Genomic DNA, 55207 nt, shown 5'->3' on the forward strand with positions numbered 1-55207 from the left:
AGTAAGGGGGTAAGGACCCGGAGTCTGTCCGTGGGATCAACCCGGTGCAGCTCGCAGGCCGTCTCAAAGGCCTCCAGGAAGTCATCCATGTCCTCCCCCTCCTTGTATGGGGCCATGATGCACTTATCAAAGCCCCGTGCAGTCCTGGGTCCCCCCTCACTCACCGCAGCCGGGGGTTCGCTGCCCTTCAATCTCGCCAGTTCCAGTTCACGCTGATGCTGTCTCTCATTCTCCTGTCTCTGTCTCTCATTCTCCTCCCGTTCATGCTGATGCTGTCTCTCTTTCTCCTCCCGTTCATGCTGACGCTGTCTCTCTTCATGCTGTCTCTGTTGTTCACGATCCTCCAGCTCCCTCAGTTTTAGCTCTTTCTCCCATTCCAGCCAATTCCGCTCCACGGATGCCGAACGTCGCCGGGAGGATCCTCTGCTGGCCGGCGAGCTTCGCCGGGGGGACCCCCTGCTGGCCGGGGGGGTCACGGCGCCTTCGGTATTTGCTGGGCTCCTCCCCACCCTTCCCCTAGGCATAGGAAGGAGGGGTCTCGGGAAGCCCTCAGCAGCCGGCTGACCACTCCCAGCTGGGACAGACACTGGTGCCTGCGCTGCATTTGCCAGGCTGCTTCCCTGAGACACAGGGATCAGTTCGTTCGCGCGATCTTCCGCCTCCAGCCGGGCAATGAGCTGTTCTTTGGTGAGCCTCCCAATGCGCAGCCGCCTCTGCTTGCACAGCTCCACCAGGTCACTCTTAAGCCGCTTGGCATACATCTTCCTGCTGGCCACTCACCGGCCTGTGCGCTCACAGCTCCCCACAGTTCCCAGGGGGACCCCTAGTGTGCCAGCCCTTCTCGAGGTCACCACCTCTCTGCCAGGGTCGAGCTGCAGACTCCTCCGCCCCTGGGACCACTCGCTGCGATCCCCCCGGGGGACCCTGTTACTGCAAAAGTCCTTCTCGCTGGTCACACACTCCCAGGGGTAATAACCGTCTCTCTCCCACTCTTCAGCGTGCCTGGTCCCCGTCAATCCCCCTTCGTTTTACTGCTCCCCAGTCACTTACTGCAGGAAGCGCCGTCCACGGGGTGCAGTAGATCCCACCGCTGCCACCAGTTGTCACGGAGTATTGGGGGACTCAGGGCCCTGCACCCCCGGCTTCCTGCGATTCACCATGACTCTCAGCCAGCCAGTAAAGCAGAAGGTTTATTTGGATGACAGGAATACAGTCCAAGACAGGTCTTGCAGGCACAGACAACAGGACCCCCTCAGTTAAGTCCAGCTTGGGGTCCCAGGGCATCCCAGCCCGCCCCCCTTCGGGGGGGTCAGAGCCATCTCTGTCTCCCAGCCATCTCTCCAGCCCGCTTCCAGCACACTGCCTTCAGCGACCCCTCCCACAGCCTTTGTTCAGTTTCCCGGGCTAAGGAGTCACCTGGCCTTCAACCCCTTCCTGGGTTCTCATGTTACACTCCCAGGAATGCGCCCCCGGGCCGATCCCATCCTCCAATGCAGACTATCCCAGCACACTCCCCTGTCAGCATCCACAGACCACAGTGAGAACAGGCCCAGTTCGTCACACCTGGTTAACCCACCGGGGAATGCTGGGCATGTCCATGACAGGGCTGGGTGTCGGGGGGTCTAACTCATGATCTTTGAACCCTTGGGGGCGGCCACATGGGGGAACCCTCAAATGCAGACCCGCTTTGAGGGAGGAAACGCCCAGTTTGGGCGACCTAACGGCCTTAACTCTGCCCCATGGCAGACCCTCTCCACCTCCCCATGTAGTTAGCACTCACTGGCAAAGCACGAATGAAGCCGCATGGGAATGACGCCTCTGGCAGTACGAGGGGAGGTGGTGCTGCCTAGTGGTCTGGCAGCAGGGAGACCTGCGTTCTATTCCCAGCTCTGGCCTGCTGGGTGACCTCTGTGCCTCAGTTTTCCCATCCGTAAAATGGGGATGACGGTACCGACCTGCCTTCGTCAAGCACTTTGAGATCCACCGACGAATCGTGCCAGGGCTGGTGACTAATGGCCGCGCTTTCCTGGAATTCTCCCTCAGCGAGGGATTCATCATTTTTTATCAGGCAATAACACGATCTAAGACGCAGGCGGGCCCTTCCCACTCCCTCCCGCTCCTGCTTCCAAGAAGGCGGGAAGGGCAGTGCCGGAGAAATCGCTCGCTGCCAGCGCCCCCGGGGGGCTGGGGATCAAGGGGCGGAATTTGCAGAAACACCTTTTCCATCCAGGGCTTCTCGGGCACGGCCCAGCTTGTGTGAAGTGTGTGTGTGGGGGGGTGTAATGGGGGGTGTGATGTGGTGAGGAGTGTTGGCCCTGTGTTGGAGTGAGGGACAGCGCCCCCTACTGAGCCCCACCCACCCCACGGTGCCGTCGCAGCCCGTGCTCTGGGGGCCAGGTGGGTTATAGGCCGTGTTGGGGTCACTGATCTCTAAGGCCTGAGGTGCTGCAGCTGGGCCTTGTCTGTCAGCTGATGAAAGGCCCTGGGGGGGGGGCGTCTGACCCCCGTGACCCCCTGGCTCTAGGACAGGCCCTGAGCAGGGCCAGGGCCAGGGGCTGAGCCCGCCCCAGCACCAGGAGGGCAGGGGGGGGTCTCTGGGGGCGGGGCAGGCACCCCACTTGTGTTAGCGGACGACTTCCAGGGAACCTGACTCATGGGCTGCCTCCCATGCCCACGGTGTGCCAGGTTCCTAGAGATCCCACCCTGCCCTGCCCCGCCCCGCCCTGCCCTGCCCCTGGCTGCAAGGCAACTGGGGACCCATCCTGAGCCGCCTGCCCCATGGCTAATGGCACCACCTGCTATCGCTGTTCAGAGCTCCGCTCTCAGCACCACCGATGCCCCCTGTTATTCCAGCCCCAGGCTGCCACCCTCCTCTGCCAACACCCCCCAGTCCTGACTCGCTGCCGCCTCCCCTGCTAGCCCAGACCTGGGCTCCCCCCAAGCGCTGCCAATGCCCCTCAATCCTGACCCACAGCCCTTGTTAGCCAAGTCATGGGCTACTCCCCTAGCCGTCCAGTGCCCCTCACTCCCGACCTGCAGCCCCCCCCCCGCTATTCCGGCCCTGGGCTCCCCCCAGCTCAGCTGATACCCCTCAATACTGATCCACAGCCCCCTCCCCCCTGCAACACCTTCCTGGGCTCCCCGCTCCCCAGCTCTGCCAGTGCCCATCACTCCCGACCCACAGCCCCCTCCTAGCCCAGCCCTGCCCCCCCAGCTCTGATGGTGCCCCTCACTTCCGACCCACAGCCCCCTCCTAGCCCAGCCCTGCCCCCCCCAGCTCTGATGGTGCCCCTCACTTCCGACCCACAGCCCCCTCCTAGCCCAGCCCTGCCCCCCCAGCTCTGATGGTGCTCCTCACTTCCGACCCACAGCCCCCTCCTAGCCCAGCCCTGCTCCCCGCCCCCGCCCCTCAATCCTGACCCACAGCCCCTGCTATCCCAGCCCTGGGATCCCTCCCCCAGCTCTGATGGTGCCCCTCACTTCCGACCCACAGCCCCCTCCTAGCCCAGCCCTGCCCCTCCCAGCTCTGCCAGTGCCCCTCACTCCTGACCCACAGCCCCTTGCTATCCCAGCCCTGGGATCCCCCCCCCCCTCCCCAGCTCTGATGGTGCCCCTCACTCCGGACCCGCAGCCCATGCCAGCCCAGCTCTGGGATCCCCCCCCCCCAGCTCTGATGGTGCCCCTCACTCCGGACCCGCAGCCCCTGCCAGCCCACCCTTGGCTGTCCGGCCGGGTTGCAGATCGGGCTGGTTGACGCTGGCTCCTGGCCGATCCCGTCTCTTCTGCCCCATCCCCGCTGCGCCCCCGGGGGGTTTGGAGCCAGCGCCGGGCTCCCCGGCCAGCCCCAGCCCTCAGCCTCCACCGCCGGGCGGCCCTGGGGGGGCGTGTTGGGGGGACGCAGGCTCCGCCCCGCCCAGCCCGGTCCTGCCTCTGCCTTTAAGCCGGGCGCCTCCCCGCGCACACGCTCCCAGCCGGTGCCGGGCGAGGTGCGGAGCGCGATGCCCGGTGCCCGCAGGATGCCCCCGGCTCCGGGCTGCTGCCCCGCCTGGCTGCTGCTGGCCTGGCAGCTCCTGGCCCCGGGCTGGGCCGCCCCCTGCCCCGGGGCGTGCAGGTGTTACGGGGCCACCTCGCTCCAGTGCCTGGAGCCCAACCGCGTCCGCGGGCTGGGCGAGCTGGTGGGGACGGAGAACTTCACCGAAGTGTGAGTGGGGCTGGGGGGGGGGACCTGGCAGCGCCCCCCCATGACCGCAGTGGGGAGGGGGCAGGAGCTGGCAGTGCCCCCCAGTGACTGGGCGGAGGGGGGGTGGAAGATGCCAGCGCCCCCCAAGTCACCGGGGTGGGGGAGCCATAACTCCCGGGGGGCACCGTAGCAAGTGGACGTGGGGCATGCGGCTGTCGGGGACTGGGGAGGGGCGGGGTGGGGGTATCGGAGTCAGGGACCCAGGAGATCGGGGTCTGGGGAGCAGGGATGTTTTTGGAGAGGGGACATTGGGGGGATGTTATGTGGGGGAGGCTCAGAGATGTAAAGGGTGGAGACCCCCCAATCCAAGTCCCAGGGCTCCCCCGCCCTGGCCATAAGTAGGTGCCCAGGGTTTTGAATGGACCCGTCCCATGCCCTGGCTCCAGGCTGGGTGCTGGGGGGATGGACGGGCGACAGACCCCGTGTGCCACCTGTGCCCGCCCCGGCTAGGATGGGAGCCGGCGGGGAACCGCTCCCCTTCTCAGGTCCCCTCGCTGCACCCTTGCCCATCCCCCGCAGGCTCAGCCCCCCCCTCCCCCGTGCAGGGTGGATTTAGAGCAGCCCCACAGCCTGGCACAGCCCAGAGGGGCCCCGTGGAGCCAGCAGAGCTGGGGGGGGGTAGGACAATGCCCTGGCTGGCTCTGTGGGTGTGGCGATGGGGGCGTGACGCTGCCCCCTACACAGAAAGGGGAAGCAGAGGCTGGCAAGCAGGGGTCCTGCCCCGGCCCCAGGTGCTCTTTGCAGGGCGTTGGGGGGGACAGAAGCCCAGTGTGGGCTTTGCACAGTGCTCTCCCTGCCCAGCTCGCTTTTTGGGGGGGGGATCCGAGCCATGGGCCCGATCCTCCCTCGGGTGCGGGAATGCCACTGGCTCAGGTGGCCAGCGACGGCTGGGGCCCTTGGCAAGCAGAGTGTGGGGCGGAGGGCTGGGTGGGGGCAGGGTGAGCGCTGGACGCTGGTATTTCGAAGTGGGGAGCAGGGTCTTCTCGAGTTTAGATCTGCCCCCGGAGCGCGGGATGGGGCTGTTACAATATGGATCGTCCCATCCCCGTGGTCCCCCTTCTCCATGACACCCCCTGGACCTTATCGGTTGCCCCCAACTACTTCCCACCCTATTGGGGGCTCGCAAGACCCCTCCCCACCCCCATTTCCCTCCAGGGGGGCTCATGAGGAGAAGCTACTCTCTGGGAGAAATGTGTTGGCTGTACTAGGCAGGGTCTAGTGGATTGGGGGGGCTGGGAGCCAGGACTCCTGGGTCCTGTCCCTGGCTCTGGGGGGGGAGCAGGGTCTAGCGGGTTAGGGTGTGTGCGTGTGTGTGTGGGGGGGGGGGGGCTGGGAGCCAGGACTCCTGGGTCCTGTCCCTGGCTCTGGGAGGGGAGCAGGGTCTAGTCACAGGAGGGCGTCGGGAGGCTTGGGCTCCATTCCTGGAGCGAGGAAGGAGTGGGGGCTGGGGGTTAGTGTAGACGACGAGGCAGCAGGACTCCTGGGTTCAGTTCCCGGCTCTGAACCTCCCTCGCTGTGTCATCTCGGGCCGCTTCCCTCCCCGCCCCTCTGGTCCCTGCTTGTGAATGGGGGGGGGGGGGGGGAGGCTGCCCTGCTGGGGTGATCCTGTGGGCTCCAGACACCGACTGTCTCTGTGATACGCCCCTGCCACGCGTGGCTGATGCTGTAGCATGCACGGCCTGTCATCCTCTTCCCTCCCCCATGTCTGCTCCCCCCCCCGTGGCAGGGTGGGGGCTGTGCTCCTGGGAGCCCCCCTCCGCCCTGCGTGAACAGGAGGCATCAGGCCTGATCCCCATCGGGTGTAAATGGGTCTTGCTCCAGGGGAGTCGGGGGGCCAGGGCCCCAGCCATGATCAGTCCCTGCGACCTGCTGAGGACCCGGGCAGCCCTTGTTTTAGGCCCCTGCTGCTGTATCTGGCGGGATTCCTGGCTTTGGGGCCAAACCCCCTTAGCACCGACCAGCCTGGTGCACTGAGGAGCGGGGCGGCCAGACCCTCCCACGCCGGGCCTGGCAGGCAGCCCCGGTGCTCTGTCTACACGGTGGCTCGGCCGAGGTTGCTCTCAGTTTGTCCTGAGCAGTATGGGATGAGGCGGGAGGCAGAATTCCCTTGTGCTTTAAGCCCACGACGAGGCGTCGAAAGAGCCTGGTGGTGCTGGCAGCCTGGCCGCTGTGGGGCCTTGCAGAAGGCCCTGCCCTTCTCCTGCCTCAGTTTCCCAGTCTGAATGTTGGGCAGGATGCTGACCCTCGCTGGAGGGGGGGCGCTGCTGGTGTGAATGGGTTAACGTCTGCATTGGGTGCTGACGGGCGGGGGCCAGAGGGCAGCTTTGGGGCGGGGAGTTGGACGAGGCCCCGCCAAACTCACTGTGGCCGGGAGATGCTGGGACACGAGTTTGTTCCACGGTGGCGCACGGAGAACATGTGGGTTTGTTTCCAGTTCTCTGGCCCTGGTATTCACCCTGCTTGTGCACATCCATGGGCATTCGGCCAATGCATCCATACCCCCCCCCCGGGCGGCTCTAGCATCCCCCCCCCCCAGCTGAGCTCTTCCAGCCCCCAGGAGAGCCGTGGACCCTGCATTTATCTGCGCCTTGTCCGATCCCGCCACAGGTGGGGGCGTATGTCAGCAGTTGGGCCTGCGATGCCATGTGCCCGTGCGGCCGGGGCGAGGCTGCCTGGCTCCCCGGGGCTGTGGTGGGGGTTTGTGGAGCACCACCTAGTTTGCAGCCGGTGACTCTCTGGGCATTTCCTTTGTGTTCCCCTCCACAAAGAGGCGCTCCTGGGGCCCCGCCGTGCCACTGGGGGTCGGTTTCAGGGGGGGAGACCTGCCTGCAAATCCCCCCCCCCCGACATCCCGCTCCCCCCAGTTCTGGCTTCTCCTAGAAGGGTCCATGCGACCTCCAGGCCAGGGAGTCTCCCCCAGCCGTCCCTGCTCATTCATGGCGGACCCTCCCGCCCCCCAGCGCTGTCCGGGTGGTCCCGTCTGGCTCTGATCCTGGCCTGTGCTCCAGCCCTGCTCCTGCACAGGGCCGTGGGCCCCGGCCCCCATCCGGCAAAGCACTTAAGCGCCTGCTTCAATTTAAGCCCTTGGGAAGAAGCCCCCACGGAAATCAAGCGGCCTCTCCCCGTGTGGCAGCGAAGCCAGAGCGCTGGGCACTGCACGGCGGAGAGATTTCCCCGCTGCTGGGGTGGGCGGCAGTTCCTGGCAGTGCCAGCGATGGGGCACTTTGGACGCCAGCTGAGGGAAGGTTTGGTGAGGCCCGGGCCGATCAGCTGCGGTGTGATATGGGAGTGGGGCGAGCAAGGGCTGGGGCGGTGGAAGGGCATTTAAGTTCTGACCATTGGGTGGTCAGAGGTCAGACTAGACCTCGATCCTTTTATGGGTCATGTATCGATCAGAAACAAATTCCCATCATAACAAACGCGAATTGTACGGCGATGCGAGCGGCACCTTCGCTAAGGGACTTAGGATGTGTTCCAAAGGGCTGGATCTTCAAAGCTATGTCTACACCAGTGGTTCTCAGCCAGGGGTACACGTACCCCGGGGGTACGCAGGGGTCTTCCGGGGGTACATCAGCTCCTCTAGATATTTGCCTGGTTTTACAACAGGCTACCGAAAAAGCCCTAGCGAAGTCAGTGCCAGCTAAAATGTCATACAGACAATGCCTTGTTTAGCCTGCTCTGTGTATTATACCCTGAAACGCAAGTACAATATTTATACTCCAATTGATTTCTCTTACAGTTAGATGGTAAAAAGGAGAACATCAGCAATTGTTCAGTCACAGGGAGCTGTCACATGGCTGTATTTTTAGGACTGATTTTGTAAGCAAGTCGTTTTTAAGTGGGGTGAAACCTGGCGGTCCGTGAGACCGGTCAGCCCCCGGAAAGGGGGACAGTCGTCAGAGGTTTTGAAAATGTTTCTCTTGCTTCGTCTCCCAGATGTGCCAGACACGAGAAATTCTCCCCTCCCTCGGATCCCTGGGCCAGGCTCTCTGGGGCAGTAGTTTCCCGTCCCCCTCGGCGAGATGGCTAAGGCCGCGATTGCAGGATTTAGATTGTTTCGATCAGAGCAAGGTCCCAAGGGCAAAAACCCCGCAGGTCTCCCGCTCTCCGGGTCTCGTCTTCCTTCGCCGCCCCCGGCCGTGTGTGGGACTCAGGCGACGTCCAGCCACTCTTTGCAGGGAGCGGTTTTTGTAACCACGCGACGTCCCCTGACTCGGGGTGCGGGGGAAACCCGTCGGGAAATCACGAGTCAGTAACGAGAGTCGCTCTGGAAGGCAAAGCTCCCTGGGGAGAGTGGAATCCAGCCCCGGGAACAGCCTTCAGTGGCTTCCACCCAGCGATCTCAAAGCCCAGGAAAGGTTGTGTCATGAACCCCCTATTTTACAGCGGGGGAAACTGAGGCACGGAGAGGGGAACACTCAGGAATAGGACCCGGGCACGCTGAGCCCCTCTGGCCCACCCCGGTGGGGAAACGGCTGAGCTCCGCGGCTGGGGGCAGATGCCGGGAGCTTCGCACGGGTCGCTGTGGAGATGGTGACATCAAGCAGCAGGAGAGCGGGTGATAATGATGAAATAAGGCCCCTTGATGGCCAAAGGGAGCCGGGGCTGTAAATCAGGCCCCGCGGCTCTCAGCTCCTGCTGCTGGGGGGGGGGGGGGGCATTGCCCCTCGCTAACGACCCTGCCGCAGCCGGGCTGTAGGGACTGCGGCTGAATTTAGGGCTGGAGCGGCCGGGTGCTGGGAGCTCAGGGGTGGGGGAGGAGCTGGGGATGGGGGCCTGGTTCTCAGTGACACCCAGGCTCCCTAGGCTGCTCCGGCAGTGTCAAGGGCCCTTAAAGGAAGGGGGAAACAGTCCCCTGGGAATCTCCTCCCACCCCCGGTGCACAAGGGGCCTCCCAGCCGGGGTGAACCTGGCAGAAGGGCTCTGCACCCCCCCATCCCTGGCAGAGGGGGTGGATCGGGGCCATGGCTGCAGCGCACTGCACTGTGGGTATTCTCTGCCCTGGGGTGGGGTTCACGAGGGGGATACCGCGTTGCCCCCAGGCCAATCTGCCCATCCCCTTCCTCTGGCGCCCCTTTTATCAGGCCCGTGTGTTCAGCCCCCGCCCGCTCGGCGGGAACAGGAGAACAGGGCCTGTGCCATCGGGAAGGGGTCCCGGCAGAGCGATGGGGGCTGACATCACCCCTCTGGGGGCAGTGGCGATTGCTGGTCCCATGCCCCTTCGATTCGTGGGGGGCTGGCGTGGGGTGCAGACAGGCGGGAGGACTAGTCGGTAGCCCTCGTGCTGATGTGATGGTGCCCTGGCTGGGGTCTGCCTGTCTGTGCATGCGCCGCTAGAATCAGCACTGCGCCCCTGTGTGTCCTTGTCTCTGTACTGCTAAGAGCTGATGGGGATTCTCCTTCGGCTCAGGCGTGGACTTTTGGAGCTGGGGAGGGGAGCCCAGCCCACGCTGCAGGCGAGATGTGAGGCTGGATTTGCTGCAGCGTGCCAGCTGCTGTTTGGCTGGCTGGTTGCTGGACTGCCAGGCCCCCGGGTGCAGTGCAGGGAAACGGATTGCTGGCACATGGGCTGACGGGTCGCGGGGGATGGGATTGACAGGGGTTCGGTGCCAGCGATAGGTGCTCTGGGGAGCAAACCCCTCTTTTCATCCTCGTAACGCTGAGTCCAGGACCCAGCTACGGCTGGGGGGACAGGGGGGGTCTGAGCCAACCTGACCTTGTTACCGGCTGCTCAGTGATCGGTGCCCACATGCAATGAGTTTGGGAGGGTCTCAGCCACAATCGGATTCCCCAGACTAGGGAAAGTGACACACCATGGAGTGGGGCGGGGGGCCCTCCAGCAGAGGGGATGAGCCCCATGGACAGAGGAGGAGGGAGGGGAGCTCTCCCTGCTTGTGGATACCCCGAGGCGCGTGGCACTGTTTTCCGTCCCCTCGACACGCTGAAGGGGGAGCTGTGCAGGCCACTGGCTGCTCTGTTTGGGGACCCCAGGGGCCTGGGTTTGACTCCGAATCAGCCCAAGAGCATAAAGCGCCGCAGGCGAGACGTGTCTCACGATCCGTCCCCCGCCCCGACGCCCATCCATCACCGTCCTGGCTGGGGCCGGTGGGCTTAAAGGGACCCTGCCCCTAGAGATCCATCGCATTGTCCCGTCTCGGTCACTCTCTGGGCATCCCCCCTTCCCCTTCATCACTGGTGCAAGGGGCCCCGATCCTGCCAGGTGCGCCCGGGCCTGATCCGCCGTCGCCTAGCAGGGTCGCCGCGAGGCGGGGACGTGATTGCGTGAGGGGTGGGGTGAGGTGCTGGGGGATCTGGCAGGTTGGCCCAGGGGTAGGGGTCTGGTTTTGATGGGGGTTGGTCCTGCTTTGAGCAGGGGGGTGGACTAGATGACCTCCTGGGATTCTATGAGTCTGTGATGGGGGTTTGTGCTGGGGTCTCTACCTGCAGGCGGGATGCAGCTTGTGGGATCGGGGCCGGAGCTGGTGAAATGCCCCGTGGACTCTGCGGGGGGTGGGTGTCTGTATGGGGGGGGACAGTCTGTGCTCTGAGCCCAATTGGACACTTGGCCATTAATTTCAACGGGAACAGGATCGGGACCTTAAAATACGTTGGAAACTCATCTCCTTCCCCTCCCGAATCAACCCTCTTTCCTCCCTTCCCCCCTGACACCCCTAGAAATTGCCATGGGGGGGCCCATCCCCACCCCTACCCCTAGAGGTCACTAGGGTCAATAGTGGTCAATAAGTTTGCCTCCTGCCTCCGTTGTCTCCAGCTGATTCCCACGGGGGCCAGGCCCTGCAGCTGAGCCCCTCTGCGGATTGGGCCCCACGGGGCTCCCCAGAAACAGCCGCCCCCAAAATTCAAGGCCACTTTGGTCCTGAAGACGAGTGGGAAGTTGGGGGGGGGGGGGGGGTCAAGGGGGTGCAGTAATAAAAGCAGCCGCCAGGGGGCTCCTGGAATTTGCTGTAGGGGATTGAGTGGAGGGGCCTGCGTGGGGGAGTCCAAGGCTGGAGCAGCTGGGGGGCTGCAGATCGGGGTTGAGGGGCTTCGGCAGAGCTGCAGGGGTAACGGTTGAGGGGTGTCGTTAGCCCTGCAGGGCAGGGGGTGGGGGGGAGCTGGACTAGCAGGGTGTCTATGGGCCAGGACCGCAGCCTTGGCTACACCGAGCTGGGGAAATTTACGTAGCATCTGGCATCAGCTGGGGCTCTTCGGCTCTGGCTTGCATGAGCAGCCCAGGTCTGATCCCCGGCTGTCCCACGGGAGCCACTTCGGGGTTAATCGGAAGCGTGTCTGCTCCGGCTCTGCCGCCACGTGCCATGGGTTGGCTGGTGCATCCAGCCGCGGGTTTGGACTCAGGAGATCCAGGCTCCAGGCCTGGCTCTGACACTGCTCCCTGCGTGACCTTGGGCCGATTGTCCACAGAGCGCGGCTTGAAAATCCCGCTGTACTCGTCCCAGGCGGGGAGCACTTCACCGTGTCTGAGCAGCATCTACCCGCGCAGGGCCCTGATCTCGGCTCCAGGATATCCCACAATCTGGCCTGAAGGGAGCTGAGCCCTGGGAAATGAAGCCCTGATTATGGGCGCTGAGAGCACCTGTCTATCTGGCCTGTAATCGTGGTGTGCCTCAGTTTCCCCATCTATAAAGTGGGGCTAATGATCCTTCCCTGCCTCCAGATGCATTCATTTTGCCCCTTTAATGACAATCCCTGGCTCTTTGCAAAGGAAGTCAGGGTCATCCTCACCACTGTACAGGTGGGGAAACCGAGGCTCAGAGGCGGGCAGTGACTTGCCCAAGGTCACCCAGGAGCAGAGTTGGGAACAAACTGAAGTCTCTCAAGTCACAGTCGTGTGCACTAGTCAGTAGGCCACGCTGTCCCAAGGCCCCATGGGCTGCCATGAAAGCAGGGGGGCTGCGTAGGCCACTAGATGGGACGCGCCCCAGAGTGAGGGCTCAGCGGCTCTAGGAAGCGGTGACTCCGGGATGGGGCCGCCCGGCGCAGGAGTCCCTGAGATGTCGGCTTTCGCCGGGCACCCACGGCCCTGGTGTGGGCTGCCCAGTGAGCGACAGCCCCATTGCCCCTGGGGATAATGGCAAGGGGGGACAGAGCTTCGGAGTGGGGGGTGGGGAAGAGGGATGAGACTCTCCAGCCGGTGGAACAGCCCCCCCTTGTTCTGTGCAGAAACTTGCTTTAAGAAGTTGTTTGCTCCCCTCGGAATTTGACAGCCCCACGAACCCCCCGTCTCCCTTCCCATCGCCCCGGGCCTCCTTGGCCAGGCGCTAAAACCTCCCCCTTCCCCACTCTCTCAGCCCCGGTGCCCCCTCAGGATAGGGCAGGATTGGAGTCGGCTGACGCTTATCCAGGTGGGGGGAGAGAGCCTGGCTTTGCGGGACAGGAGAAAGGCCCTGGGGGACTGACAGGCCCCATGCTCGGCTGTGTCTCCCCTGCAGGGTCATCGAAAACCAGAAGGACGTGACGAGCTTGACTCAGGCCGACACCAAGTCCCTGCGGGAGCTGAAGAACCTGTGAGTAGCGCCAGCCTTGCACGTGCTTGGGGGTGGGTGGAATGGGGGGGCATGCAAGGGGTGTATGGGGGGGCAAAGCCCCCCATTATCAAGGACAGGGCTGGAGGTACATGGAGCTCCCGATGAAATCTCCACTGCCTCTCACCCTCTCCAAACCCCACTTCAGCTGAGGGGGCCCCTGGGATGGGCCTTGGGGCAGGGATATGGGGACTTAAGGTAGCTTTAACTCTCCCCTTTGCACTTTCCAGACTTTGGTGTCACTTAGAGCAACCTGAAGGCTGCTCTAATCCGTCCTGGGCTGCCTGGGGGAATCAGAGAACCAGGCAGGGGAGGCCCGGCAGGGGAGCGTTCACACCCACACTGGAATGGTGCAGACAAGGCATTGCGGGGACGTGGGGGGGTGGGAGTTGGGCTGCGGCTCAGAAGAAAATCTGCTGGGCCAAGTTCAGCCCTGGCGTAACCCCGCGGGCGCGAGGGTTGCCGTGACCTCGGCCCAGGCCCTCAGCACCTGGAAATTCGCGATGTCTCTTTGCTCTTCCCTTCCAGCACCATCGCCGCCTCCGGGCTGCAGTACATCGCCGCCGACGCTTTCCGCGCCAACCCCAAGCTGACCCATTTGTGAGTAGCGCCCCCTGCAGGGCCCCCGTCGCGTCGCTCTGTGCCAGTGCTTCCCCGTGGGGCCTGCCTTTTCCGCAGTGAAGGGGGCCCCTGTCTTTTCAGGGCAATGGGCAACCCGTAGCTGTATTGAGATGGGTCCCTGCTGCGCCCGGCGCTGTACATACGCATCGTGAGAGACAGTCCCCACACTGAAGTGCTTGCGGTCGAAAGAGACAAAAGGTGGGAGGGGAAACTGAGGCACAAAGAAGGGATGTGACTTGCCCCAGGTCACCCAGCAGGCCAGTGGCGGGACTGGAACTCAGGTCTCCTAAATCTTGGATTGGGCCCTCCCAAATGGGCGAGGCTGCCACGTTAGCCAGCCCCCGGCTTCACCAGCTGATACATGTCTGTCTATCTATCCATCCATCCGTCCATCAGTTTCAGGCACTCCTCCCCATGCTGGGTGGCTTTGTTCCCCTTGCCTAGAGGCCAGGGGGATTGATCGGGCACAGCTGTCTCTCCGACTGAAATCGACGTGAGCAGCCGAACTCGATCCCCTGGCAGCTGGGGCACAGGGACGGGGGGAGCGGGGCCCTGAGGAGGGGGGTGACCTGGGCCGCAGAGCCTGGCTGCTGAGTGAGAAATCATCGATCTGAGCAGGAGGGAGGCCCGTTCCCAGCTCACCCCATGGGGAAGCCACGCTGCCCCCAAGCGACTGCGTTGGGGTGGGAGTCCCTGTCCCTCGTCCATGTGCATGCAGCAAACCCCCCGCCCGCCCCCATTCCCAGGACAGGCATCACTCCTCAACCCCCGCCCCCCCCGCCCATCCCTTCCCACCTCCCCCGGGAAGGCGTCTCCTCCCCTCCCTCCGGGTGCTTACAGCTGTTTTGATCCTCCCCTCGGATTGAAGGGTTTGGATCAATAGCACGACGCTGGGGCAGAGTGGAGGTGTCGGCCGCAGTGCAGGGAGCTCCTCCGGATCCCAAGGGGGAGGGGGGTTAACTTGGCGGGGAGGACAGACATGTTCTCTCCCCAACGCTTGATGGAGGGGCCCGGATTCACCCCTCTCCGCCCACTAGGCCCTGCTTTGGGGGACGGCCAATGCTTTGCTCCCATAATGCACCTCTCCGGTGCCCCCAAGGCATTTAGGCGCTTAGGAATGCAGAGGGGCAACTTTGGGGGGGGGATTTACAAATGTGCCTAAGTGAGTTAGACACCTTCTTCAAACGGCTTTTTGGCGTGATAGCCACAAAAGGCGCCACAACCGTTAGGCAGCCGGTGAGCTGGTGCTGCTCACGGCCCGTCATGGTGCCCTGCCTTGTCGGCTTCTTTCCTTGTGCTCTGTCTCTCCCCACCACCTTCTCTCGTCTCTTATCAACTCTTTGAATCAGGGACCCTGTCTTCACTGCGTGTCTGTACAGCGCCTTGCGCCACGGGGCCCTGCTCCAGGACTGGGGCTCTCCAGCGCTCCCACAGGCCCTGCCCCAAAGAGCTGGGGCGGGGGGGCACCAGAGGTGATCATTTGGAGCAGTTGGGCTCAGAGAGAAAGGGTGTGGATCTGCATTCAGTCCCTTTCTCTGTCTCTAACTCCCCGGGTGACCCATTGGCCAAGGTCACTTAGTGCCTCTGGGCCTCAGTTTCCCTCCTGCCCTTGGGGGGGATAAATACCATAGCAACTGTGCGAAGCGCAACCACTGTGGTTATAATGCCCTGGCGATGCCTCATAGATGGGTAGGGCTGAGTGCCCGGAGGTTGTGGAATTGTCTCGGCCGAGGGCAGGGGCGGATATTTCTAACCAGGCTGGGGGAAGGGAACAGCCCAGTCAGGGTGGTCGGGGTCTTTCCATGAGCTGCCGTGAGCTCAATGGAAGCTGGAGAACGCTCTCCACCAGGCAGGCTTGGGCCAGTTCATTGCAGCCCGGGGAGGAATGCGGCTTTCTCCGTGTCACAGCGGGGGGACCCGGCCCCCTAGCTCAGTGAGGGTCTCTCTTCCTGCCGGCAGGAACCTCTCCTCCAACTACCTGCAGTCGCTCTCCTGGCAGACGTTCCACCCCCTGGCCCTGCAGGAACTGTAAGTAAACCCGGACGGGGGCCTTTCCCCAAACCATCGCCGGCCAGGGCAACACTCAGAGCCTGGTGCCCCAGGGTCACTGCACCGGAGTCACTCCGGATTGACACCAGCTGGAGCATCGAGCCCCTCCCCAAAGGTGGGGGGCCATTGTTGTGGGTGGGCCAACCCCAGAACTGGTGGACGCAGGTGCCACCTGCTAACAACTGCTCTGGTTCCGTCCTTCCTTCCCAAGCCTAGGGACAGGGCGATCTGGGTGTGGCTGTGAGTTAGTGACTGCGCCGGGACACTGTCCAACACTGAGTCCACAGACCGGTTTCTGTTTCAATCCGGGGGAGCTGCGCTCTTCTGAACCTGCTCCAGAACTCTTCTAGGACCCTCTTTCCAGTTCAGTTCTAGGCTCGTGTTCTAGGAGCAGGTTTCCATGCCTGTTCTAGAGCTCGACTAGAAACCCTTTCCTAATTCAGTCCTAGCCTGCTGTTCCAGAAGCCCATTTCTAGATCGGTTCTAGACCTCTTCTAGGACCCTCTTTCCAGTTCAGTTCTAGGCTCGTGTTCTAGGAGCCGGTTTTCAGATCTGCTCTAGAAGGCCATGACCGAGCGGGTTCTATGTTAGGTGAAATGAACTCTCTTGCCCCTCGAACTGTTCCACTCGCTCTAGACCAGGGGTTCTCTTCCTGGGTTTGACAGCCCCGCGTTGGCCCATTGGCTGAATGTTTTGAGGGTCCCTGTCCTTTGCTGACTCTGCCTGTTCTGGAGTCAAAAGAGCTCAGTTCCCATTGTACCTTCTCGATCCCAGACTGCCTGGACGTGGAGTCCAGGGATGGGGTCGGCCCAGGGGCGAGAGCTTTGTCGCCTCACCAAGATCCAGCGGGACCCAAATTTTCCCCAGCTCTGACACAGAGCCCTGAGCATCCCCCTCCCTCGTTCCACCTGACCTGCCTCCCATCCCTCTCCCCCGCCCAGGGTCCTCGTGGGGAACCCCTTCCTGTGCTCGTGTGGGATCCGCTGGCTGCAGCTGTGGCAAAGGAATGGCTGGGCCGACTTGGGGAACCAGTCCCTGAGCTGCTGGCAGGAGAGAGAGGAAATCCCCCTGGAGGACCTACACCTCAAGGACTGCGGTAGGTCTCTGCCGGGAGAAGTGGAGCAGGGTGGGGCTGGGCGTGAGCGGGGCAGGCTGATGTGCAGGGGAACACGCAGCCTCTTGTGCACTGGCTGGGGACTTGGGGTCCGCTGTGCCTCACGCTGATTCTGCACCTTGTTTGCACCAGGGTAAATCTGGAGACAACGGGGCAATACCGGGGCACAGGTGTGTGGGGCAGGGGTGGCAGCAGGGCATTTTGGTGGGGCAGTACTGGGGGGCGCAGCGGGGCATTCCCATGGGGCGTTATGGGGGGTGTTCCCATAGGGTAGTACTGGGGGAGGCAGCAGGCAGAATCCATGTGGGTTTGGTGTTGGCTTGGATGGGTGACAGGGAGAGCAGAGAAAGAGGAAGCCAAAGGACAGTGGGGGAGGGCCTGGCTTAGGATCCCCCCCACCAGGCTCCTGGCACGGCTGAGACACCTGTGGCCGCTGTCTCCTCATGATGCCCAGGGAGCAGAGGCACGGGCATCGCGGCCAGGACGTGTCTCAGCCTGGCCCCTGTGTGGTGCCAGCTGACTCCGGCCGAGGACCCGGCCTGCTCTCCCTTTTTGCCCGGCTAGCTGGCTGCTGATGGCGCTTCCCCTACCCACCCGGGACCCTGATCTCGTCAGGGGTCCCAGAAGCGAGGGGAAATCAAGCGACTTGCTGGGGTCACGGAGAGCGAGTCGAGTTTCTGCAGGGGTCAGGGTTCCCTCTGGAGCCCAGTGTGGTGCTTTGGGGTTCGTTAATTCAAGGCACCCCAAGAGCACAGCGCTGGCCGAACCTGCAGGGCTCTGTCCCAGCAGGCACCAGGCTCAGTGACACCCCGGCTGGATTCTCCAAGGGTCTGGCCTGGGGGTCAGAGCAAAGCCAATGTCCTGTTCTCCTCCCCTCTCCTTGGCAGACCCGCCAGAGATCTGGATCGACTACCAGGACGTGCTGGTGCAGCAGGGCGAGAGCGTGAACCTAACGTGCCACTTCACGGGCAAGCCGCGGGCACACGGGCGCTGGATCCTACCCGACGTGGGACCCGAGCCCACCGTCATCACCAAGGCAAAGACAATACGATCGCTATGGTTTGGGGCTCAGAGGGACAGCGGCCGGCCCCGGGTCCCTGCTGGGGCTGGTTGAAAACTCTGTCCACGGCCCAGGGAAAATTGTGATTTTCTTTTTCATCTAAAATTTCCAATTTTAGGGGAGAACATTTTAAAAAAGAAAAAAAAAACCCGCCACATTTTTCAATGAAGAAAGTTGCACTTAAAAAATATCCACCACTCATGGCCCCAGAGCCCTGGGGCGCCCCACGGAGCCTTTGCGGGAGGCCTGAAACCGAGCCCCATTTAAATTTAGCTCCCTGTGCTGCAGGACGGAAGCGCTCCTTCGCCCCAGCAGCACGGCCCGATGGCTAGAAGCCACGGACCCAGCAAACCAGTGAGGTGTAGTGGCAGGACCATGGGCTGCAGAGCCTTGCACTGATTGACTTCTAAGCTTGGCCCTGCCAGTGACCAACTAGATGACTGCTCTGTGCCTCAGTTTCCCTCATGGGAAAGATTCCTTAGCTGGGGGGTGCCTGCTAAGTACTGTAGGACCTCGGTATTTTGTATGCCAACCACCCCCATCCAGAGGTTGGCATACAAAAGGTCCAGAGAAGAGCAACAAGAATGATTAAAGGTCTTGAGAACATGACCTATGAAGGAAGGCTGAAAGAATTGGGTTTGTTTAGTTTGGAAAAGAGAAGACTGAGAGGGGACATGATAGCAGTTTTCAGGTATCTAAAAGGGTGTCATAAGGAGGAGGGAGAAAACTTGTTCACCTTAGCCTCTAAGGATAGAAGAAGAAGCAATGGGCTTAAACTGCAGCAAGGGAGGTCTAGGTTGGACATTAGGAAAAAGTTCCTAACTGTCAGGGTGGTTAAACACTGGAATAAATTGCCTAGGGAGGTTGTGGAATCTCCATCTCTGGAGATATTTAAGAGTAGGTTAGATACATGTCTATCAGGGATGGTCTAGACAGTATTTGGTCCTGCCATGCGGGCAGGGGACTAGACTCGATGACCTCTCGAGGTCCCTTCCAGTCCTAGAATCTATGAATCTATGAATCCCCCAAACTGCCTCTCTGCAAATACTGAACAGCAGGGAGCATGCTGAGGTGAGATCCCATGGTACATTTCAACGTATAAGGGTGCCGAACACTTAACACACTCCGTGCCTTTGGGTGCTAGCATACCACAAATGACAGTCGCGGTATCAGGATAGCAGTAGCACGCAGTGACCGAGATCAGGGCCGTGTTGCGCCGGGTGCTGTACGTACATGTTGTGAAGGAGAGCACCAGTCCTGTAGAGGTTGCAGACTAGACAAGGGACGGGAGACGAATCAGCGGCACAGAGCGGGGGAGTGATTTGCTCATGGTCACGCAGCAGGCAGTGAACAGACCCCAAGTGTCCTGAACCCCAGGCCGATTCTCCAACCACTAGACCTTGCTGCCTTGTCCTTTTTATGAGGTAGACCAGGCCATGGGGTGTTTAGTACAAGCGATTGGCCTAAATCCTGCAGAAAGAGGGATATTTGCACCCAGTTCACTTGTACTGCCCTTGCTCTCTGCAGCCTGGGGTCAGAATAACATGGCAGAGTGTCCAAGTCCCTATACTGGTGGCAGCGAGTGGAGATTCTCCCATAGTTCAGGCTTTTCCCTGTTGGGGCCTGAGCTTTTGAATGGCCCCTCTGTGCAGGGGGCTACAGATCAGAGTGCGTCACAGCGCTGGTGTCCAACAGGCTGAGCTCTCTCTCTCTGTCCCTGCAGATGTTGGACTCGGAAATCACCCTGCAGATCTTCAACGTTTCCTCCCGCTTTAACCGAAAAGACGTCACCTGCTGGGCGGAGAACGAGGCAGGCCCCAGCGAGAAAGCTGTGCAGCTGAATGTCACTTGTAAGCGGCATGCGGATCTGGCTGGGCAACTGGAGGCAGGGTTTACGAGAGCGAGGATGGCCCGGTGGCGAGGGAGACCTGGGTTCGAGTCTGTACTCTGCCACAGACTCCCGGCGCGACCTTGGGCGAGTCACTTAGGGTCTGTCTGCACTGCAGCCAGTGGAGACGTACCTGAGGTCGTTTGGATCTAGCTAGCTCCAGGAACACTGGCTATGATGCTGCCATGGCTTCCCAGCTGTTGTTGTTCGATGTGGCTAAATCAAAGCTTCGACCGTGTGGGCTGCCATCACCCCTTCGTCGCTCTGTGCCTCAGTTTCCCATGGTTGACATGGAGCTGATAGCTCTGCCTCGCAGGGGTGCTGTCAGGATAAGTACAACCCAGATCGGGGCGGGTCTCAGATGTGACCATAACGGTTGACCGTAAGAGCAAAACGTTTGCTCTGTTCTCAGCTGAGAAGCCAGTTTTCCCAGCTGCCAGGTCAGTTTCTGGGGCTCCATCCCGAGAGCAACGGGGCCACACCACCGCACGAGGCACACGTAGATTGCAAGGCGGCGGCTGTAAACTCCGACTGAGGTCTTCAGCATCGTCTACGGGATCGGGATGCGTCTAAATCCCTTAGGCGGCGTTGAAAATCTCAGAGAACGAGAGAGAGTGTGTGTGTTTGTGTGTGCGTGCGCACTACACTTTTGTGGTTACCCACAGTGGATGTAAGAGATCGGGGGCAGGAGAGGGCTCCTTTAGCTTAAGTGCTAGTGGTTTGTGCTTTGAAGCTACAGGTCATAGGTTCTAATCCTGCGTGGTAGGGAGGCCATCTGGTTGCTCCCTACAGAGGCTTTGCGTCTGGCTCGTTGCAGCTGCAAGTGAGCTGCCCAGCCCAGGCAGGTGGTCTTGCGCTAGCGAGGCTCGGGCTAGTGCACGGAAATTAGCAGGTTGGCTGTTCTAGCCCCAGCTCAGGGGGGCTTGGGAGCCCGAGATGGAATATCCATCCTGCTAGCCGGAGCCCCTCTAGCACCAATCTGGGAGGGTCGTTCCCAGTTCCCCTTTAGGAATCCGTAACCCCGGCTGCCCGGCGGGCATGTGGGTGGCTTAGTGACTGTGCCCGCTGCCTTCGGGCCCTGGCTCCAAAGCCCGCCGTTGGTCCCTGGGGCAACGCGCCGGCCTGAACCCCTGTTTGTCTTCTCTCCCCACAGTCCCCGCCGTGATCCTGGACCTGCAGGAAGCCATTCCCCAGCACTACTGGTGCATCCCCTTCTCGGTGGACGGCAACCCGCCTCCGGCCCTCCGGTGGCTGTTCAACGGCTCCGCCCTGGCGGAAGGGCAGTACATCCACACCAAGATCGTGGAGTACGAACACAACTCCACCGTGGCGCACGGCTGCCTGCAGCTCAACCGGCCTACGCACGTCAACAACGGGAACTACACCCTGCTGGCCCGCAACCCGCTGGGCGCCGACGCCCGCACCGTCCCGGGACGCTTCATGGACAACCCCTTCAGCTTCAACCCCGAGGAGCCAATTGTTGGTATGGCTCCCCTCCCCCACCCCGGGTCCTAATAACCCTGCTGGGCTGGGAACAGAGCCTTCCCCACCACGGGACCCACCCTCGGGCGAGCACTAAGGATGGGGAGGAATTGCTTAGGGTGGGTAGGGGTGCCTCAGTTTCCCCTCCCACCCATTTCAGACCGTGTCTGTGCCGTGGCCAGCACGACGGGGCCCTGATCTCCTCCACGCTCTAGTAATGCCCCTAACAATAATACTCGATTTCGGGGTTGCTCTTGCCCTCCACATGGCTCCATAAAAGATCTTGAAGGTTATTCGTCGAGATGGGTCGAGACTGAAGCTAGAAGGGCCAAATCTGGCCCATCCCTGGAGCAGCCGGGGTGTGAAATGCCACCGCTCCACCCGGCACTCGCTTCACCCCAACGAGGCTGTGTTTAGTCTCCTGCTCACACCAGTTTTGCACCAGAGTCGCTCCATTGGGCGTCACTCTGGATTTACACCGGCGTGGAAGGACATTCAGGCCCTGGGTTTGGGCTGAGCAAAAAGTCAGCGGAGGGGTACTCTGATCTGGATTGGATCCAGGCTGTGGGGCTGCCCGGCGCTGGGTGTGACCCACTTAGGGCAGAGGGTGGGGTGGCCAGGGCAGGGGTCCAGGGAGCTGGTGCTGATGCTGTACAGAGAGTAACGATGCTTTTCCTCCCCGTTTGCCCGCGGCTGCAGTGTCCCTGCCTCCGGTGGGTGAGTATTTCCTAGGTGGTGGCTGCTTCTCTTTGTCCCCCTGCCTGAACTTTGTGAGGCTCCTGAGTGGCTCCGTCTACCCTGGGCGGTGGGAGCACCCTGAACCCTGCACACCCCGCAGGACTGCATCCCACCTGCCTGCTCCAGACCCTTCCCGTTGCCCCGTTACCAACCCCTCCTTCGGGAGGAGAAGTTGGAGGATCTGTGGTGTGAGAGGCTGAATTCATGCAACCAGGGCCTTGGGTAGCTTGTCCTCCACGCCAGGGCTGCCTTCCGGTGAAACTGACAGGATCTTCAGGGCATGACCTGGGGGGGGTCTTACCTGGATGCACCTGGGAGGTTCTGCAGCAGCCAGGTGCACGGAGGGGTGTGTGGCTAGGGCACTGGCTGGCCCTGTGATCTGGCTCCGTGGGTCAAGTGGAAGCAGGAATCTTGCAGCGCATCCTCCAGCGTTGCACAGGAGAGAGGATGGGTCTTTGGGGGGCTCTGTGGGACCCAGACCCCGTATCCCTGCCCCCAAAAGGGGTGCTTAACAGCGGAACCCCCACATTTTGCTACTAGCCCCACTCCAAACCCAGACTCGTCACTGATCCCCCAAAATAAAAACCCTGGAAACGTTGAGATCCAGCCCTGAATTCTGCAGCGTGCGTCTGTCTCTCAGGCTGAGCTAACGCTGCCGTTCTCCCTGCTGCAGGCAAGGGGAACAGCACGCTGGATGGGCCGGTGGAGACGTCAGAGGAGCACACGTTTGGGGTGAGCCCTGGGAAAGCGGATTTGGGGGACGGGGGCGGGACAGAGGTCACCAAGAATATTCCTGCCTTTGTTGCCGCATGAGGATGGGGCACACGTAACTGTAGGGTCTATTGCACCTTTCTGGAAGGAGCTCACGGCAATTGGCAACATGAACCAATACAGCCCCCTCTGAGGTGGGTCAGTATCTTTGCCCCCACTTCACAGGTGGGGAAACTGAGGCACAGAGAGACGAAGTGACTCACAGCAGGTTAGGGATCTTGACTCCTAGCCCTCTGCTCGCACCACTAGATCCCACTCCCTTCCTCGAGCTGGGAGCAGAACCCAGGAGTCCTGACGCCCGGGCCTGCGCTGTGACCTCTACACAACGTTGGCTCGCCCTGTCGTTTCATGTTGTGATGTTAGTGCATTTTCCCCCACTTAAAAGAGAGGCAGCATTTCTAGTGCTTAGAGCAGTGGGGGCTGGGAGCCAGGACTCCTGGGTTCTCTTCTGACCTTGGCTATCAATACCCTGGATGAGCTTGGGCAAGTCACTTCCCCGCTCTGTGCCTCAGTTTCCCACTCTGAGAAATGGGTGTTGTGACATTGACTCACCTTCCAGGTGGCTTGCGAGGCTTAGTTAATAATATGAAGGGCTCTGAGGCCCTCAGGTGGCAGCTGCTGGGCAGGGCAGAGGACTTCAGTGGGTTATACCACATGGCATGTTCTCCGCCCTGCTGCTGGCTGTAATGATTTTACATCAGAGAAGAGCCTCGACCAAAGCCCTGGATCCAACCTCCCCCGAGGTTGATGGGGGGGGGGGGCCATAAATGGCAGCTGGGCCTTCACCTCTGCAATGGGCCAGTTCGTGCCCCGGGATCCCAGCCCTCGGGCACCAGGAGTCTGGGTCCGAAGTCAAGCCCGGATCGCCCTCCGGCCCTGTGGACTGAGCTGCGTCTCCTCCCTCTCTCCAGGTCTCCGTGGCGGTGGCGCTGGCTGTCTTCGCGTGCCTCTTCCTCTCCATCATGCTGATCGTGCTCAACAAATGCGGGCGGCATTCCAAGTTCGGCATTAACCGTAAGTCCCCGTCGCCGCTGCAACCCCTCCTCCTGGCTCACCGACGCTGTGAACGTCGGCGCTGGCAGCGCAGGCCTCTGCCGCTTGAGCTGAAGGAGTAACTCCGCTAAGTGGTAGCAGTAGTAGGCTGTTATCCCCGAAGTGGATCGGCCACAGGGCCCTTACTGAGCTTGTTACCACACCAGGCACAGGGCTGTGTGGTGCGTGTTGGATTCTCAGACCAAATGCGGGTTCCTGCACTATACGCTAGGCGAGCCGAGATCCCTTCCCATGGGCCCCTCTATGCCGCTCAGGCCCCACAGCATGGATTTGGTCCTGCTCGTCTTAGTGTGAGTCAGGCCAGGTCCTCAACTGGGGTAATCAAGAGCAAACCCAGGGGATCCCCGTCTACACTAGGTGTTGCAACAGCCGAGGCTGCTCTAACCTATGCCCAGAACAGTGCTGGGAGCTTTGCCTTCCCCTGTCGCTCCCTGGACCAGGGCCGGGATAAATTCCCCTGCAGGGGCTAAAGCGGGGTCAGACGCTGCCACGGAGTGACCCTCACTCACTTTGCAGAGGGCTCCCCAAAGGTAGGCTCGGGGGACCCAAGGAGAGGCTGGCTGGGAGGGTTTTCACCTTCCCCTGGGCTGGAGCCAGGTGGGCCCCCCCACCTGCGATCCCAGGGCTCCCGAGCATTGACGGGCATCTGCTTTCAGCAGCTCAGGAGAAGCGGGATTTTAGCACCCCGGTGCCCGGCCCTCCCCACCCCTGTCTGTGCCCCGTTGGGCTTGGAGCCATCAGCTCTCCCGGCCCCGCTGCTGGATCTTTGATGAAGATGCCTGGGGGGGGGGGTCTGGGGGGGGCATCAGGGACAGCCCCCTTGGTAATTACTGCAAAACTACCTGCTCTGCTCACTGCTCCCCACTGTCGGCCCCCCAGCGGTGGCAGTGGTGGTGGTGGGGGGGGGGCTGCTGGAGCCTGACATCTCTCCCCCGTCCCACGCAGGGGCGGCCGTGCTGGCCCAGGACGACGACCTGGCCATGTCCTTGCACTTCATGAACCTGGGCAGCAGCCCCCAGTCCTCAGCCGAGAGCAAACTGGAGGGGCTGAAAACCAACTTCATTGAGAACCCACAGTACTTCTGCGACACGTGTAAGGGCCCTGGGGGGGCGCAGGGCGGGTCCGGAGGAGCAGGTGGATTCCGGGGAGGGCTAAGGGGGGGCTCCCAGAGGGTTAAGGAGGGGCAGGGCAGGTCCCAGAGGTGGAAGGGCTGGAATGGACGTGGGTACACAGGGGTGTAAGTGGGTGCAGTGACACAGGGACTCACTGGCACTCCCTGCCAGTGACACAGGGACTCACAGCCGCTCCCCGTCCAGCTCCACACCTCCCCTCCGGGGTGTGTGGGGGTGACGCCGGGCGTTTTGCTCAGTCCTTGTTCCTTGCAGGTGTCCACCACATCAAGCGCAGGGACATCGTGCTGAAGTGGGAGCTGGGGGAAGGGGCCTTTGGGAAGGTCTTCCTGGCCGAGTGCTACAATCTCATCCCCGAGCACGAGAAGATGCTTGTGGCTGTCAAGGTAACCCCGTCTCCTCCTCCATGGGAAGCCTCTACTGGGGTGGGGGGATCTCAAGACCCTCCTGTGAGCTTCGCGGCTGTCAACGTGCTGCAAGCAGCAGCCACTCGCAACAGGCAGGGTGGGACTGGAACCCAGATCCACCTGAGCTATGGGAGAATCCCCATTTGCTGTCAGCAGTATAGGCCATATGACACACTTTTGAGGAGTTCTGATTCCATCCAGTAGGGGGCACTGGTGAGTGTATAGCCGCACGCCAATGTATTGAACGGGAGCCCAGTCTAGACCCCTTTGGAGATCAGATCCAAACTCGCCCCTATGGTTCTAGCTCTGGGTGAGACCCAAACGGCCCGGGTTCTTTCCCAGCTGTGATGGGGACACAGTCCCACATGAACGGCGACTGGCCCACTCAATCCTCCTGGCAGTTAGCGAGGACGGAGCCAGAGGAAGCTTTGGGAGTGCTGCAGTACCGCAGCACAGGGTTGAAATCAGGGCCCCGTTGTGTCAGGCGCTGCACGGACACTCAGGGAGAGAAAGTCCCTGCCCCGCTGAGATCAAGGCCCTGTTGTGCCAGGCACTGCGCGGACGCCAAGGGAGAGACAGTCCCTGCCCTGAATCGTTATCAGTCTAACTGGGTGGGTTTGTTCCCCGTGTCACACATGGGGACTGGGGCCCAGAAAGATGAAACGACTTGCCCAGCGTGAGCAGAAGCAGGAAGCTCATGCCCCTGGGGACCCCAGCCCCGGTGCTCACCCTGCCCTCTCTGGGCCCGTCTCCCTCCCCGCAGGCCCTGAAGGAGGCGACGGAGAGCGCCCGGCTGGATTTCCAGCGGGAAGCGGAGCTGCTGACGGTGCTGCAGCACGAGCACATCGTCCGGTTCTACGGGGTGTGCACGGATGGCGAGCCCCTCGTCATGGTCTTCGAGTACATGAAGCATGGAGACCTCAACCGATTTCTCAGGTGGGGCCCGGCTGGCAGCCAGCATGGGGCAGGAGATGGGATGGGATGGGGTGGTTCTGTGCTGCTTCGGCCCCCAGCGTAGATTAGAGCAGCCAGTGGGGCTGCTCTAACTTACCTCCGGCCTGAGGTACCATCCAGCAGCCCAAAATAGCCAGAATACGGTGTCCTTCAGCTGCTCCCCCAGCACACCCCTCCCCGCCCTTGGCCCCCCTCTGGCACGGCCCCTGCATGCAGGGTGGCGCCCCAAAAGGCCATTGTGCCAGCCCCACACGCGGTGAACAAGGTGCCCCGTGGCGCTCCAACACCAGAGGGAGGCAGAGGAACAAAGGGTCAGTTGTGAGAGGTGGTTTTCACCCAGGATGCAGGAATTGCTGGGGTGGCACCAGGGGGGCGACCCAGGCTGCGAGGGGGAAGGAGCTTGTGCCCAGGCTGGGGAGAGAAGCAGGGGCGAGGGTGGAGCCGGCTGATGGAGCGCGGAGAGACGTGGCCCGCCGGGTCGGCTGAGATGCAGATGGGGGATAAATGGGGCCTGAAATGAGGCGGTGGGTCTGAAGATGGGGGAGGGTGGATGAAGCTGTGGGGGGAGCCGGGATGTGGGGCGGCCGTGAAGAATGGGGGTGGCAAGGGGATGGAAGGCAGAAGCCAGGGAGGGGCGGGGAGCGGAGGCCGTGGCAAACGCAGATTGGCCCCCTCTGCGATGCCCTCCTGGGCCAGCTCTGCCTCCTTTGCGGCATGAAGGAACCGCAGATAAATGCGAGGGTCCTTCTCCCAACCCGCTGCAGCGTGGCAGGGCCCCTGCCCAGGCGCTAGGGCTCACTGAAGCATTTTCAGGGGTTGGGGGGGCAGCTGTTGCCATGGGATGGAAGGAGGGGTGCCATCCAGAGGACCGGGGTGAGGGGTGGTCCTGGAGACAGCCCTGGGGAGAATGGGGGGCCCCCCGCAGAGATAAGAGTGGGGTGGGGGGCAGCTAAATAACACCCCTGCTGCAATCCCCTCGCTAGGCCTGGTTGCCGGGGGTGACACAGGCCAAAGTGGAGGGACAGCCCTGACAGCCCGCCATGGGGTGGGGGACACGTGCCCCACCCGCCCTTTAAATAATACACTGTCACCCCACACACACACACACGCCAGCCCCAGTTAGGGGGCTGTTTGGTGACCCCCAGCTGGGAGCCTCAGGGGCGACAGGGCCATCCAGGGGCCAGGGTGCCAACTATGGCATCACAACACACGCACGTCGGCCTGCACCACACACGCACTCGACCCTCAGTGACACGCCGAGCGCCACATCGACACTAGCACACACTTCTCCAGGCTTCCCCCCAGCCCTGCCCGGCCGTGACTCGGGATTATTCGCCCCGTTATGGCGCTCCCTGCCTTGGATTCCCCCCCCCCCCCGCTCCATTACCACGGCAGCTCAGACAGCCGGCCCTGCTAATGCGGCCTCCTTGCAATATTGATTAGATTAGCTGTCTGAGAGGCTGAAATAGAGGGAGATTGGCCATCAGCTGAAATAAGCAGAGACTTTTCGATTGGCCCCCGAGGTATTGGCACTAGATGGGGCGCTGCCAGCGGCATCGCTTAGTGTCCATGGGATGAGTTCTGAGACCTGCCTTTGATGATTATTGTTATGGGACTTGGCATTAATGGTTTTACTTCCCCGGAGCCGCGCGGGCCTGTCCCCGGCCTCCTCGCCCAGGCTGTCAGCAGCACTTGGCATCAAACGGGCCTCGTGCGTGCGGGCACCTGGCTGGGTGAGGGGGAAAGCATCCCCCTGCCCGCCCGCCGGGTCTGCACCTCAAACCCCAGCCCCACAGGCTTTGGGGGGGCAGGGAGTTGGGCTAGCCCCACATCCTCACCCCCCCGCCCAAACACCTCCCCCCATAACCCTCTCCCCTTTACACACACTCGCATGGAGACATTCATAGAAACGCCAATGCACACATCAACACACACACATGCCCTCAAGCATACACACTCTCGCACCTGCCCTCGGGAAGGAATTTCCCCCCCCAGATCATATTGGCAGGTCTCTTGGGGCGGCAGAGGAGGGTTCCCCTTCCTCTGCTGCGTAGGGCGTGGATCGCCTGCTGGGATCACCTGGGCATGTCTCTCCTAGTCAGTTGCCTGCTGGTGCCTGGGCCTCGGGCATTGGTGGCACCTCGGTCTGGCCGCACCCAGGCTGGCTTGTACTTTTGCCGCAGACTCTGAAGAATCGGGTCAGTTCGGGTCCGCTCTGAGCCCGGCCTCACTGCAGCCTGCCCTTGCCCTGCTCAGGTCCCACGGGCCAGATGCCAAGATCCTGGATAACGGGAACGGCCAGTCGTTTGGGCAGCTGACCCTGAGCCAGATGTTGCAGATCGCCACCCAGATCGCCTCGGGCATGGTCTACCTGGCCTCGCTCCACTTCGTCCACCGCGACCTGGCCACGCGCAACTGCCTGGTGGGCCGCAGCCTGGTGGTGAAGATCGGGGACTTCGGCATGTCCCGGGACATCTACAGCACGGACTACTACCGGGTGAGCTCCCTGGGTGGGGAGGGGCGGGGAAATGGCCTGATTCTGCTGTCACGCCTGCGCAGGACCCAATCCATAGCCTGGCGGAGTCAATCAGGGCCTTTCTAGCGGCACCAGCGTGGGCGCAGCAGGAGCGGATGCTACTGGCCTGGGCTGGCGCGGTGCTCTCAGCTAGCTTGGCTCATGCTGCGTCTGTCCCTCCCTTGACTAGGGTGGCCATGTCCCTGCTCTCCAAATGCCTACCCCTGTTGTAACCTCCCAGCACCTCCTCTGCCCCCCCTCCTTAGCGCCTGTCTTCCTTCCGATTAGGCCCCATCAGGTTTGGGGTGAAGGCTCAGGCCTCAACACTGGGGAGAAAATGCAAGTTGCCTCATAACTCACTGTCAACATCCGTGTCTCATCCCTCCACTGACACTTATAACAGCCTACTGCTGCTGCCAGCTAGTGGAGTTCAGGGTCTGGTCCATATAGAGGATAACAGCCTACAATTACTGCCAACTAATGGAGTTCAGTGGCTGGTCTGTATAGATGACAGCCTAATGCTGCCAGCTAATGGAATTCAGTGGTTGGGCCATATAAAGGATAATAGCCTACTACTGCTGCCAGCTATCAGAGTTACTCTGGTAGAAATCTATGCTTTGGAGGTCCCATGTTTGAACCCCGTTAGGGATCCCATCAACCAATTCTTTGCGCCCCGTTTCCCAAGCACCCCTCTGCCCAGGTCCGTGAGGCTGCGTTCAGTGCCAGTGGAGGAATTGCTCCTCCTATGTAGAGACAACGCTTCCCTCGAAGACCCCACCCCACTCTTCCCCCATTGCTGGAAAGCGCAGCGTCAGTCGCTGGCTGCCCCGGGGTAGTCAATGCACTGGAAGAGTGACACTTCTCGGAGCAAACGCATCGCAAGCCACATGGCCGGCCGGCCGGAGGGCTCTGCTGACTGCGGAGACCCATCCATCTCCATCTCCTCAAGAGCTCTGCTGGGATCGGCCTCTGTGGCAGGCAGGGGGCTCCGAGGGGCCTCTTCCAATTTTCCCTTTTAGCTCCTGCCCCACCTCAGCCCCCTATGCATATTTAATGGGGCCTGCGATGGAAAAGGGAGCGCAGAGCACTTAGCGAGTGGAAAGGCAGCGTTGCCAGGAGGTGGGAGGGGCCCCCGACGGGCTGTTGTGAAAGGGTTAAATAAAGGGGAGAGAGAGATGGTATGAAATGAGCCCGTTTCTGGGCCCAATTCTGTTCTGCCGGTGTAAATCAGGAGTGACTCTGGTCTCATGCTGGTGTGAGCAAATGGAGAATCCAGCCCCGCCCCTTTCATCTCTCTTCTCTCTCTTTTTTCATTCCATTCTGCTCCTTCCCTCTGTCTTTCTTCCTTCTTGGTTTTTTCTTTTCTTTCTTCTCCCACTTTTTCCTTCTTTTACATTCTTCCTTCTCTTTCTTTCCTCTTTTTCATTTTTCTCTCATCTTTTCTCTCCTGACTTTTTCTTTTCTTTTTAATTTTCTCTCAACCCTTTTTCTTTCTCATCTCATTCTCTCTCATCCTTCTTTGGCTTTTTCAAATTACTTCCTTCCTTCTCTTTCTTTTCTCATTTTTTTTCTTTTTATCTTTTCTTTCTTTCTTGCAATATTTTGACTCCGCCCTCCTCCCCACCCATCTGGCTAACCCATCCTTGCCTGGTCTCTCTGGCAGGTGGGCGGACGCACCATGCTGCCCATCCGCTGGATGCCCCCGGAGAGCATCCTCTACAGGAAGTTCACCACCGAAAGTGACATCTGGAGCTTTGGGGTGGTTCTCTGGGAGATCTTCACCTATGGGAAGCAGCCCTGGTACCAGTTGTCCAACACTGAGGTGAAGAGTGGCTCGGCGAGCGTGGGGTGGGTGGCAGCGCCGGGATTGGGGTCGGGGAGAACATTTGGGTTAGTTCCAGGGATCAGGGTCTTTGAGCTGCTGGTTCTCTGATGGCCAAGAAGTCAGCTAGGGGGAAAGGAGATGGGCTAAGAAATAAGGGGGGACCCCATCTAGGATCCCATCCCCCATGGCTTAAAGCAGATGCTCGTAGCATGCTGTCCCTCGTGTGGCAGTGCAGTCTAGAGGTGACAGCCGGGAACTGGGAGTTGTGACTCCCGGGTTCTGTCGACAGCTCTGGGAGGAGGCGGAACAGGAGTCAGGATGCCTGGGTTCCATTGTGCGGTCTGGGGGTCCGAGGAAGGGATTGGGACTCGGGACTCCAGGGTCCTCTCCCCAGCTCTTCCACTGGCTCGTGTGTTCTCAGCTTCTGTCCCCTGCGTCCATCGGGGCTAAGAACACTCGCCGGGTGGGGATCAGTTTGCAGGATCTTCACACGACGAGATGCCAGGGATGGGCAAAACACCCTCCGCCTCTAACAGGGCCCAGCCGGTCCCGCTCTCTGGGATGGCCAGGGCTGAGCAGGGAGGGGCCAGCCTGGCTCTAGGGCTCATGGGGGTGGAAGATATTTCAGTTCTCCAAAGCATGAAAGATCTGATTCAATTTGCCGGCCCGGGGTGAAACCTGACCTGCCCCTAACAAACTCACTGCGTGACCTAAGAGCTTCCTTGCCCATCCCTTGGTCTAATGTTTCCCAGAGCAGACAGGGAGTCCCCCAGAGCAGATTGATGGCTCTTTCCCTCCCTTCTGCTGAGCCCAGGGGGATTCTGGGGAGCGGGAGCCCAGTGTCTCTTGGTTTCGTGTCGATGACCCCCTCCCATGGCCCCCAGATCAGAACAGCTAAGGGCCAGTTGGAATTGGGCAGGGAGGGGGTCATCACCAATTTATAGATGGGGAAACCGAGGCACAGAGTGGCGAAGTGACAAGGGACTCAGCAGCAGAGCTGGGAAAGGACCCGGGAGTCCTGACTCCCCTTCCCGTGTCTTACCCCCAGCACTGTCCCATGCCCCCAGCTAGAAGGGTGTAGCTAAGCTCAGTCCTGGGCAGAGAGAGCGTGTCGGCCGTGTCCTCCGTTCAGGGCTAGTCATTGCGGGGTTGAAACTCGGACATTTCATCTCCTCTTCTGCTTCTCCGCAGGCCATTGAGTGCATCACACAGGGCCGGGAGCTGGAGCGGCCCCGAACCTGCCCCTCGGAGGTGTACGACATCATGCAGGGTTGCTGGCAGCGGGAACCCCAGCAGAGGCAGAACATTAAGGAGATTCACAGCCGGCTTCACGCCCTGGTCAAGACCCCTCCCGTCTACCTGGACGTCCTGGGCTAAGGACGGGGATGGAGACGGGGAAGGAAACCGGCTCTTCCTTCAGGACGACCCCACCGGGATCCTCCTCCTACCTCCTCGCCTGCCCCTCGCCCCATCGACGCATCGGCCAGGATCCCACCCCCATCCTGGGGTCAGAGGTGATGGGACCACAGAGAGGTTCCCCGTCTCTGGCCTCGCTAGGACTGTTCCCTCAGCCAGGGGTGTCGGGATTGGACCGAGTTCCCCAAGACCTGTCAACCTCATACGAAAGTTGCTCCCTTCGGCCTCTTTCCAGCTCTGGCTGGTGGCCCGGGCTGCTGCCCTTTGCCCCCCGAGAGCGGTGGCGGGAGGGCGCGTGCTGCCCTCAAGTCAGACTCAGCCTCCAGAAGCCTCCTCACCCGCCGAAGACAGATGGACAGACGGATGCTAAAGGGACAGATGGAGGACACCCTCCACCTCAGTGGGTGGGGGACCCCTGCCCTGTGTCTCTTCCTACAGCAGACTCCACCCTGGCACTACGACCCTCCTTCCGCCCCCTGCTAGGTGACGCGGACGCATCAGTTATTAGTTACCCACTGGCTGAAGGACTGACGCCAGCCATGTATATTTCAGGGGGAGGACGCTTCGTGAGCCCAGACCCCCAAGGTTTGGGGGAAGGCCAGCGGGGCGGGGGGAGGGGGCGGGGAGGACTGCTGTTGAATGGAATGAACGTGTTTAACGCTATTTATCATTATACATGCTAGCTCTTTACTGTAGTGGCTTATCTGGGGTGGGGGGGAGAGATTGGGCCAAGTCCTGGGGCTAGTTAATCGTAATAACGGGACGTTTGTCCGCCGCAGGGCTGGCTGTAAAATCCCTTTGCAGCTCTTGGGCAACGACACCCACCTCTGAGCACCCAGAGCGGCGTCCAGACGTCCACGCTGCAGTCCTGGGTTGTGATTGCAGCTTGCTGTGATCTAGCCGGCTCCGGGACAGATAGGAGCGAACCCGCAGCAGCACTGGCTTGAGCGTGGGCCGTACCGGCCTGCCCGGGACCCTGGGTGATTACGCCTGGGCTGTCCTGACTTCACAGCTCTGGTGAGGGCCGACGAGAGTGGGGGAAGCCGGTACAAATTACCGGGGTCCAGCAGTCCGGGATGGAGCCCAGGGCCTGGCTTCCCTGGCTTCGTCGGCCCTGTTTAGCTCGTCCACCCTTGCTGGGGGGCCCGAAACTTTTTTTTCCACCGGGGCCCGAACCCGCTCTCGGCGGCCCTGGCTCTGGTACCCACACTAGCTAGATTAAGTCGCATCCCGTGATTGCAGTGTGTAGCCACACCCGGAATGTCAGACCCGCTGTTGCCTGGCCCGTGCGAGCAGATCCTCCCCTGGTGTAAATCTGCATCGCTCCAGGCGATGCTGATTTGCACCAGCGGAGGATCTGGCCCCGTGACGCTGGAGGCCTCAGGCCCTGCTTGGTGATTGTGGGCTGGGGCTAGGAAGTCCATCTGGCCAGCTGCTAATGGGAGGAGCTGTCTGAGCCGGAAAGGTGAGTCAGGGAGCTAGCGTGTGGCTGCCCAGGCAGTCAGTCATCCCCTCCTGACCCAGGGGTCACTATGGTTCTCTGAAACCGATGGGGCCTGATTCTGTTCCCTCACCCCCATGGAATCTGGAGTGACTCCACTGAAGTTGCTGGGCCTGATTCTCATTTGCACCGAGGCCCCTTTTTGCTGCTCTGGCAGCGTAAAGGGGCCTTTAGCTTTGGCATAAATTATTATTCTGTATTTGTATTGTGATAGCATCCAGGACCGCAGTCATGGGTTAGGACCCCACTGAGCTAGATCACTGCTGTGAGGGCTTGTCTACACTTGAAAATTAATCCAGATTAAGGCAGGGTGTGAATTTAAAGTGCTGTCACAATTCCGGAATAACTCTGGGTGTAGACAAGCCCATCACAGTTCCATCCGCTTTATGGCCCCTTTACATTGGCAGAGCAGTGGAAGGGCCTACACCCAGACTGACACCGGTTAATTAAACTGGTTTAGTTAAAAGTGGTGCAAACCGCTGTGTGGACGCTTATTCAGGTGTGAAGGCAGCTTATTCTGCTTTAGTTTAACCCTAAGCCTGTTGCCAAATGACTAAAGTGCAATAAACCTGATTTAAACCAAAATGGAGGGAGGGGGAAAGAGCGTTGCACCCAGTTTAACTAAATCAGTTTAAATTCACACCTTAAGGGCTTGTCTCCCTGGGACACTCAGGAAAATTAATCCATATTAACATTTAACGTGGGTTAGTTAAACCACTTTAAATTCCTTATTCGGAATAAAAGTTTCCCCTTAATTCATGGTTTTTCCTTAATTCAGTTTGGAAATGAATTAAATTAAACCAAGTTAAGGCCAGTTTCATTCTGAATGAGCGTGTCCACACAGGGGCTTAATGCAGTTTAACGAATCCACTTTAAATTCACACCTGTAGTTAATTCCACTTAACTTGCCCATGTGTCCCCAGAGAGGCAAACCCTTAAGTTAAACAAGTGGAACTTTCCCCTGGAGCCCAAGCCTCCGTTACAAGGGAATTGATGCTGCTGTAAGTGAGAACAGGATCCTACGAATCTAGAAGCTGCCTTCTGGATCTCTGGCTTTCTCGGTGTTCCTATCTCTGTAGCGCTGTTTCTGCCCTTGGCAGGGCTCTGGATAGCAGACGTGGCTTTCTGAGCACTACGTCAACTCTGTGAAGGAAAATAATAAGGAATAAAATCTCCTGTCCATTTCACTCAAACTCCAAGCGATGGATGGAGCGGGACTTGTTGCGTCTGCTGTTTCTTTACCGTGGGGGCTAGCCCAGCGCCTGGCTTCATTGGAAAATTATTCTCTTTCCTTCCTAAAAGGATTATTCCCCTGCCTCCCTCCTCCTCCGCTCTCTCCTTCACCCTTGGCCACGGCTTCCCAGTCAGCCAGCGCCGTGACCAGCGGGAGGTCAATTCAAGCGGCACCCGGCGCAGATCTGCTAGGGGTGGGTCACGTCGGGCCATGTTGCCACACACAGCCAGGCCCTGTCTGCTATGCAGTGCCTTCAGGAGGAGAGATGGGTTTAAGGAGAAATCAGAGCATCTTGGGACACACAGGAGGAAGGGAAGGAAGGAGTGCCTAGAGCAGGGGTGGCCAACCTGAGTCTGAGAAGGAGCCAGAATTTACCAATGTACATTGCCATAGAGCCACAGTAATACATCAGCAGCCCCCCCCCCCATCAGCTCCCCCCACCACTCCCAGCACCTTCCACTCCTGGCAGCCGCGCCGACCAGCTGTTTCGTGCCATGCAGGAGGCTCTGGGGGCGAGGGCCTGGCAGGCTCAGGGGAGGGGGCAGGAAGGGATGGAGTGGGGGCAGGCCCTGTGGCAGAGCCAGGGGTTGGGCAGTGAGCACCCCCCGGCACGTTGGACAGTTGGCGGCTGTAGCTCCAGCCCCGGAGTCGGTGCCTGTACAAGGAGCCGCATATTAACTTCTGAAGAGCCGCACGTGTCTCTGGAGCCCCGGGTTGGCCACCCCGACCTAGAGGGTAGAGTGCGGCTCAATTCCTGGTTCTTGGTGTGACCGTGGGCTTGTCTACATGGGGAGCAGTTCTGGAGCAGCTAGTCCTGATTAACTCCGCGGGGGCGGTGGTGCGGGGGGGGAATGCTCTTACTCCAGAATGCGAGTGTCTTGTTCCGAATTAGCTTAATCCCTCTTGGACGTGAATTAAGCGCATTCAGAATAAGGGCAACCACGCACTGTGTTAACCAGGGAGAGTTCATCCCTTTTAAATTCACGCCCTAGCTTATCCCATACTAACTTTCATGCAGAGAGAAACCCGCTGCCTAGGCCGAAAGCGGGTTGTGTTTTTTCTTTTAATCTTGCTATAAAATTTTAGTGGAGGCAAGGCCAGGTAGCTTTTACTGCAACGTAGCAATGCTATACCTCCCCGGCCCGGCTGGGACCTCACTACATTGCCATAAAAACTACAGAGCCGGGGCACCCCCAGGATTTTGCAGAGAGCTACCGCCCTGGGAAAACACGGCCTTTGGCTGCACGGAAGCCACGGCCTGGTTCTCTCTGTACTGCAGCTTCACGCGGGGGGTGTGAGCAGACAAACTACACTCGAGATTGTGAGGTGCTCTGCGGCTCCAGGGCTGGGGTGGGGTGTAGATAGACAGGAGCTTCGCTCTCTTGCAGGGGAATTTAAGCACGTCTGGATCTACGACTGCTGTTCCGGCAGGGTGCAAAGGCTCTGTTCACGGCTTGGGGCGCGGGCAGGCTGAGCGTCACAGCCCCATAAAGCACAGACACTGGGCTTGTCCCAGAGAGCTGAGATCTCGGGCTGCTTTCCCGTAGCTCAAACGTTGCCATTTGGAAGGAGGAAACGCCGCTGCTGCCTGCCAACAGCCAAATAAAGGGGAAGGGATCCTTCCAGTGGGGTGCTAGCTGCAGGAATGGGGGCTCCCGGGTTCCCAGCTCCTGCCACTCACCTTGGGCAAGTCACTGCCCCGCTCCGTGCCTCAGTTTCCCCATCTGCAAAGCAGGAGAGTGACACGTTCCTTTATAATGTGCTGAACATAACTGGGGGATGGGGGGAGAGGGAAGGGTCAGGATCAGATCTGCCCCTTGAACAGCCTGCCAGCTGCACGTACGATCTCCCCAGCCCTCCCCCTGGCTGGCCGTCGCCCCACAACAGGGGGTTACCATGGTGTTGGCTGTATCTGGTACATGGGCCGCCCTGTGCCACCGGAGCAGCAAGAACTGTTGAGAGCTGGGGAGGGGGGGAACGTTGTGAGACATTAATCTCAAGACAACTGCTGAGCCAGCCTTGGGCTCAGAGGTTCCTTCTACCCCTTGGGGGGCCCAGTCCCCAGAGGGTTCCAGGGACCGGGGTCGCTGCACCAGCGTCCAGCGGGGCTGGTTCTCCAAGGCTGCAGTCACGGCCTGCTCTGCCCCGGGAAAGGCGGGGGTCACCCCTGGGGAGCATGTGTGTGACAGGCCCCATTGTGAGCCCGAGCCATGGAGGGTGGACAGCCGCTGGACCGGGCGTTCAGCGCACGCTGTTCGCTCCAGCGGTCCCTGGTGTGTTGGCCAAGGGGGTGGCCGTCACACAGGCACCCGTCCGGAAGGCGCAATGAATGTGTCTCCTTTGGCAACTGCACGTTGGATGTAACTGCAGGGCTCTTAGCAGTGGGTGTTTGCAATGTAGCAGCACCTAGTGCCCCTCCCCAGGCCGGACGCAGTGAGAGAGAGTCCCTGCTCTGAAGCATTCAGAGGCACAATAGGCAGCTCTGCCACTGACTTCTTGGATGATCTTGGGCAAGTCACTTATTTCCCTGGGCCTTGGTTCACCATTTCCTCCGTCTTGTCTGTTGAGATTGTGAATTCTCCAGCCCAGGGAATCTCTTTCACTAGGTGTTTATGCAGCGCCCGGCACAATGGGCCCCCCCATCGCAGCTGTGGCCAGTCACATCCCCACCCGGGGTGGCTCAGAAGTACCTCCAGAGCGTGTGATCATAAACGCTTGTGACGTGTTCCCTTGGCTTCCAGCCCCGCTCCCCTCCCTTCGCTTCCAATAAAAACGCTTTCGCCTCACGAGGCTGCTAATGTAGTTACTCGCAACTGACACGTGTCACGCCGGTTTGCAGCCTTGCCTCTTTGTGCCGGCCCCAGTCACCTTGCAGAGCCCTCTTGCAGAGGGGCGCGTGGCCAGGGGCCAGCTGTCAACGGCATTCGGTGTTACTTTACTCTGCAACCTGAAAGGAGGCCCAGCCAGCAAAGAACACACATGCACCTTCATCGAATCAAACGCCTTATCGTATCCCCGGCAGCATCCCCATAATCACATCTGCGGGGTAATGCTGGCGCTAGCCTGCTGCCTTGCTAATGTTCGGGCCCTGGATCTGACTGTAATGGAGGTGAATTGATTTCATCTGGGCAATTAGTGACTGCAGGCTTCGTCACTGCAGGTACTTTGTTACCCACTGCAACCTAAGATAAGAAATGGGGACTGCAGCCTTGGCAGGGGCAGGACGGTGGCTTCGGGCACTGAAGCAGGGGTTGAACTTTTCCAGATCTGGGGGTTTACGGGTGGGGAAACTGAGGCACGGAGCCAGGCGCAGGGGTTTGACCACGCTCGCCCAGCAAAGTCAGCAGCAAAGCCACGAATTGGCCCCAGGGCTGGTGGTATACACCCCTTTTGGTGCTATCATGAGCCAGCAGTGAATGTATACAGGGCAAAGCTTATACAGTGCTGAGACAGGACTAAACTCCTGGTCTCCTGACACCAAACCCAGTGTCTGGCCCACTAAACCACCCTGTTTGAGGCTTGTCCTGGGGCACGAGAACAAGGGGGCCTGCAATGCAATTAAAAGTGGCCAATTCAAAGCTGCTAAAAGGAAATACTTTTTTCACACAAGGTGTGTTTAGCCTGTGCAGGGCCGGCTCCAGGGTTTTGGCCGCCCCAAGCAGCCAAAAAAAAAAAGCCGCGATCGCGATCTGCGGCGGCAATTCGGCGGGAGGTCCTTCGCTCCGAGCGGGAGTGAGGGACCGTCCGCCGAATTGCCGCCGAACAGCTGGACCTGCCGCCCCTCTCCGGAGTGGCCACCCCAAGCACCTGCTTGGTAAGCTGGTGCCTGGAGCCGGCCCTGAACCTGTGGAACTCCCAGCCACTGGAAGTCGTTGAAGCTTAGCAAGACCCAAAGAGTGGCTTGGCCATTTCTGTGGATCACCACAGTAGTCAGCGTTGATGCTGTGTGCGCTAACAAAAAAATCAGCGGGGATATTAACCCCCCTACTTCAGTGTTTAACTGCTCCTTGACTGTTAGAAACCAGAATGAGACCTAGTGATGTGGGTGGAATATTCTTATGCCATCCCTGGGAGCAGCTGGTGCTGGCCACAGTCAGAGCTGGGATCTTTGGCTAGCTGGGGCTGGGGTCTGAGCCACTCTGGCAAGCCCTATGAGCCCCTTTGGCCTGCAAACAGAGCAACACTTATCTGACACCTCCCCGCCCAGTGTGGGTAGCAGGGCTTTTCAGCTCGCTGGGGCGGCTAGCATGCGCTGCCCAGCAAGGAAAGAGTTAATTTGCTTGCGTTGAACTTTGTCACAGGAGGAACCCCCTGTGTTTAATTACTTTCTCTCCGCTGCAGCTGCGCCATAAAACTCCGCTCAGGCCTGGCCACTTCTGGTCAATAAAGGGGGAAGCTTAAAGCCAGAAGGCTGCCCAAATTCCAGTTGTGGGTAATGCCCTTCTGCCTGTCTTTATAAATGCCCCCCTCTGCAGTTTGGACTGGCGCAACTGCACGTCCCAGCTGGATTGTTGCTGCCTGGCTGTGAAATAGCTGCTGCGCTCCACCCCAGAACTGGCTGCATTTCAGTGCCGGGTGAGCGATCCCCGTGCAGCGTTACTGCGTGCCATTAAACAGCTGCCATGCGCTGCCCTGCAGTGAGTGCATTTCTGGGTCGGATAATTGTTCCCTGCGCAGTGTTGCTGTGTGCTGTCAAACAGCGGCCACGTTCCACCCCAGGGGAAGCTGCATTTCAGTTGCCAGGATCAGATCTTCAGCTGCTATAAATCAGCCCCGTTCCACTGGCACCAAGCGAGTGGGGCCAGTTTACAGCAGTCCTGGGCTCCAAGCCTGAGCATTTCAGTTCCAGTTCCCAGAGCTACAAGTGTCCCCAACCAATGAGCTGGAAAGAGTCTTGATTTATCGCTGCTCAGTGCCCTGCTCTGCTGGAGGAGCCAGTTCTCCCCTGTGTCTCCAGGGTCATTTGTGGGGTAACACCCTGAAATCCAGGCAACCTGACCCCGTATAACCTGACAGAGGATGCTTAAAGGCAGTGGATTGGAACCAGCGCCCCTTTGAGGGGAAGAGCCTTCTACGGCCCCTCTGAACCAGCCAGCCCCCTTGTGCCCCTGTGCTCTGTGTGTCCGCGCACATGGTGGTGGTGATGGTGCTGAATCCAGTTCGCTCCCTTAGCCCCAGCTGTCCGTCCCCGGTTTGCGGCACAAACGTAGAGCAGCCGGGGGCTGTTTACTGCCTGGAGAGAACATCCAGGAAACTAGACCGGTCCCAAGTGCCCTTCGCCACGTCAGCTGCTCTCGGCTTGTCTCCCCCAGGCTCGTGGCGCTGAAATCAATCTTTTATCCATTAGCCCCCACCCCGCCCTGCTTGGCAAATAGTCACCGGGAAGCCGTGCGGAAAAGACGCCCCATCCAGGCCTCCTTCGCAGTCAGATGCTCAAGCGTGCCCATGAAACGGACAGCTGATGTTGAATGAGAGGAGACAGAGAGGATCGGGTGGGGGGGTACGTGTGTGGGGGGAATAAAGAGAAGTTAGGCAGAAAATAAAAAAACGGAGAGGCCCCCCTCGGGAAGTGGGAGCTGCGCGTCGCGGGAGGTGGGTGGAGGGGACGATATAAGCGCAGGGATCTGCCATGGGCGACAGAGAGATGGGAGATGAAACTGACGTGACGCCTAGGCAGTGGCCAGGCGGGCTGAGATTCAGGCCCAGAGCGAAAGCAGAGAGGCAGGACAGAAATGGCTGGGCTAGCATGGGCGGGAGGAGCTGGTGAGCACAGAGGGAAAGAGCGACGTCTGCCTGGCCGGGCGATGCCGTGACGTGCTGGCTGGCTGGGGATGGAGGCCCACACGCATCACAGACATTAAAGAGGGAGACGGACCCATCGCGGTGCTACAAGGGGTCATAACATGGCGACACAGCCTGAGATGGTGGTTTCTATTCTGGAGATGCCTGGAAACCAGAGATCAGGGTCCCATGGGGCTGGGCACTGCACGGACAAGGGCAGTCCCTGCCTTGAGCCACTTACCATCCAAATTGACAAAGGCTGGGAGGGGAAACTGAGGCACGGAGAGGGGCAGCGACTTGCCCAAAGCCACCCAGCAGGTCAATGGCAGAGCTGGGGATAGGTCTCCTCAGTCCCGACCCAGTGCGCCATGTGCTATGTATTTATTAATCAATCAGGTTTTCCGTTGTGGGCATGTTCGAGGAGGCCCAGTCCTGGCCCCCCAGTGCTAGGCGCTGTACAGACACAGATCAAAGAGCAGGGACCTGTCCCAAAGAGCTGACAATCTGTCCCATCCTGTCCCCCTCCCCCCCAGCTCCCGAGAATAAGCCAAGGGAAATGGAGGCTGAATACAAGTCAGACTAAGGACGTATCTGGCGGGCGTGGAGTGGGAGCCCCATTGCTGGAGTGACTCCGAATGAGACTGCAACAGTCTCTTCTCTGGCCCCAGCGAACGCAATCTGGCCGTACTGGTCTCCGTTCCGAAAGCTGCTGCAGAGAGCGTGTTTCTAGCCCGGCGCTTTGCCCACGTCATCCCCTCTCTCTGCAGCCCTCCGCCGGCTGCCTCTTCTCCAGCGCAGCCAACATCAGCTACGCGTCTTCACGCTCAAGGCCCTTCAGGGCTTATCCCCACCCGGCCTAGCATCGCGCAGACACTAGCGAGGTGTGGGCTCCTGCTTCCCATCGGTTCAGGATCCCAGCCTCCCTCCCGCATTTTCAAACAACTTTGGTGCTTTTCCCCTGGCTGCTCCTGCGTGGCTCCCCAGAACCGGCCACAAAGCTGCCTCCTTCAGCTCCCTCCCGCAACCTGTCCTTTTCCAGGACGCCAACAAAAACTTGCCCTCTGGCACACCAGGCTGCCCACTATGGCCTCCATGTGCTCTGTCCGCTGGGTTTCATCGTCTCCTTGCTGATTTACGGGACTCTATTTAACTGGAGGATGGAACGAGATTAAAACGTTGCGTTCCCCCAGCCCTGCGCCATCGTGTTTGTCAGGAAATTGTCTCTTCGGCCAATACAAGAGATTCTGGGTGCAGCCGTGCCAGCGACTGCAGGAGCCCCTCTGTGTGCCACACACCGGCCCTTTTGCCCCGACCTGCTCCCTCGGGGCATACAGGGGAAGGGCAGGCAGATGGGTACAGAGGATTATTTTTTCTGGTGCACTGAGAAGCAGGCTACGTCAAGCTTATTGCAAGCTGTTTGCTGGATGTTTCCAAGCTCTCACTGCAGCAGAAATGACCCCCCCCCAGGGCGTGGGCTGTGTGCTTCCTTCCACGGTGTGACGTGCATGGCTTTGCCCCCCCCCCACACCGCGCCTGCCCCGGGATCCATATGCTGCTTGTGGTTTATTGCTTAAATAACACATTCCCCCGCGAATGCGCGGCCGGGCCAGGAGCCACAGATCTGGAAGCAGAGGTGCCATAATCACTGCCTGGCTTCACAGGACCCCATTGACCCCCCCCCCCCCCCGCACACACCATCACGTGATGGCAGCTACTCCAGCCGCAGGTTTGATCCCATGCCATGCTGGGTGCAGCTTGGACGGCTGAATGCAGAAGCACAGCCTCTCCTGTGACGGGAAGCTTCAGCCCTGCTGAGTCTGCAGCACCTCGGGTTTTATGGCATGCAAGAAAGCAAACGCCTCCCCGTCGGTGCGGCTACCTCTGGGGTGGGCCACGGCAGCCTGTTGAACAGCACCTATTAACGCCAGGCCACCAGTTTGGTTCCCCCAGAGATCACAGGAGAAATGTTTCTAGGACCAAACTGGTGACGTAATTTTTAATTAGGGGAGGCCTCTTGCCTAAGTGAGCTATTGCTTTGGGGAACATGTGTATAGGGTGCTGGGGATTCTGGGTAGCGGCGGCACCCCATGGGTATTCTCCCCTGATTTCCTCACCTTCAGGTACCAGGAAGAAACAGCAAAATTATAACAGGTAAAAGGGAATGCCTTTTTTTTGTTTTGCCTGTGGAACTCCTCGCCACAAGGTGCCACTGGGGCTGAGAACATAGTGGGCTTCAAACGCAGGCCTGGGCATTGAGTTGGATAACGAGAACATCCAGAGATGTGACAGGGAGGATTTAAAGACTAGCCAAGAGGCTTGAAAGGGAATAGAAACTCTCAGGCTTCAGGGCATCAGCCTAGCTCTAATTACTGGGGTCAGGAAGGAACCTCCCCTGTGGGCGCTGTGGTGAGGCAGATGACCCCACCACCAGTCAAGAAGGGGTTAAAGAACTCCCTGTGGCCCCAATCAGCCCCAACCTTCCACACCTGTGAGGCTGATCAGGGCTGGGGGTGATAAATGCCCAGCCCAGCTGAGGGGCCTCTCAGAAAAAAACAGAGCTGGGGTTGGAGAGTAGGGTGAGAGCCCTCCCGGGCTGAGCCCTCTGAGGGCAGGTGATGGGCTGGTGTGTTTCTTTTACACACACACACACACACACACACACGATGCAGGAAGGTGGGAACTGGGACTTCCAGTGTGGTTTGAATCCTTCTTGAGGCCCTGGAACCACTGGCCTAGGTTGTACCCCAGGAAGGGGGTGGACTTGCCAAGAGGTGCGGCTGGAGGGCTACACCCTGAGAACCGGAGCCGGGGCTGCCATCAGCCAGGGAACGATGCACAAGGTAAGTGAGGTGCCTGCCTTCACCCCCAAGGGGGTGACCTTGAGACCTAACCTTTGACCGCAGGTTCTGGGGAGTTTTTTGCATCTTCCTGTGGTGCTGGCCGCTGTTGGAGCCGGGCTCCCGGGCTAGATGCAGAATTTTCCACCTGGCTCTAAAAATGGGCTGAGCCTGCAGATTCCCGGCTCCTCGTGCCTGGACCCCGGCTCCCCAGGCTGTGACACACGCTGCCCCCCGAAGGGTTAAGAGAGCAGGAAGAGTGCCATGTTCCCTGAAGCGTTTCGAACGGATTGATTTATCCCCCTCCCGCCAGCAGTTTCTCCATTTCATCTCCTCCTCTAGAGCCACAGAGCAAGGGGCTCCGGGGGGAGCAGTAATGGACTCTGACAATGAGGTAATTAACGGCTCTGCTCCCTGGAAAACTCTCTCTCTCCAGTGCCGCTGCTGCCAGCCGAAGGCCTGGGCTCAGTGTGGCTGTGTGGGAAGAGGGGGGGTTGTGGGAGCAGGAGAGCTGAGCTGGGAAGAGGAGAAGGGACAGGGGCGGTGCCTAGAGTCAGAGGGAGATGAAGTTTTAGTACAGTGGGTTATGAGCCTCTAATGACCCCCCTCCCCTCAATTCTCTGGGCTGGCCTCCCTGCCCCTCATACAGTCATTCCAGGCGAGTGTGCGATGCGGCCTATCAGAATGGTAGCACGTCACACCCATTTTGCACGTGTGCAAATGAGATCAAATCGGGACCAAAAAGTGGTCTTGCAACATTAAAAAAATATTCTGTCAAATCCGCGGCCCCTTGGGACTTCACGACAGGAGTGGCGCTAGAGCCTCCTGCCACGCCCCTGAGCTAGAAGAGACTCCTCACTCCCTGCTAGCAGTACAGGGCCTATGACACATGCCATTGGGCCGCTCTTCTTCCACCTAGTAGAGGGCAACACTGCATGTAGCCAGCTTGTTCCAACGCAGTGCAGCTGGGCAGTCTGAAGTCTGACAACTTCCATTATTCCATCAAAACCAAAACACGTTCCACTCAGATAACAAACCTGGGGCGACGCATTAAGCCTGAGCTGAGATCAGTGGAAATATTTTCTCTTCTCTCCCCACTCCCTCCCCCCCCCCCATGCCAGCAATTTCCTACCTGAGGTCACAAGCCATTGCAGGACTAAATGCAACCCCGTTGATTGGCACAGCAGAGATGGGATGCTATTGACTGCGTTTCCCAGCGCAGGGATCGGAACAGAAATGCCAGGAGGGCAATGGAACAGTCTTGGGCTAGTGGGATTTTTTCCCTCCCCCTCCTTATGCAGGGAGAAGCCAGAAGTTAGGTCCTGCCTTGGTGAGCTGGCTGGAGCAGGTGACCTTTGAGGTCCCTTCCTGTCCTGCAGTTCTATGGGTCTAGAATGGGGCTGACTTTCCTTTTAGCTTTATGGGGAGTGTGACACAGCAAGGAATAACAATCATCTCCCCAAAAGGAGAGCACGGTGTGTGTGACTCACCCTGCCTCATTCTCCCCAAGCGACTGATGGGGACGCTATTGGTCTGCAGCGGTCTCCTGAATCCCAGTCCAGTGCTCTAACCACTAGTCCACGCTGCTTCCCTAGATGAAAAGCAGAACGCGTGAAAGGTGTGGCTGACGGAGGGTCTGATGCTCATTGATGCTGGGTGGCTGTCAGCGTTCTGGTTGCTGTTTAAAGGGACATGACTGTCATTTAAAGATGACTAGGCAGCAGGTTTAAAAGAAACAAACAAAAGGAAGTATTTCTTCACACAACGCACCGGCAACCTGTGGAACTCCTTGCCAGAGGATGTTGGGAAGGCCAAGACTACAACGGGGTTCTAAAAAGAACTAGATAAGTTCAGGGAGGATAGGTCCATCAATGGCTATTAGCCAGGACGGGCAAGGATGGTGTCCCTAGCCTCTGTTTGCCAGAAGCAGGGAATGGGCGACAGGGGATGGATCACTTGATGATTCCCTGTTCTGTTCATTCCCTCTGGGGCACCTGGCACTGGCCACTGTCGGAAGACAGGATACTGGGCTAGATGGACCTTGGTCTGACCCAGTGTGGCCGTTCTTATGTAACGCTAGAGCAGTGGACAGAGCTGAAAATCTGTCCCTAAGTATTGGGGCATTTCTCCGATCTCCCCCCCGTTATACAGCCCAGCCCTCGTGGTCTGTCCCCATGTCCTGCTCTCTGCTCCTGGCTGCTCTACCTGCCCCGGTTCCTCTCCCCACCCGCGGACCCCCATCGTTTACTAAGCCTGCCCCACCCCCTCCCAAACTCAGCTGCCCCCCTGTTTAATTTTTAAACGTGTTGACATTCTGGCTGCAGCGATTAGGGTGCCCCCGAGAGACAGCCCTTGTCACCGCCTCTGCACCGGAGCCAGATTTACAGCCCCCCCGGCGAATACGGATCGATGCTGATTAAAGCAGAGACCTCTGGAGAAAGCGAGCGAGGGGGGCCGGCGTGCGGAGCTCAGCTGTGAAATACCTGGCGGCGTTTCTCGGGAGACAATCGGGGCTCGCCAGACGGGATCAGAACCGGGGTTTGCCTAGCCCCCATTGTTGCATCATGGGGCCTTGCTTGGTGAGAGGGGCTTCTCATTTATTCTCGGCCTAGAGAACGGGCTGTCTCCACCAGCTGCTTCAGAGAATGGTGCTGTGACCGCTGCCGCAGGTGGTAACGGGATAACCTGACCCCAGGGAATGTTCCCGCCTGACCCCCAATAGCGATTGGTTTGTGCCTGAAAGCAGTAGACTTCTAGGCCTTTTTAACCCCCCCCCCCCCCGGAGGGGGCTCGGTAACCAGCTAAATGGCCAGTCCTTTTTTTAATTAACTTTGTGACGCTCTTGGCCTCGGTGATATCTGGTGGCAAGGAGTTCCACAGGCTGATGACCCCAGGCGTGGGGGAGGGGGCTCAGTCCCTTAGATCAGTGCTCCCTTTCTGAGCTCTCTCTGCTCCACTGTCGCCTGCCCCTAAGCTCCTTACTGGGCTTCTCTGCTCCTCTTCCCCCCCCCCCACGCACCTTGCTAGCCCCCTCCTCCCATCCTGTGATGGGGTATAAACCCCACCCCGGTGAATCCAGGGGACACAGGAGTCAGAGCTCCATCCGCTCACCCCGCTGCCCCCAGAGGGTGGGTCGGGCTGGATTTGTTATAAGGCCCAGCAGGGGAGAAGCCGGGGGCCGCCTTGGTGAAGGGAAGAAGTGAAGGCAATGGCGGGGGGCCCAGGAGAGGAGTGGGTGGGGTCCTCCCCTCTCTAGAGCAAGGGCCTGATCAGAGTCGGGCGGAAGGAGAGCTGGGGAAAGACGGGGGAGTGGGCTCCCGTTTAGGGCCTTGAAATAGGGGCAGAGCTGCGGGGGGTGGGGGGAGAGCACTGGGGACCCCCAGGGTGAAGGGCTCATGCTCAGGGAGGGCAGAGGCTGCCTCTGGGATTTGTTTTGGGGCTCGTGGGGAATGCTGGGAGTCCCGGCCCTGAAAGAAGGGTGACCCCAGGGAGGCCACGGAGCCCGGGAGGAAGACGGGGGCACAGTGGGCCCGGGAAGGGGGCTGCGCAGACAGGCGGGGTAGGAAGCAACCCAGAGAGGGAACATGCGGATGGCACAGACCGATGTTGCCCCCCCCCGCCACTCCTGACTACAGTCTCCCAGAGGAGAGGGAGGGCTGGGTTTCCTCCCCCCAGCCCCTGAGGAAGGTGGTCAAAGACCCCGGAGAATGGCAGGACCAGTGAACCTGGCCTGGATCAAGGGCTCGCTGTGAGGCTGTTCAAGCGGCTGCCAGCAGGGGGCGCTAGGGGCTGTGCCCGGCTGCAAGGGGGCACAGCAGGGGGTGAGTCCGTACCCAAGTATTGCCTAGAGACAGGAGCAGCGGGGTCAATAGGGGACAGGGCTGAGGTATTACAGGGCCATTGGCGCCTTTCTCCCCGTGCCCCCCGGAGGTGATTCCTTCCTTCGGCCCCGGGCATTCCCCATAGCCCTGGACTCTTCCCCCTCGCTGCCTAGGAAGAGCCCGGCGCTGCCGGGAATCGGCCCCGCCAGCCCCTCGGGCTCGCTCCTGGTGGAGGTTCTGCCCATAAATAAAGGCCTGGCTGTAATTCATGTAATATTCATAGGAGCAATAACCGTGTCTGTTGCAGATGCTCCGTAATGTGCGTAGCGAGCGGCCTGTCTGTCCCCATTACAGCTGCCTCGCTTACTTTTAACAGCTGCGCTGTTTGGACAGGCGCCATTATTGACCTGAACGGCAGCGCCCCTGTTACAACAGAGGCTACGGGCTGGGTGCAGGGCTCTGGCCTGGGTCCCACTGGATTGTAACGGTCCCTTCTGGCCTTAGACAGCCCGAGCTTGGGAGCTGGTTGGCACGTACACAGGTCGGCATGGGATCTGGGGCAGGGGGAATGGGCAGGGTGGGGAGCCCCCAGCCTTCCTGCCTGGCTCTGTTGGGAGGAGCTGTTCCTTTGCCAGAGATTTCCCCCCCCCCCCCCGGTGAGGTTAGCCAACGGAGAATGTGGTTTGCGTTGCCTACTTCCATGCTTTGCCCTGGTGGGGAAACTGAGGCAAGGGGCAGGGCAACGACCTGGTGTCCGGGTTGTAGAGTGACTCAGTGGCAGAGCTGAGAAGAGAACCAAGGAGTCCTGGTTCCTGGTTCTGCCCCCACTCTAGCCACTAATCCTCACTTCCCTCCTGGAGCTGGGCCACAAACCCTCTTCAGAGTCCACAGCCCGGTGGGCAGTTCGTTTGCCTCTCCCTAGCGAGCGTGCTCTGCTCAGAGCACCGGCGCCCACGGTGGGGGAGGGGAGCCCATGGCTGTGGCTGGTCCGAGCCATTTTCTGTGGGGCTGATAAATCAGAATTGCGGGCAGCTTCCCCCTCCCTCCCCTCCTGGGGGTTTATTGGACTCCCTGCCCTGCAGGTCAAACCCCCCCGTTTCCTCTTCTGTGCCGGATGAGGTCTGTGCCTTTCCCATTACGGCCTGACTTCCACGGCCCCCGTTGAGTGCTCCCGCCGGGCAGCCCAGCGGATACAAGGCGGGGGCTTTCAAACCCAGCGGACACCATTATTGCTTCCCTGGGCCCCTCCTGGGGGACATGGGGTGGGGGGAGATTTCCTTTTCCCCAAGTTTGCTACCATTGCATTGCAGAGGACAGGACAGAAGGGGTGAGGCAGCTGGAGCATGGGGCGAGAGCTGTGGAAATCCCCCTGTATTGAGAAGTGTTGGAAGGAGGATGAGGCTATGCAGATGGTCCAATGTCCCTCACATCATTAGACCTGTGGGTTCAAATCCCAGCAGGTGGCTCCGTTTACCTGCTTTGGAAGGCTAGACCTGAGCTGCCGTTTGCTTGGGATGAGGGAAGGAGGGGAGAGATTAGCCCTTTGGGGGAGGCAGCAAGATCTAAGACTGGTGGTCAGGAAAAGACTCTTTCTACTTCGCGAACAATGTTGCAAGGTCTTGGTTTTGTTCCGCACCAGAGAGGAAAAAATTCAGAAACCGCAAAATCTGTCTTGAACTGGAAACCTCCTTTCCCAGCCAGGCCGCCTCAGCTTGGAGTCTCCCGCAATGGACCCGAGAGCGACAAACTGGAGTCTCTGGGATTTCTCGAGAAATCCCAGGAGCATGGCCTGGCGGGTTAGGGTACTCACCCGGCAGGTGGGAAAGCCAGACTCCAGAGCCTTTCCCACCAAGCGATCCTGGTGTTCAGGGGAGGGGATCTCCCTTTCTCCCACCTGGACCTGAGAAATCTTCCTGATTTGTCACAACCACTAACCCCTTTTGAGGCACCGGCATTTTTCTGACCGCCCCCAAACCACCAAAAAGAAAATTTCACTGGAAAAATTCCCAGCCGGCTGTAGCTGGAGGCCCCGGAATGGGCAGTAAAGATCCTGGGGCACCTTCAATAAAATTTTGGTCCATTGTCACTGGTCAAAACTCCCACCATTGCTGGGAAACGTAATGGGTGCTGGTCTCCACCCCAGAGGGAGCTGCATTTCAGTAGCACAGGACCCCTGTCTAGCGTGAGCCACTAGCTAAGGCACTTATGTTCTTATCCCTGTGTTGCCACAGCGTGTTGGACCAGTCCCTGCCCTGCTCTGTGCCTCAGTTTCCCCCATATGTGACGCAGGGGCTAGTGCTATTGATCTATGGCTGCCGAGTGCTAATGGGCAGCTTGTAGGATCCTTCTGGATTGAGAGGAAGATTTATTACTACACCCGGCCCATTTGCTCTGAGACCATTAATCCCCCCAGTGACTACTGCTTTGTGCTCCTGGAGTCTCCAAGCACTTTACAAGCAGTAATTAATGAAGCCTCACAAAGCCCTGCTGGGGGATATTCTCCTCCCCCCCCCCCCCCACCACCACGTCAGAGGGGAAACTGAGGCACGGGGGAGGGGAGGCTTGAGTTTTGAAGATCACAGAACACGCAAGCGACAGACCCAGGAATAGAACCCAGGTTCTGCTCCTATGCTTCAAGCACAAAGTCATCCTTTGTCTACCCAGCGAGGGCCATGTTTCCCTGGGGGAAGCTTACACAACGCTTAGCCTCTGGGCTAATGGTGGCCTCCGGCCAGCCTGACTCCTGGGTTCCCCTCCTGCTATGTTCCGAGTATTTACACAGCCGGTTCTGGCCTGGATTGTTCCAGCAACCGCAGCTTCAGGCCAGTCAATGCTCCTCTGCTTAGTGGCTGCAACCTCTGGGGAGCTGTCAGGAGCCCGGCAGCCTATTTGTTTCTCTTCACGCCTCTCTGGGCTACTCCTAGCCACACAGCCAGGGATGGAGAGGGCGCCCCGATGGCTTACTGGCCCTTCTGCTGTAGTGTAACGAAAGAGGAATAACTTTTTCCAGGGAGCTGAAGCACCATGAGGATGAGTTGGGATTTTTCAAATTGCTGTGAGGGAGTATTATACGTGTTTTGTAGATGGGGAAACTGAGGCACAGACAGGCAGGGTCTTGTCCAGAGCAGTCCCATGAGTGTGTCAGGACTACAAACAGAACCCAGGAGTCCTGTCTCCCAGCCCCTGCCTGCTGTAACCATCCGATTGCAGCAGTTGAAAACCAAATGTTTTAAGGTTTCCAGAGGAAGCCGATATTGTCACACACGTCAATTGAGTGAAAATCTAATTTTTCCACCAAAAAAAGCTTGGAAGGAGGATTTTCAACCAGCCCCAATTGAATTAAATACTTTGGATGAAAAGATTAAAAATGAAAAACGTTTCCTTTTGGTTTTTAAAAACCGGAGGGGGGGAATTATTTTCAGATATTTGAAATCTACCTCCCCCCTTACCTTGTCTCCACTGGAAGGGGCATAAAAAGGGGACACACAATGAGGAGAGAGCAATCCATTTCTCTCCCCCCCCACACACACACACACTTTTTTTTTTTTAACCTTCCCCTTTCCCTTTCCCAGTGGGGAAAGAAGTGGAGAAAAGTTTTTTTTGTTTGTTTTTTAAAAAGAGCGAGAAACAGAGAAAAATCCCCAAACCAACCAATCTCTAAATGAAAAGTTTTTCAAAATGAAACAAATGTGAATTCGAAAAGGGAGGCGAATTCTTATTGCATTTCAAATGTCTTCAGTTAAAAAAAAAAAGATTTTAAACATACATTGTTGCAATCCAACTGTTTGGCGGGGGAGAGAAAATGCTTCTTTCCACTGAAAAATAGATGGAAAATGTTTTTCGGATGAAGATTTCTCCCACCCCCTGCTCTGATTTCATCCGAACCAATTCTCCTTTCCCTGGCGAGATGGGCCCAGGCACAAGGGGTTAATTCCCTCTGCCTACCCGGCTGGTTCCACTTGCCCATGTGTGTCCACATCGCATCGATACGCTCCATGCGGCTCTTCGCAGCCGTGTGCCCTGTGGTCTGGGCTAATGCACTTGGCGTGCAGGCCAAGAGAGGGATAAAATTATTAATGTCTCTGAATTTGAGGGGGGAATATTGATTGGCATGTCAAAGAATTCAATATAGTTCACAGAGCAATGGGGCCGGTTATTAACACGCCTGCCCTCCCCATTCGTGTCAATTTCTGTTTCCATAGCAGCCACTATTCCAGGACCCACTGAAAATAGAAGATACAACGGGCTAATTGAGAACCCGAAGCAAACAGGGGCTGCACCGAGAGGAGAGGCCTGTAGGTTAAAGCCGAGTTTAAAGGGACGCTGCTCTAAACAATCCTCAGCTGTGTCTGCGTTGAGTTGCTCCTGACGGGAAAAGCAGGCACCTATGTGAGGGGAGTTAAAGGACCAGCTCCACTAATATGGAGGTAGTCAAACCTCTGTGCAACTACTGGAGGGGGACAAAGCTACCCTGCATTCGCATCTGCTATGCCGGGGGGGACAGAACTGACAGCGTCCCTGCTGGAATTGAACCTGGGATGGGTAGTGGGCTGGAGGAGTGTGTTCATAGCGCCTCTACTGGCTGTCACGCAGAGGGCTTGTTGTAATGCATCGGCAGAGTGCGTCTATTGGCTTTGCCCACCCCAAGCATCCAAAAACCCCAGGTTTTAAAAAATAATTGCAGAGGAGGGTTTGCTGGCTGAGTTTTGAGCCATTCGAAGTCATGGTTTTAAGATTTTTCTCCACGACCATGAGTGCTACAAACCAATCTATTTAAACAGCTGACTCCGCATCACATGCCTCCAGGAGATGGGGATTTATGAGAGACTCATAAAGTTGCAAGAACTGACAGTGCTGATTTTTGTCCCCTTCTACTAGCCAGACCCTGTCAAAAGCGAGTGGTGGTTCCCAGCTAATGCTCCTTTACCTTCCGTCACGGAGGCTTGTGCCTTTAGATCCAGAGGGCCCAGGCTCTGTCTCCACAGATGACCCATCCAGGGATGTCCAGCCAGAGCTGGCCATGTGTCCTGAAATAGCAGTCCCCAATGTTCTCAAAAACTAACCCCAGCAATTTGCTTCTATCTGCAAACATGGGGGAGAATGGTTTTTAAGTCTTTTTAAGCTGCAAGCTCGTTTGCAGAATCTCCATCCAGGAGTGTGAAAGGAACGGGTGCATGAAACTGCAAGCCCAAGCGTGAGGATTTTTAATGAATCTGTAAATCTGGGGGCTGTACCCTATGATGGGAGAATTGCAAAAATAGCACCTGTGTTTAGGAAGCAAAAAAAGTCATCCAGGAAACTACAAACCCATTGGTTTGACCTCAGTTGTATGCAAGGTCTTAGATCACATTTTGAAAGAGAGAGTAATTAAAGACGTAGAGGTAATGGGTAATTGGGATAAAGTCCAACCTGGTTCCACTAACCCGATCTCTTGCTTTGAGAAGATAACCGATTTTCTAGATAAAGGAAATGCAGTAGATCTAATCTCCCTGGATTTCAGTAAAGCATTTGATACAATTGCACGTGGGGAATTAGTAGTTCAACTGGAGAAGATGAGAGAATTAATACGAGAATCAAAAGTGGGCAAGGAGCTGGTTAAGAGGAGACTACCGCGGGTCATGCTGAACGGTGAACTGTCAGGCTGTAGGTAGGTTACTAGTGGAGTTCCTCAGGGATTGGTCTTGGGACCAGTCTTATTAATGTTTTCATTAATGACCTTGGCTCGGAAAGTGGGAGTGTGCTAATACAATCTGTGCATGACACAAGGTTGGGAGGTATGGCCAATACCGAGAAGGACTGGAATATCCCACAACATTCGGACGACCTTGAAAACGGGAGTAATAGAAATGGGATGAAATTTAATAGTGCAAAGTCATATGTAGAGGGACCAACACCACGAAGGTTTGCTATAAACTGGGGAGGAATCAGCCGGAAATGACAGAGGAGCAGAAAGACCTGGGTGTGTTGGTTGATCACAGGATGACCAGGAGCCACCAATGTGATGCAGCTGTGAAAAAGGCTAATGCAGTCTTGGGCTGCATCTACTCTATTTCCAGTAGAGGGGGAAACGTTTCTACCATGGTACAAGGCACGGGGGAGACCTCATCTGGAAGACTGTGCGCGGTTCTAGTCTCCTGCATTTAACAAAGATGAATTCAAACTGGAGCCGGTGCAGAGAAGGGCGACTAGGATGATCCGAGGAATGGGAAACCTGCCTGAAGAGAGGAGACCCAAAGACTGTGGTTTGTTTAGCCTGACCAAAAGAAGGCTGAGAGGAGATAAATAACTCCGCTCCCTCCCTGGTGTTTAAGTTAAGGGGCAATGTTGGCACAAGAACAAATGGATATAAACTGGCCATCAACAAGTTTAGGTTTGAAATTAGATGAAGATTTCTAACAGTCAGGGGGGGGGGGGGGAACCTAACTGGCTTCAAGACTGACCTGGATAAGTTTATGGAGGGGATGGGATGATGGGACTGCCCACAATGGCATGTAGCTACTCTGAGACTGGTAGGAGCAAATATCTCCAACGGCCGGAGATGGGACACTAGATGGGATGGGCTCTTACTACAGAGAATCCTTTCCCAGGTGTCTGGCTGGTCGGTCTCACCCACATGCTCACGGTCTCACTGATCAACATATTTGGGATTAAAGAGATCTCCCCCTGGCCAGACTGGCAGAGACCCTGCAGGGTTTTCCTATTCCTCTGCAGCGTGGGGCACGGGTCACTTGTAGGTTTAAACTAGTGTAAATGTGGGTTCTCTGTAACTTGAAGTCTTTAAACCATGATTTGAGGACGCCAGTGACTCAGCCCGAGGTTAGGGGTTTGATACAGGAGTGGGCGGGCGAGGGTCTGTGACCTGCGATGGGCAGGAGGTCAGACTAGATGATCACAATGCTCCCTTCTGACCTTAAAGTCTGCGTCTCACATGCTGTCGCGTCATCAGTACTACGGTAATAGCCAGCAGCCCCACAGCAGGACGAGGGCCCCACCGTGCACAAACTGGGCCTGATCTTTGAGACCTCTGTGCCCAGGCCGACACCGAAATGAAGTGGGTTTACAGGAAGGCCGAGCTGTTAGCCGTGTATACAGCTGGCCCGTGTCCATTAACTGCCCCAGGATCAGGACCCCAGTCAGTTCCACTGTCCCTGAGCCAAGGCACAAGAAGAAAAAACAAGTTAAATTGGGGGATTTTAATAATTGAGGCAAGGGTTTAAATGGGCTAAAATATTAAGTATTTTTTTTTAAACGGGTGTTTTGACAAGGACTGGTCACAAACTCTTATTTCTAACCTCCACCCCCCCTCCCTGCCCCCCGCAGAAAACCGGGTTTCCAGCTGAAAGAGCATTCGAGGAACGTTGGAATTCTGTGAGTCAGGGGAGACGTGTTCGGGGGGCCGGGCCCAGACATATTCCAGGGACCCTGGAAACCCGAAGGTTTTCAGCTGAACACGTCAAAAAAGTTTTCGTCAGTTCTGGGTCCCCAAATTGTTTGGTTTCCAATTGCCAAAAATGTGTTTGGTTTTTTTTTCAAATGAACCCCCCTTTCCCCCCCCCAATTTTCCACTGGGGTGAGGAAAAAAGAACCTCAAACCTCCCCCTGCCTTTTCTAAGCAGCTCTGAGAACAGAGCCCCAGCTGTAAACGCTGCCGCGCGCCTGCAAGCTCAGAGCCGGGCCGATGCTACAAATGGACTTGACCAATTATCTCCCTCCCTGCTTCCCCACCCGGTTCTTGTTGCGCTAAGTAGCTCAGTGGGGCTGAAGATGCCTCTCTGCTCTAATGAGACGCAACTTAAGTGGTGCTTAACTGTCCCTGAACAATATTTCACTCCTGGCTTTGGGGGATGGGGAGGGAGAGAGCTCGATTTCTCTAAGGCCTCTCAGCTGGGCTCCGGTACAAACCGCATGGTCCTTATTTAAGGTTTCCACTGGGCTTTTTCCTCCAGCGCTGGCCCCCAGCAGAGGAGAGCAAAGGGGTACGAGTGTCTGAAGGCAGGATGCTCCCTGCTGGCTGTCATTGGCTGCAGGGGGGGGGGTCCCGTTGCACAGGGAGGGTGGACGCAGCCGGCCTCGGGAGCTGGGCTGTCCTCGGCTATGAAACCACCAGCCGCCCTTGCATGGTGAATGCAGGCGGGAGGCCATCGGTCCCTTGCCTTGAGGCCTAGATGGAAGGGTGGCTTTCCGGTGTGGTGGATGGGCTGGGACTCGGGAGATCTGGACTCCAGGC

General features: G+C 58.8%; 1 protein-coding gene across 2 annotated transcripts; it reads left to right on the top strand.

Moving 5' to 3' along the window:
- Positions 1 to 3932: 3932 nt before the first annotated feature.
- Positions 3933 to 34986, top strand: NTRK1 (neurotrophic receptor tyrosine kinase 1). 2 transcript variants are annotated; one of them, XM_005311245.4, is made up of 17 exons: positions 3933 to 4201; positions 12691 to 12765; positions 13312 to 13383; positions 15364 to 15432; positions 16395 to 16549; positions 17455 to 17603; positions 19351 to 19477; positions 20669 to 20998; positions 21697 to 21714; positions 22409 to 22467; positions 23418 to 23520; positions 24505 to 24651; positions 24945 to 25075; positions 25860 to 26032; positions 28307 to 28547; positions 30229 to 30387; positions 31582 to 34986. In XM_005311245.4, the coding sequence occupies exons 1-17, from the start codon at positions 3999 to 4001 to the stop codon at positions 31765 to 31767; spliced, it is 2397 nt and encodes a 798-aa protein (XP_005311302.4). In that variant the 5' UTR covers positions 3933 to 3998; the 3' UTR covers positions 31768 to 34986. The 2 variants fall into 2 exon arrangements, with proteins under 2 accessions (XP_005311302.4, XP_042699206.2); XM_042843272.2 differs by lacking the exon at positions 21697 to 21714.
- Positions 34987 to 55207: the final 20221 nt, after the last annotated feature.

The sequence above is a fragment of the Chrysemys picta genome, chromosome 20, assembly GCF_011386835.1.
Source record: "Chrysemys picta bellii isolate R12L10 chromosome 20, ASM1138683v2, whole genome shotgun sequence".
NCBI lineage: Eukaryota > Metazoa > Chordata > Testudines > Emydidae > Chrysemys > Chrysemys picta.

Bases quoted from the DNA above. Each gene is read 5' to 3' on its own strand.
- NTRK1 (XM_005311245.4), top strand. From the start codon at position 3,999: ATGCCCGGTGCCCGCAGGATGCCCCCGGCTCCGGGCTGCTGCCCCGCC. The intron at 26,033-28,306 runs GTGGGGCCCGGC...TGCCCTGCTCAG, and splicing joins GACCTCAACCGATTTCTCAG to GTCCCACGGGCCAGATGCCA. The intron at 28,548-30,228 runs GTGAGCTCCCTG...TCTCTCTGGCAG, and splicing joins ACAGCACGGACTACTACCGG to GTGGGCGGACGCACCATGCT.